Consider the following 66,583-nt stretch of genomic DNA (forward strand, 5'->3'; position numbering starts at 1 on the left):
TCTGATGGTTCCATAGGCAACCAAAGTCATGTAGACAAGGTAGCCTGTTTTTTTTTAAAATCAATTTTGTGCCTTTTAGCCATTCGACTTAAATTCTATTCCCATCTGTATTTATGCATTTTCAAAATAAGCACTAAAACTCCTTAATGAATTAAAGAAATTCCTTCTGGGGAGCAGCATATTTATTGCAGTTAATATTTTTTTATGATACTCAAAGAATGAATGCTTTAAACCAGATGCTTTAAACATCCAAATTTTATTGCATTTATAGGCCAGTGAGCAGATGGTTCTAAATTTTCAAAACCATGTAGTACTGCTTGTAGGCAGGGACAAATAATTGACATTTTAATGTTAGAGAATAAAAACTTAAACACATCACAGCCATTTTATGTAATGAAAAGATAAGTAGCATCAAATACATTAAAAAAGGAATAAACTATCACACTGATTGTGTAAATGAAAGTGTAATTCACAGAAATTTTTCCATTGCTTATTGAAAATGTAAAAGCTGGTTAAATATTGTGACCATTCATCAGTCCATATAACAGACACTGGACAGGGGATTGATCATGTTGCTTTTTGGTTTTCCAGAGTTGATATATCCTTAAACAGTAGTATTAGAGCAGCATTTTAATAGATTCATAAACAGGAAAAGCAGTGCTGGTGTGGATGTTTTACAGTGAATCCTGGTGAGACCCATTAAACCTATGTTGCAACAAAGATAATACTTACAAAGATTGTGAGTGAAGAAAAAGTTCAAAAAGTTCCTGGAAACAGAGGTCAAGACAACACAATAAAACCTCCTATTTGGCTATTTAAGCCTTTTTTTTTTATTTTTTATTCTTTCTTCACAAAACCAAGTACATAAAATTTGTGTTTTCTGAGTGTATATCAGATTGTTTCCTGACTTATTGAATGTCCTTATATATGATTAATAAAATATTGAGGAAATGCTACAGCCCGACTGCAGATATAGACTGCTCAAGCCTCCAGAGATGCGGTAGAAAGCTCCCAGGCTTAAGGCCAAGTATGTAATGGACAGTCTTGTTGCAAAGAGAACCAAATGCCCCTTCTTCTACAAACCCATAAAATTCCACTTAAAACCACTATGGTATCTCTACAGATTGATTGATACAAATTTGATTGACAGTCTTTATTAACTTCTAATGGGAAAACAGTGATTCTTGGGGCAAAAGAAATTAGGGGAGGGGAGGTGAGGTGAGATAAGGAAAGATATAAAATGGAAAGATGATGGCAAGCAAGGCAAGACAAAAAAAGGAAAGGAGAGAGGCAGCTGCTCACATTGAGAAAAAAACCCTAGAGATTAGCAATAATTTGCTGATTGAAAAATATGAACAAAAAAGATGCATTTTAATTTTTGTGTTCCATAGGTTTCCTCTGTGATTTAGATAATACATTTTATATTGTAATGGTTCTACAATATATACTGTGTGGTCAAACCTTAAAGAAAAGAAGGGTTTAAAGTATTCAACACTCTTATAAGTAGATACTATTGACTAAGGAATTAATATTTCATGCATTTTAAATATCTTTTTCTCAAAAATAAGGTTTGACTGTGACTTGATTTAGCTTTTTATACATCTAAAAAATGTATTATTTCTCATTGACTTATAGTGATCATAATCAAAACCATAAATTAGCATGTAAATATATATTGAGGTGTGATTTTCAGGAAAGTTACCTATTTCGCCACATTAAGTTGGAGCTTGTGATTGATCTTCTAAAAGCTATTTCACATAAGAGATTTTTATATTGATGTTATTTTGGTACTTAAGGAAGTATTTTTTACAAATACTAACTGCATTTACCTATCATAAACTTTCAGAAGTTTTTCTTAGTGGTGGAAGTTGTGTTAATTTGCTAGTTAATGAATAGGGAAAAAACTGAAACATACTGTGGTCTAGTAAACCCAGAAGAACACAGAGAGCTGAAAAACGAAATTGCTTATTTAAAAGAAACTATCTTTTTAGGAAGCATGAGAACATTTTTTTTTAAATCTTTGCTTTGAAGAAAATGATTACTCTAAAACTCTTTGTGTTAATAAGAGAAACAAGAACTAATCAATACAGATTTCCAATTTTTCTTTGTCACATTAATTATGGCAGTGAGAATATGCTACTTTTCTTTGGTAAAAAGCTGATTGAACTGATTTTAGGTAGAAACATGCTCTAATTCATGCTAGATGAATTAGAGAACAAACACAGCAGACCAAAACTAGGGCAAGTTGAGCAATTTAAAAGCAAGCCTAAGCTTTTCTGAGCCCCATATCTGATCAAATGTTTCTTATAGTCTTATAGTGTCAGCATTTTACAAGAAATTCAAGATAAATCTAATACTCAAAGTAGCTCATACTAATCACTGGCTAAGCAAAAGAGCAAATGCTAGTATTTCATTTCAGAAAATGTGTATGAATTATTCACTGATACAGTTTTGTCCTTCTTAAGGGCTACCAGTTTAACTTTCTTTCATACTCATGCTGACAACTGTATTAGATGGCAGCTTCTCTTATGACAAAAATACAAAATATGTTTGTACTGTTATTGCAGTGAACGTACACTACAATAGTTATAAATCCACTATGAAGACCAACAGATATTACTTATCTGTTCTGCAAATGTTATAGAGAAGTGACATTTTTGCACTAATTATAATAAGGAAAATACTTTAATATACAAAATCTTTTCTGAAAGATGATCTTGCTTGAAGCTACCACATTTTTCCAGTTTGCAGAGTAGAAGTCCAAAATTTTCTGTTGTTACTTCTACATCCTGTGTAAATAAAAAACATCTTAAAGTTGTGAACTTAATTTTTGGCTTTTTTTAATGAATAAAAGTATCTGTAATATTAGTTGCATTATATATGTACACACATACACATATTCATACAGAAAAATATAAACATTTATATAGATATGTCTCCCCAATAATATAATCTATTTTAATGAGAGCAGCTTCAATAAAAGTTGTCAGATTCCCTCTTCAAACTATTCAGTAAAAAAGGCAGAAAGAAAAACCAGTGAAGTGTACTAAGAGAATCACTAAGTTTCAGAAAAATATTTTCAAAATTTACTAGATACTTATATCCACATTTAGTGACTAATTCAGTCCTTAGTTCAGTGGTTGAAAATATTGTTCTAGATAGGGTCTTCTTCATCTGAAGCCATTGTCTCCAAACAGTGAGGGAGATAAAGAGGATTCCTGCAAAGAGAAACATAACCATACAAGGCATTCTTCAGGACATGTAAGAAAAAAGTTAAATTAAAAAAAACCAAAAAAACAAACCCAAACCCCATTCCTAGTTATAGTAATTGGATTTTAGATGTTTTGTCTACCAAGTTGTCTGTGATTTAAAATGATAGAAAAGCATGGAGGTGTAGAATTGGATGATTAAGGAACTTTGTCAGTGCCTAGAATAATAGATTATAATCTGCTCTCTATGTCCATATTTTTTGTGTTGCTAATTCTGCTACCATTTTTATCTGCCTATTGTATATTGCATACACCTATGAAGTTACATAAATAATGATTAGAATATCAAACATATTGATTTTGTCAGAGTGATAGTCATTTTCTCTTTTACTGCTTTAACTGCCATTAACATCTAATGTCTCCTCCATAATTAGTGAGGAGACTAATAATGGTAAAATAATGATAGCTGCTGATTATGTAACATCAAACTTTGGAACAAGCTGCCTAGGAAAGTAGTGAAATCATCATCCTTGGAAGTGTTTAAAAAATGTGTGGAAGTGGTACCTGGGGGCATGGTTTAGTGGTGAATGTGTGGCAGTGCCAGGTTAATGGCTGGAATTGATCTTAGAGGTCTTAACAATTCTATAAAAGATGACTTTAAAACAGTTTAAAATTTGCAGGTCTCACAGTAGTAGATAAGGAGGTCATATTTGGAAAATTAATTTGCAGCAGAGCTAAATACTTAAAATATTGAAGTCAGGTAAATGAAGTGCATGAAATTTTAAAATAACAAGTTCTGTAGGTATACAGTAACTTCATTCTTAATCCCCTAGAGATATTTGAGTAATTTGCCAGCTGTAGCATTTATTTCCTTTGCTGAAATTCTCCTCTCTTTGTGACATGGTAGAAAGATATAAATATAAAAAGAAGCCATATACCTCTAAGTTATATTGTTCTGAAAGCTTACTGCTGGGGAAGCAGTAAGACTTCAAAACAAAAAGAAGCATGATATGAAGGCTACAAATGATTTCACTAGATCTCATTTTTTCTGCACTGCTGAAGTTCATTTTTCCAGTACATGTTTTGGAAGATTTTCTTCATCTTTTTTTTCTGAGAATTCAAAATTCTCCTTTGGGAGAATAAAATATTTATTTAGATTTTGTTTGTTGGTTTGTTTACAGTTGTCCTAGGGTGACCTTATGATGCTTGTATCTCCAATCATTTGTTCTGCTTGTGCTGTCTGCAGAACAGACAGTGGGACAGAGCTGTCCTTTGCTTTTGAGTTGGTTTTTTTTATAGCTAGCTGAGGCAGATAAATTCCCCAGACTGTGGCTGTTCTTTTTCTTGGAACTGATCCACCCAGCTCTGGACTGAAAACCCAGAAAAACACCAGGTGCTCACACCTGTGGCCCATCAGGGCCTGGGACACGGCATTTTCTAGCGAGAGACTGAGCGAGACGACCTACAACCCACAAAAAAGACTTTCTGAATTTACCATCTCTTCAGAATAAGTTTTATTGTTTAATATATATATATATATATATATATATATATATATATATTTTTTTTTGTGCTTGGGAATACTTTGCTTGTTAAATAAACATTTTTTTTTCCACTTTTCTCAAAGATCTGTCTCCCGAACTGGTGGGAGGAAGAGCCGCTTGAATTTGCTTTCTAGGGGGACCCTTTTGCAAGTTCCCTCCCTAAATTTGCCCTAAAGCAGGACAACATTATTGCCTGGTATACAGACGTGCAATCCCTTGGGGTGGTCCAAAGATGCACCAAGAGAATTTTAGGCTTGACATTAAGAAATATTTCTTTACCAAAGGGGTAAAGAATTTACCCTTAATTTACCACTGGAACAGGTTTCCTACAAGCATAGTCAATGACCCAAGCCTGTATATGATTTAGAGCCGTTTGGATAATGATTTTAATAATATGCTTTTACTTTTTTTCAGCCCTGAATTGGTCAGGTAGTTGGACCCAACTGGTCGCTCCCAACTGAAATATTCTCTTCTATTAAATTTCATTTGTGTTTCGTATTGATTTATTTTACAAAATCACTCCTAATATTCTTATTTATATTTTTAAATTCTAATTATTTTCCAGTGTGGGTGGACATGATATTTAATTGAGTCTGGAAGTGTGAAACTATGTATTATAAAGTACAGTGAATTATGATTAATTGCTCTGTTCTAATACACTAACAACTGTTTATTTCTGTGCAAGTACCTTTTTCTGCACATGTAAGGCAGAAAATGTTCTGCCGTATTTTTATAACGCCAATATAATTGTAGAGTGGGAGAAAAATATGCCATATATGGTAACTTGGTGCTAGAGGTTGCTGTAGGTTAATGTACCTTGATTAAAGCAATGAAACATATTCACAGAAAAGTGAGGAAGGGTCATCCTCCTGAAATTGTCACAAGATATACAAACCATTTATTCTGATTTGCAAAATGAGAAGAAACAGTTTATATTTAATAAGAACATATTGTGGTCTGCACACTGTTCTTTTTATCTGAAATATTATTTTACATAGTAAATGCATTTGTGTGACTCATACAGATTAGCACAAATGCAAGAATGAAAATTTGTTCCTCATATTAGGATAAGAATACACAGCAGTCTCCTTTCTTATAATCTGGAATGATGTGGTCCAGTTAGAAAAATTCAATTACTGAAGTCTACTGTAAAATCTCCACTTCATTTTGGCAAAAGATTAATTTCATTTTACGTATTCTTTATTGTGCCATTCCTCTTGATGTACCCTTATATAAAATTTCTTTAATTTTGTCCTCACCTATTTTATCTTTAGTTACTTTTCCCTTCTTCCTTCTGCTTCTATCTGATACTCATTTTTATATGCGTCTAGCCACTGAATCTAGATTATTAAGAGTAGTTTGAAATCTAGTAACAAAATGTCCAATAGTTTTTTAAGAATTTAGCAGAGATATGAAGAAGACCTTAGAAAAATCTTGCAGAGTCATTTGCCACTGTTGTGCCTGCTAAGATGCCCTGCTCTCCAAACAAATAGCCATCATGAAATTTCAGTGTTACTATCCCAGGTACTGATAAGACTCAAGATCTGTATACAGCACTGTGTCTTTCCCCCTGTTTGCAACTTCAGGCAAAAACTATCTGAGAGTGCTGCATCCCATGTGTTTGGAACCACAGACAGGAGCTGCACTGGCCTGAAGGAGACAGCATGGAGGACTGTGATAACACTAGGAACTGAATTTGTAGTAGACAAACGACTACTGGGACTGTCCTCTGGCACTGGTACTGGCATGGGATTCCAAGCATCTCAGAAGGAGTGCCCAGTGTAATTCACCCAGTGGAATTGTTTTTAGCTCACAGTATCTTCAGAGACATACCTGAAAACTGATAGGATGCCACCAGTTTTTTTCAGGACAAAGCGATGTTAGGAGTAAAACAGTAAAAATGTTTTCTCTGTAAATTAAATGCCAGTCTTTATCTTAAAACTACCGTTAATTAATTCAAATGAATAAATACTCTGACTGCAGTAGAGAAGCAAAGTAGGAGATGCCAAATCATGGTGGGCTTGATGGGGATTTCAAACAAAATAGGAAAACAGTTATCTTCTTATTTATATACTGTTGTGAAATCCACTAAAACTTCTGAACTGGAAGTTACTGGAAACAGAATCTTCATCCCGTAGCCTATAAATTTTGAGGTTTTGTTGTTTTGGTTTTTTTTATTGTCTCTGGTATTCTGAAAGAAATTATTTTCAGATTCTTCTCCCAGCTTTTATTAAAGTAACAATGCAGTTCAGCCTGTAATTAAAATTATTCCAAAAAAAGACTCATATTCAGCAAATAAGCCTTTTTTTTTTTTTTCAGTGGACTCACAAGACAGTTGTGCATATCATTTCTCTGACAATCTCTTTTACTAATGGCAGTGTATCTACAGAAGTGTTTTGTATTGAGCATTCAATACAGAATTAATTACATCTCTATATTTTGGCTACATGATTCTTCATTATTCACCTGTCTCTTAATACTGTACCTGAAAGTTTTCTACTTCCACTCAGACTTTATACTTACACATTTATACAAAATATTTCTTGTAGACCCTTTACATCATCTACATTTATAAAACAATTTTATTTCTATTCATTTACCTAACTGAAAGGCAGTATTTCTTGAAAAAAATGTAATGTAAGGTAAGGGGAAATAGACTAAAAATGTGCATGCATTGGTACACATTTAAATATAATACAAACATAAGATATTATTATAATGAAATTAAGACTGAAAGCATATATCAACTCTCATGTAAAAAATAAAATAAAAATTGTAGTCACAAAAAAAATTCTCTTGAAACAATATATTTCTTCAAATACAGGGAATTCAGTATTAATTTTACCCATAAAGCAAATAAAGAAAGGGGAACCAAGGAAAGCACTCAGCCTACCTAATTCTACTTCACTGTTGTAGGCCCGTGTTTATTGGTAAGAAATTTTAATGCTTGTGAGCACATGGCTTGTCCCTACTTTTCCTCCCATTTTTGGACAGTGGCTGTTGTCTTGTCATCCTATGCCATCTGCTAGAGAGAAATTCAAATTATAAGAGGATAGAATAATTCCCTCAAGAAACTTCTTTCAATAAAAGGAGCATATAAACCGATTGCATAAAATTAGATAGGATTATCCAAGTGGCATGATATATGACATACAACAAGGGATAAGGTCATTGATCCTGTTAAAACCAGTGACATTTGAGACAGATAATTAAATTTTGAGTGGTTTTGACCTTTCTCTAATCTCACTTATATCTTAACCACCATAATAAAGAAAACTGTTGCCTGCAGGTAAGCTGTAAAGGAATGATGAGTTTCGTAAATTGTCTAGTAGGGCAGTGGTTTTTTATTATTGTTGGAAAGCTAGTATTATCTTTGTAATTATAAACATCAGATGTCATTATCAATACTTACAGCCATTATGAGCATTTCTTCCCCAGCTGTGCTTTTTATATAGCATTTAAGTTAATTTATCTGTATAGTGCTTTTAGTATTCATAGTGCTCTTCCATTTAGATTGACATAAAAATACTAAAAACAATGATAAAACTATGTGTTCAAATTAATTATATAATTTCAAATGTTTACATTAAAGATGCTACTTAATGTCCAGAACTGTAAAAAAAAACAACCCAAAAAATCAAATAATCTACATATTTCTTCTGGATTTCTTCTCTCTTTGTCTTCTTCTTTAAATTATTCCTTAGTCGTGATTCTTCTTTCTTCATCACCTCTCTCCTGCAGTTGATAATCTGTACAAATTTAGTGTTACTTATCAAAACAGACATTTGGCTATAAAAATGCATCTGCACCACTATATAAGGAAAAATGGGGCCTTGCACAACTAAGAACATTCAACAATTTGGTTTATTTGAAATACTTTATTCTTAGATCACTTGCAAATTAGCTCACCTCCATTTTGATCTGCTGAACAATAGCATTTCAAAATATCTTCAAAATACATTTGTATGGATGGGACTAGTCTTTAGAGACACAGATCTGATACAGTTACTTTTACTAGTCTTAGACAAAAAACATTGATCTTTTTTTCTTCCTTTTTGTAGGTTTACACAACCAGAGATACAACTGCAGCTTGTATGATGATCAATTATATTTTTGTAATTAATATTCTCTATTACCCAGCTGTTAACCATACTAAGACATAGTTATGTCTTGTAGGTGTCAGTGACAGTCCCATTACCTAGTAACCACAAAACCATTTTAAATATTTGACAGGGCAGTCTTGCAAAGGAAGCAAAGAAGCAAATCTCTTGGCCCTTCTCAAGAAAATAGAATTGGAACCTCAGCAAAGGCTTTTCTGTCTTCTGATTAACACAGAAGACCCTATTTCTTACTTTGTCAAACAAAACAAGGGAATTGATTCGCAACAGTCTTGTCAGAAGAATGCAAGATAATGCAATAGCAGAAAATTAATAGTTGCTGTATATTTCTTTGCCAAAATCAAGTCTGCCATGGCTTCAAGGAAGTGATTTTCAGGGAGTTTCTGCATCCTCCCTTGGAAAGACAGTAATGATTCTGTGAAATCGAGAGCAGCAGCAACTGGTGCAACTCAGGAGTGACTGGTGCTGTTCCCCATAGCTTTATTAATGACATAGTGGGATTCACTGAACCCTCAGCAAGTCTGCAGATGATACCAACCTTTGTTGAAGTTAATATGCTAGATGGAAGGGATACCATCCAGAAGGACATTTTCCTACCTAGATTTCTTAATTTTAATAAAGCTTTTGATATTTTTTCTCACAGCATTCTCCTGGAGAAACTGGCTGCTCATGGCTTGGGCAAGTGTATTCTTCACTGGATGAAAAATTGGGTAGATGGTTGAACTTAAAGTATGATGATTAATAGAGCTATTTCCATGCAGTCTTTTCCAGGGGCAACTTTCACGGCTGACTTGTGGTGCCTAGCCATGTTTAATGACTTTATAAAGGGGGACCAAGTGCACCCTCAGTCAGCTTGCAGATGACACCAAGTTGAGTGGGAATGCTGATCTGCTGGAAAGTAGGAAGACTCTGCAGAGGGATCTGATGGGAAAAGGGGAAATGGCCGGTGGCAAGAGGTGCAGCAAGTCCAAGGGCCAGCTCCTATGCCTGGGTCCCAAAAATCCCATGCAGTGCTACAGTCTGGGGCAGAGTTTCTGGAAAGCTGCTCAGTTGAAAAGGAGCTGGGAGTGTTGCTCAGCAGCTGCTTGGACATGAGTGTGCCCAGGTGCCCAAGAAGGTCAATGGCATCCTGGCCTGGATCAGAAATAGTGTGGCTAGCTGGACCAGAGCAGTGATCGTCCCTCTGTACTTAACACTGGTGAGGCCACACCTCAAATCTTGTGTCCAGTTCTGGGTCCCTCACTACAAGAAAGACATTGAGCTGCTGGAGCTTGCCCAGAGAAGGGCAACAAAGGTGGTGAAGGGTGTAGAGAGTAAATCCTATGAGGAGTGGCTGGGGGAGCTCTGATTGTTCAGTCTGGAGACTTTATCACTGTCTACACTACTTGAAGTTGCCAAGTAACAAGTAATAGGACAAAAGAAAATGACTTAAAGCTTTGCCAGGGGCAGTTTAATTTATGTATTAGAAAAATTTTCTTCCCAGAAAGTCTATAAAACATTGGAACAGTCTACCCAGGTTGAGTAACCATGCCTGGAGGCACTTAAAAGATGTGTAGATGTTATGTTTAAGGACATGTTTTAATGGTGAAACTGGAGTGCTGGGTTAATGGTTGGACTTAATTTTCTTAAAGTTTTTTCAAATGTAAGTGATTGAATGATTCCATGACAGACTTGAGGAGCAAGTCCAGTCTGTAAGAGGCTCATAAATGTCAAAGTCAAATGCAAAATACGGTCAGAGGGTTTAAAATGTGTGATCTTTAAAGGCACGTTCCAACCCAAAACATTCTATGATTCAGGAATAACTGTTCTTGTTTTTTTCCCTGTTCCATGCTTCCTTCTCTGGCTTTTTTTATTATTTCTTATTTCTGTCAACCTTTGTGGCTTTTATTTCATGTTCCTCTCATGTCTTAATTTACCAGGTTTCTACCCTTGTGTCAAGCATTTATTTGCTTATGCTTTCCTCTTTTCCTCCTGAACATTCTCCTTTTACTAAGCACTTTACTGCAATGGATGTAAATAGACTGAACAGTGAAGACTACTGTTCCAAAACAGATCCCTCACTTTCATGTGAATGTGCCGTTTTTGCTTTGTCAGGAATGGAGACAAACAAAATTACTTTCAAACAGCTCTTTTTCAAAGATGTCTCAGTAGGCTTGTTCAGTTTTGTAGTTCATTCATCTCTCAGTCAGTGATTGCACACTGCTAGAATTTCTTTACATTTTTATTGCGTGCTTTTTTATCACATAGAATAACCTCAGCCCAAACCTATTCAATATATATTCTTTCTCTAACTTAATTTGAAATCTTCCTGATATTTGTCTCACTTTAATATTCCCTTAAAAATATGACAGTATGATTTTACACCTTATATACAGATTTTAAAATGTCTCACTACAACACATAGTAAAAGAAAAAAAATAAGGAAAAAAACCCCAAGACAAAGCCCTAAACCCAACCTTTTGTTCCATGTTCTTTAGCTGTCATTCTGAGTGCTTTTAAAACAAGCATCTATCCAAAGCTTAATGACACTGACATAATAAAATTATGAAAAAAAATTAGTCCATATCTAAAGGGTTCTATAACTGGGGAAAAAACCCCAAACCACAAAACCAAAAAACCCCAACTTCTTTCAACAAATGACTGTGCATACTGAAATGTTCATATTGTTTCCAGATCATACAATTTGTAGTTTATTGCTCAATAAAATTCAACTAAATAGTTTCAGTTGAAATTGTTCCATATGCTTCCATGTCTTGAAGTATTTTAAAAAAAGAAGTCATCTGTGCCTTTTATGTTGCTGAGTTCTAAATATTTTTCAAAGTCAGAAAATGCTGAAAGAATGAGGTACTACCTTTCTCAAGAAAATTAGAGAAACAACAAAAAATGAAGGAAAAAAATAGTATTTTAGCTGCTGTAGATAAGTGTAATTTTATGGAGTTCAAAGGGACATCTTTTACTGTAGAGATTCTAGACTTTATCTTTTAGTCTGTAATGTGGGACTTCAAGACAAATGTGGTTTGTCTTGAAATGTGGGAGAGAAAACCCCATTCCTGGAAACATTCAAGACCAGCTTGGACAGGTATTTGGGTAACCTGATCTAGCTGAACATGTCCTTTCGTATTGAAAAGACGTTGTACTGGATGCCTCTCAAAGGTCCCTTCCTGCTGAAACTGTTCTATGATTTGATGATTGAATTTAAAACTAATACAAACCAAGATTTGAATGCTGTGTATATTTTTTTTTTCAGAAAACAAAACTGTTTTTAGCCTTACTGTGAATATTGTGTGAAGTTCTTGCTCTCTTAAAATTCTTTCTCCTCACTTAGAATTTGCATTTTTTTCCAGTACTTAGAGCCTGTGATAACAAAAAATATATGTACATAAATTTTGATGCATGAAATGCTGGAATCAATGAAAAAATCTCAATACAATTCATTAAAATTATTAAAGCCTAAGTTTTTTCATTATACAGGTATAGAGCAGTTTGTCAGATTTCTAGTTCTTATGGTTTCTGTTTTGAATTCCTTCCCATTATCAATGTTTTGTTAATGGGACATCCATAAGTAAGCTATCTTGGTGAGCAGGCTTTACCTTGAGATGAGATGGGAGGGAAACACTGGTTAATTACTGGCGGCTTCTCTTTTGTCTCTACATCTAAATCAATCAGGCTATTTTTGTGTTACTTATCTGTCTACTTAACTTTTAAACTGCTGCCTCCTACAACTCTGCTTTTTCTAGAATCGCCAAAATCAAGCAAAGTATCTCTTAATGTGCTTTCAATTAAGAATAAGAATAATGCTATTCCACATGCACATTTAAGTACTTACCTACACTTTGAAAGGGTCAAGACTCACCGATTTGTGATGTTTTCCTGAATTTTCTCTTCCATGGTTCCAGATTTTATTTGGAATTATAATTTGTGTTTATGGTTTAATATTGTTTAATTATATTCTGCTAATTATTCTCATTTTTCATCCTTCTTTTTCATTTTCTTTCTCAAGCTCCCAAATATGTTTCACATGCAAATTTCATTAACATAGTTTATCTGATCTTTCAGGCTATTAATGAGAAACAGCTCAAGTGACAAAATCATAACTGATCCAGTGCAGATAGCAGTAACAGAAATTTACAGTGAAATATGCAGCTATCACATAGCAACAACATACATTTCCAATGCTCTTGTTTAACATGTAGAGCACATACCGTCATTATACATCATGTGTTAGCTACATCCTTTTTTGTTTTTTTCTTATATTACTCTATTACTTTGGCCTCTGAAGACTAAATTATATAAGAGCTTAGACTTTTTTAATATATATTAAAAATAAGTAAAATTAGTTTGATAAAATAGTAAAATATTTAATGAATCATATATATATATATATATATATATATATATATATATATACCAGGGTGATTTTTTTAAATAAAATAATTTTAAATTATTATATGGAATGTATTTTTTAAATATATTGAACACTTCAAAGGATACAAAGACAGTTCTATGTTCCCCATAGAATTTGTTTAATTGCAGTGTTTCTTGAAGTACACTAAAGAAGCATTAGGACTAAGCAAAATTAATATAACATAATTAATTTCCAGTTCAGAGATATGGGAATGTTACTATGTTAGATGCTATGTTTCAACTTCATACTAGAACTAATTTTACAGAATCCACTGTTTTCAACTTCATCTTCAAATTGTGTTGCTATTTTACCAAGAGAACTGTGCTGTGAAGTTGCTGTTACTAAAGGCAATTATTGCTCTACTCGGTGACACAGAAGAGACAATTTTCTGTGTATTGGCTACAGCTTTAATGAACAAGGTATTTTATAAGCTAAGTTTTCCCAATTTTTAGTTCATGATCCCAATATTTCTTCTTCTGAAAAGTCTATTTGGTAATATTATGATTGATTACTAGTCACAGTTTTGGATGACTTCCCAGCCATATTTCATACATAACGTTTAGACCAGATTGCTCAGTTTGATTTTAAAATTTACTCTAGGGATAAACACCTCAAAGAGTTCCTGCACAAACTGTTTCTCTTTCTGACATTCTCAAAAGAACCAAGCAATCTTTTTATGTGTGTTAAATTGAATTTTGTGTATTTCAGTGTATAAGCATTTCCTCTTGTCCTCATTGGACCACTGAGAAGAATTTGTCACTGCCTTGCTTGTATCTCCCTCCCCTTTGATAAGATCTCTCTAAGCCATCTGTCCTCCAAAATGAACAGTCAGCAATATCTCAGCCTCCCCTCACATGACAGATACTCCAATGCCCTTCGTTCCTCTTTGGGGCAGACCAATTGACAAATGAACAAAAAGAGCAAAAAGAAGAATGCCTGTAGTGCCCATCATCCGAGCCTCCACTTACCACAGGCGTAGAGTTCACTGCTGGCTAACTATTCTGTGAACCTTTCTTATATTTGGAAATCCTTGGTCTGCTACAAAAAGCTAAGTACTCTCCTTAAATAGCCTTCTTTGTAGCCTGTGTTCCCACTGCATTCACCAGTAACACTCCCTCCTACTCCTGCTCCTGCCTGTGGCCGAGGACAGAGGTTCACAATTTGAGCTGGATCCAGCTGGCATCTCTTTCAGCATTAATTTGAAGTGTTATCCTACAGTCCTCAAAGCAAACAACTGGTCCTGAAGCCACTGACTGTGCCTGAAGGAAGGCATATGCACACACTCTTCTCACATATAGTTTATGTCTCAGGAGAAGAAATATTTTAACACTGACAGCAGCATTTGGTATTCCTTACATGCCTGACAACCTTTCCCCTCAAGCTGAACTAATCCTCCTGTTGTCTTTTCTTGGGACAGGTTCTTCTGGGACCTGCCAGGTGCCCGTGTAAAGTGCTTTCTAATCTGGGAAAAGGCTGGATCTGTTTATAAGCCTAATCACCATACATTTCTGGTTAATTCAGTCACTTAAAACAGAAAATCTTCCTCCATTTCTCTCCCAAGCTGGAAAATTAGGTTTCTGTTGGATCATATGAATTTGCAAGACACATCTGTGCTAAATTTTATGCCCTTCGAAAACTAAAGTCATGCTAATTACCAAAGCTTGTCAGTAGCAGTTGGTTTCTGAAATATCTTGAACTTTTAATCTTAAATAAATTTGCATTATTCAGAATAGCCATTCAAACTTTTTGATGCAAACTGTGTGAAGACAAATCAAATTGATTCTTTTTTTCCTCCTGGTAGAAAACAGTATTTTAACATGATCCTGGTGTTCACAATATAATTTTCAGCAGACTGACTTTTCAAGTGGGAGACTCAATTCACTCAGGGACAGTAGAACTGTCTGAGTAAAACTACTTCACTGATTAAAGAGTGAGACTGTATTTTAACAGAAATGCCTCAGTTGACTACAGCCCAATCAAACTTGAGGGGAAAAGATGTCCAATTCTAACTTTTTTATTGTTCTATAAATTACATCAGTAGACTAAGTGAAAATCATTTTAGTCCTTTTAGAAATTGACTTGAAGTAACTGAGGAAAATTGATGGAGAATCTAAACTTAAGTTATTAGGCAGTGCCTACAAAGATACAGGTAATATTTGAGCAGCATGGATTCAGTAAAGGTTTGTATAAATAAATGAACATGTGCTCAAGTAATGAAGTTTTAGATAATTGCTCTAAAATTATATTTTGAAGATGTTGAAGATGTTTAGAATTTGACTAACAAAGGAAGATACTATTCAAAAGTAAATTTTATTTTTTGTCATGCAAGTGGGAAATGTTCTTGTGTGATAATAATGTGCATGCTTTCACAAATATCAATATTTTTATTTATATTTTTAGAAAATGTAACTTTATGCAGCAGCGTTTTGTTAAATCTTTGGCCTATTTGCGATTTATAATTTTTTTTTTTTCAGGGCACTTTAGTAACAGGAAGATGTTGTGGTGCTTCTTCTAACAATTTAGACTTTCAAAGTTAAATTTTTATTTCAAACTGTGGTTATGGTAAAGAATAGTGAGTACACAAGTCATTTGTGTAAAGAAATCCAGAGAACCATTAAACAGAAATTTTTCCAATCACTTCTAGAATATTTAGCAAAATTTTTATTCTCTTCATTGTTAGATGATACCCAAAAGAAAACTAACAAAATGAATAATTTACTTACTATACTTATATGGTGTTTTGGATGCAGATACCATAAGAAATGTCAAATTCCATTTCCCGCATAAGGAAAAAATTCAAAGCTTCAAACTGTTTTGCAATGTTAGTTTATTCATACTGCTAGATTTGCTCATTTGTTTGAACTGCTGGAAATTAGCAGCTAAATATTTAACTTTGAAGTGAATCATTAGTAGTCATTTGCAGACTGAAGTACATGACATACTGGTAAACACATACAGAAAAAAAACATTTAATATGTGCTTGTAAGAAGAGTCTTTTTTTGATTGTCAACCATTGTAGCATACCCTTTGAACAAATTAATTTATCGGTACTAAAAAATTAATTTAACACTAAATTAGTTATGAGTTAGACTCCTCAAAAAGGGGCTATTGTTTGGATCAATACATTGTGAGATACCAATATGCATAGTGAGAGAAAGATAAAAAAAATCAATATCAATGCACAAATAAAATATGATAGTAGTGAGACTGATATATAACATATTTAATTTATTAAATTTGATACAATTTCTATATACTATTCAAGCATTCGTGCAATAATGGAAAGAGAGGGAGGGGCAAGGACAAGAAAAGAAAGAGAAAAACACTGAAATAAATGTAAAATATTGCCAAAAAAAAAAAAAAGCTGCTTGATATTCTTCATAGGTTTCAAGTACTGTTTATCAATCAAATACAAAGCATTTTGAGAACCTCAAAATACAAAAAGGTTGTTCTGACAAGAAGAGAAAGAAAACATTCATTTTACTGCTACCCAGTAATTATCTGTCTGTCTTTGATAGCTGATGTTGGCTGGATTAAAATTTAAGTTAAAATGTTAATTGTTTAAATGTGAATAAAAATGTTGTTTGGTTTAACAGACACATTCTGTATATAAAAATAAGTTTGACAAAGTTGACAAATGTAATATAATTTTCCCAACAGATGTATGCTATGCGAACATAAGCCTGAGGAAGATTATATATAAGAGCATCCAAAAGCAAATACCCTAATGACTACCTCTGCTCTGTAAGCTATTTGTTCATTTTTATGTTTTTATTTTTTAATTAAGATAAATTTAAGAAATGTTTTAATATTTTATTTTCAATTCACTTTATACAATAAGAGGGGTATTTTTAATTAGTTTCTTTATTTTTACTTCATAGTGTGTCATTACATAGAGATTACATGTATGGCCAGATAGAATTATTAATCACAGGCAATACTACCCAAAAATCAGGTTTGCAAAAAGAGAACAAAAGAGGGAGGAAAAATAATAGGAACCTAAAGTGGACTTCCATTTCTTAGAGTGGTGATCTTTATAAAACTGCAAACCCCATGGAAATAAAGAATCTGTCAAAATATTGAATTTGACTGTTAACTTAAGATCTTCCTTCTACTTTTCTTCAAAAAACAGAAAAGCGTGAAGGCTAAACATTAAATGAGTTCTGCCATGAAGAAAATAACATCTAATAAAAAGTTTAAGATCTGTTTAGTTTCCTCCTTTGTCCATTAACTATAACTGAGTTATGCATGTAACAGAGGCAGCCCAGTGTCTGAAGGCTAAGGATCCCCATTTGCCCCAAGGCAGATGCTGTAAGCCAGGACTGACCACTCCTCTTGACTCCAACCAGATCCCAGTAGCTGGCACTTACTCCTTGCAGTGCTCACACACAGGCAGAATAGAGTGTGAGATCATGCAGAAATAGGGTTAGATAGAACAGGACAGACTGTGCCGATCAGGCACAAGGCCGAGCCAGGGAAGTGTACTGACTGTCCCCATTTTACACATGAATACATCTTTCTGTCTGTTCCTTCTTTGCTTCTTACCAGCTTCCTTCTGCTATACATTCCTTTACTAGTTTGCACAGACTTAGTAATTTCACTGTATTATCCCAACTCATTGTATCTTTAGTTCCCACTTTTTGGCTACAAAAAGGCAGATGATCCTCTCCAGACCCTTGCCTGACTTTTTAATAGCCTGTCAAGTACTATGGCTGACAAGGTTTGTTTCTTGCCATTTTCTCCATTATTGTTTGCCTGTAAGGCCTGCATCTTTGTATGGTTTCTTATGTGTGGCCTTCTCCTTTTATTTATTATCACATTTAACAAGCTCTTTAATCAGATAATCTCCAGGGAGCAGACATGCTTTCCTTCTGCGTATTTTTACATAGACCTGAAAGGATAAAAACCTTGCACAGCATAGTCTGACCTCATAGGTGACTTTGCACTGAATAGCAGACTGGCCTAGTGGCCTTCTCAAATTCCTTCTGACTTATGAGAGTTATTGAATTACCCTATTGTTCTATAAGGGCATTAAGGAGATGTTGCTACTTTCATGGATTGTGTTCAGGCTGGTAATACCTATTTAGTGACATCAGAAGGAAGGAGACCTTCTTTGTTAAACTCCGTAACATTACATGCTATGTAATTGGTATTCTTCAAGACCCCAGGTAGGAGCATATTTTGATAAGTATTGAGATATTTTTTTTCTCTATCTCAAGAGTAATGCTTCCATTGTTAGCTGTCTACACTAGATATAATGTTTCGATAAATCAAAAAAAGAAGAAACACTGACATACTGAAATTGACACTTGTAAAAATCATTCCTGTACCTCAGGACAGATGCAATTCCCTGGAGCCATTTCTTTATATAACTCCACTGTAGCCACGTTATTACTTGATATGTTTCAGCCTTTTTAATGCATTAATCAACAATATTTGTAATATAATCTTTTTATACAGCCGTGAGTTTTTCATCCTGAGGGAAGGCAAATCGTTGTCAGGATGAATACCTTGTACTTGGTTTACATGGCAAGGTTTTGCTAGCAGGAGGTGTTTGTAATGTAGAGGTGACTCCTGTGAGAAACTGCCAGAAGCTGTTCCCGTGTCAGCCAGTTCCAGCCAGCTACAAGGCAGACCCACTGCTAGACAAAGCTGAGCCAACTAGCAACATCAGTAATGCCTCTGAGGTAACACATTTTTGAAAAAGCAAAAGATGCTTTACAGCAGCTGTGAGAGAGATTTCAGAAAATGTTAGAGAAACAGCTCTGCATATATCAAGGTCAGGGTAGAAGAAAGGAAAAAGGCTCTGTAGGAGCCAGATTAGAGCAGGAGAAGAACATGAGGAGGAAGAATCAGCAGAAATGAAAAATTATGAAACGAACACAACTCTTATTTCCCATTCCTATGCTCTGTCTGGAATGGGGAGAAAGAGAAGATTTGAGAATGAAGTTAAGCCTAAGAAGGAAGGGGTGAGGGAAAAGTAGTTTTACTTTTTTTCTTATTTCTCACTATCCAATTCTACTACAATTAAACAGCAATTGATGGAATTGAATTTCCCTAGTTGAGTCTATTTTGCCATGATGGCAAATGTTAAGCCATCTCTCCATCCTTACCTCAGCCTGTGGGCTTTTTGTCCTGTTTTCCCACATCTGTCCTGATGGTGGAGGGAAAATGATAGAATTGCTTTGGTAGGCATCTGGCAGCCAGCTGTGGCCAACCCACTACATTCCTTTAAACTAATGTCTAAATATAAATTTCCACAGAGATGAGTAAGACTTATGCAGTTCCAGAAGCTTCTGTAGCATATGAAAAAGAGAGTTACTGCCCAGTGGTGTGAGTCCCATTCAGATTTGAAAAACTTTGTTCTCTCCTGCATGAAAAATTTTCTCTCAGATTTACATACATAAGTTCACATCTACATGAACATATGTTGCATATCTCCTCAGAAATATAAGCTGAGATATTCAGTGAAAAATGCAGGGAAATAGTGCAAAGTGCAAGGGCATATATCAGGATACAATGCAAGTAAATGTAAAGGAATATTTGTGGATATCAGTCTGATTTAATTTGTGTGATATTTGCAACAAAATCAGTTAAATTTCAGAGTTACTGCTCCATTTGTTATTATTTATGATTTTAATAATATTGCTTATCTGAAGGTACTGCTGATGGTTATTTTGCATCTTTTCTTTCTCCTTTTTCCTTTTTTTTACTAAAACCCACACATGCATTCTTCAAATTAATTTAATATGAACATTTTAGGCTTCTTTGAAGAAATAAGTTATCTTTAATATCAAAGCTAGAGCTTTGAAAGCTAGAACATTGAATTTTGGTTCTAATAGATCAACATGATTCTAGAATAACAGTTTTTAAGCACTTGTATAATTAGGCCCTGGTGTGGGGAATGTTCAAATCTAAATTACTGTATTTGCAGCTTAGCTTTGTTGATGACAAATTTATTAAAACACCCCTAAAAAAAGTCTGGAGGAATAATCTCACAGAATCATCAGCATTTTCTCAGCCCTTGTACAACCCAACCATAATGCAGAAAATTCAAAATGCATGTAAGAGCCATTTTTGCTGAACAACGGTGCAAACTCAACAGAAGAATCTCATTTAAATGTGCCTGTAAATTTGGTTAAGAAGAACTAGGCATGAACTATAGTCAAATTCAAAACAATATCAGCAGGTATGTTTCCTTTATATCCATTACATTTTTCTCTACACTGACTACAAATGGACAAATTAGAAGTGGCTTTTGTTTTAGGTAGCGGAGAGCAACAGAAGAAAAAACCCAGTGTTTCATGTGACTTCATGCCATGAATGTTTCTTCCCTGGTGAATGATCATTTGTCTCCACAGACAGCTAAAACCTTAGAGATTTAATGTGAAGTATGGAGAAATTAGGGTTGAAAAAACCACACCAGGATTTCTCCAAGTGCTTCCCATTACCAACAGCTCAGTATTTTGTGACTTATCCTTGATCCCTCTGTCCTGCCAACACCATTCAATACGGATCCTTAGTTTACTTGACCTGACAGTAACACAGTCCCATGAGTGTAGTCTTCACTTCTAAAAATCCTCCTCTAAAGTGCAATATCTAACAAGCAGAAAGAAGAATTGGATTCTCAGATACTCTAGCAGAATGAAAAGTAGCTGTCCTTTGGAAGACAGTGATAAGCAGATGGAAAATGCAGCTTGAGAGTTTTGTTAGCTTGGAACATCTCACTGCATGTTCTAAACAGGCGTTAAAGGGATTGTGTTAATTAGCAGAAACAATCAGCATGCATTTTATTTAATAATGCTGGTCAGTGAGTTTCAGATATAATATGCTCCCATTACAATAGTTACAAGAAGATATGTACCTTCACTTGCAAGAATGAGAATTTCAGAAGTGGTCATCATGGAACTACATTTATTCTAACTGAAATAGTGTGGATCCTAAATTTTAGTTCAAAGACATCAAGTGAACCAGTATGTATACTTTGCAAATGAATTGGTTGCTGAATTTATATCAATAAACTAATATAAAGGTGGCAGACAGGGTTTCTATTTCTAAGAACATATTTTTCCATAAGGGACAATTTGAGTAGCTTTTTTAGCTAGGTAAGAATTAGGCACAAATCTAAAAAAAAATTTTTACGAATGTTTTTATAAATGTGAAAATTTCACATGCTACTCTGGACATTATGGCACCATCAAATATGTGTCCTATGTAAAACACCTGCATGTGGTGCATATTCTCATTTTCATAGTTTGTGATCTAAATAATTTTGGTGGCTTTTTTTAAATGGACTACTGCTTACCCTCTTTTTAGGAAAGTAGTATATGGAATTGAAATCAAATGGTCCTCCAAACAACCCAGCATTGCTCTCTATCTCTTTGTATTGCAAAATTATTCACTCCTTTCTTAAATGGTCTCTATTTTTGAAATACTATTTACTTAGGTATTTATTGCTATGTCTGTTTAGCAGTTAAATTCTCTCTATTTTCTTCACGTTGGCCAAACAATGTTGGAGCATGTCTTCTCCTCTTATGTCCCTGAAATGCAATAGACTTTACTTGATTCCTGTATGGATGTGATTCCAAATTTCAAGAGAAGAAAATGAACAAATAAATCCATGCTCCACAACATTTATAGAGAGCTGAGAAGATGGAAGATGGAGAACAAATAATTCACTGTGTTATCTGTGAAGTCTATCTCAATTCCTGCTACTGCTGAGTACTCTGATCTTCCATGATGTTGGAGGAGGAAAGACTGGAATGAAAATAAAAGCCTGAGGAATAATCAGTATGGGAGACACGACATGGATCAAGACATTCTGCACTAAAGAAAATTCTGTGATAGTAGTCTGAGATCAGCTTTGTTGGTAGCAAGACACTACTTTACAATTCATCATTCCATTAATATTTGCCCCCAGATTCAATTGTCCCTCTTAGGTCACACTGGGAACTTTTAAGTACAGAGAGATTTAAAATGGCCAGTGAATTTCTTGTATAAATTGTCTATGACTTCTGAATAGGTTGGTACTTTTGTCTGATCCTTATACTACTGTTCAGGCAGTGTGAGTTGAAAAATATGACTGAAGAAAAAGGGAAAAATCTGTTCACTTGGGTTATCGTTACATTATTTCTGTGGCATAAACCAAGACCATTGTTAAAATACTCAGGCCCACACACCCCTCTGTAGTTTTCCTTGTTTCTAGTTGCTCCTATTCCACTGGGAGAAAAAAATATATATTCCATTGAGTTCTGTTATCTGATTAATTTTGCAGTCCTAGAGATGTTAGTACTGATGTTAAGAACTAACAGATGGAAATAGAAAGAAAAGAAAGAATGGAAAATCCCTTTGAAAATCCCTAGACACATGCTAGATGAATGTGGTAAGCTAGATGGGAACCTCTGCTTGCACATATCCTTTCTCACATTGTATTTTATCTATAGAGAGCTGAGACTTAAGAGTACCAAAGTAAGATCAAAGCAATTACAGGTAAAAGATGTAACTCCCTTACAAATCTGTGATCCAGAAAGTATTCCCAAACTCATAAGTGGAGAGCAAGCACTAAGTTGTCTTAGAAAAAGAAACATCACAGCTGTGTCTCCTTTTTTTTTTTTTTACAAAGCTGTCTCTCTTTTTTGTTTTTTATTTGATTTTTTTTGTTCTGTTTTTTTTTTTTTTTTGTTGTTGTTGTTTTTTTGTTGTTTGTTTTTGGTTTTGTTTGTTGTTGTTGTTGTTTTTGGTCTTTGGTTTTGTTTTTTTTTTGCAAATTCAAATCTTTGAAAACATAAGTCTTCAATACAGTGCAGTTAACCAAGGCATTTTTCACATCATATTTTGCAGGAGAGTGCAGAAAAGGCAGCCAGCAAGTCTGCTAAGGACAGCATAAAACAGCTCAGCAATAACAGTGATGTACCACAAGGTCTGGATAGAACAACAGGAAGTGAGTTTGTTGCCTTCAGGAGTTAGGTGGAGAACCATCTGTGTCATCAAATGAAGGAGTTACAGACGAACTTCAGCAGCCTGTACAACACAAGAGATCACCAGAAAGAAATCAGTAGGACCTTCTCTGAGACTATGCAGTTATGAGTCTAAACTCTGACCTCTGCTGAATGAGGTGTGGTAGAGTCTGTACTTTTGGGGATGGGAAGTGGATTTGCTTATCATGGTAAAGGCTAGAAGCTCATGAAGCTAGAAGCTAGAAGCTACTCCACTTCTAGATTTGCAACTGTAGAAGAGTTTTAGTGCCCTGGGAGCAGGGCAGGAAGCTTTGCCCAATGAAATGTTGAGCCTCTACAGCATCATTAAGAAATAGCCTCAGGTTTGTAGGCTTGATTTTATTTGGAAATTGAGCCAGCTAGATATCAGCTGGAGAGAAAAGATAGCAGAACACAAGCAATCAAGGAGGTTTTTTTGAGTGCATTTATGATAGCTTCCTGATGCAGATAGCCAGGGGAGTCTGGGCTGCTGGACATCAGACTTACAAACACTGAAGAAATGGTCTGGAATATGAAGGGTGGAGGTAGGTTTGATTGAAATTACCATGAGGTGTTTCCATTGAGGGTCCAGATGGGAGGGAACAAGGCAAAAAGCAGGATCACAACCATGTACTTTAGGTGTAAAACCCAGTTGTCAATACTGAGTTTAGTACCACATTATATTTTCTTTAGGAACAGGATGCTGGCATTGAGTGCATGCTCAAGGAAGAGTGCTTGATACACCAGATGGTTATGTTCAGCTTCTGAGGGATTCAACAAGTTGGCAGAAATTGGCAGTAGCAACCTCATTAAGTACATAAAAGAGAATTGCAAATTCCTGCACCAGGGGAGGAATGATGCCCATGCATCAACATATGCTCACGGCTGTCTGCCTAGAAACAACTCTAAGGAGAAGGACCTGAGAGTCTTGGCGGACAATGAGCTAACCAGAGGTCACCTTTGGTGCAGGTCACCTTCTGTGTCCTTGCAGAAAGAAAGGTCAAAAACCTCCTTGGTTGTACTAGGAAAAGAATTACCAGAAAGTAAAGAAAGTTTTTCTCCCCTATACTCAGAAGTGGTGGAAGACATCTGAACTTCTGCATCATTTTCTGAGCTCTCCAGCATAGAAGAGGCATGGAGCTGCTGCAGTTAGTTCACAAAGAGTCACAAAGACAATTGAGAAATTTGAGCATCTTTCGTATAAGCACAGACAACTAGGATGGTACAGTCTGGAGAAAAGAAGGCCTTATTAGTTAGCAAAAGTACTGGGAGGGAGAGTGTAAGAAGATGTGATTACAATCCTCTTCAAAATATCTAATGACAGGACCTCTTAAGAAAAACACTTTTTTACTTCAAAGAGTGTCTTAAAATTAACTGCTTCTGGAAAAACTGACCCAAAAAGTTTTGGGATCATAATACTTGGAGGTCTTCAAACCCCACCTGGCCATGGCTGTGAGCAACCTGCTCTAGGTGACCTTGAGTGAGAAGAGTGTTTGCATTAGATGATCTCCAAAAGTTTGTTCCAGCACTATCCATTCTGTGATTATGTGATTTGTGATTATTCCTCAAGTATAGGTAACTTACTTTAAAAAAAGAGAAAAAGAAAAAAAAGAAAACGAGGCAAAAGAAAAAAGCAAAAAGAATGACAAAGCATTGTGCTATAAATCTCAGAAACTCAAACTATGCTGTGAAAAAATTCATTAAAATAGTTTTGAATTTATTGAAGAAATGTGCAGGTTTCAGTTGCCTAAACATCAGTGATCTTAGGCAATATGAGCTATTGTTCTTCAGCAAAATTGTGCAGTCTATTAAATTCTTGCATATGTCAATAAAATGCAGATATCTATGAAACCTTAGCATATCTCAAAATCTATGTTTAGACACCTTAAATTCTTTCAAAAATACAAATGCTTGGAAAGATTTTTTTCTTATTTATGAATAGAAAACAGGGGTTGGTATCCATTTAGCTGTGTTTGACTTTTTTCTCCAAATCTGTCTCAGAAATATGTATTTACTAAACATGATCACTATGCATGCTGGGAACAAAGGAACTCCCACATTCCTATTTTATTTTCATCTCAGCAAACTCTTAAAACTTCTTGAAGGATTATAATAGGTTCTACAGGAATAGTAAAGTTCTTCTACATAATTTATAAAGCCTGTAGAAAAGTCAATCTTTTGCTTACTGGAATCATTCAGTTACAAAATTCCTCCACAAATTATTAGAATTTATTGCAATTGTGGAATTTTATACTTTATACATGTGATAATGTGAAACATAAGTTTTATAAGGCACACAAAAATTACTGTTAAAGTGGTGACAAAAGCAGACAAGATAAAAATTACTTTGGCAAAGAAACAATATTGACCAAAGAAATATGAGGGAAATAAACACTACATGCCAGAAAACTTTTCTGTCTAAAAGCACATACTACAATGATTTAGAGAAAGCAGTGCTATTTAAAGTGGCTTTAAGTGTTGCTTCAAAAAGATTGGAGCTCTGAACCTTGACCAAGCTTTAATGGACTAGAAGGAACATTGACCCATAAGAGATTATTACTAGCTTTGCATTTTTTTCACTTATAAATAATTGTAAAAAACCACTTTAAAACTCCAGTTATAAACTGTCTTAAAATTCTGACTCATCTTTGGATTTGAAGGGTCATCTTCAGTGTATTGGGTTCTTGATTTAGGAAACTAATGTAATAGAATCACCCATTGTGACTTTTCTTCTGACAAACTTAATAGCTTTTGGAGTACAGGAGGAAGGAAAAAGCTTCAAGATTCCTCTTGAGAGGCAAGGATATCAGTTTCTCAAGTGGTTCTTTGAAGAATGATGGGTAAACTTTAATGTCTTTGACCTCTTTGTCACGATGTTTTATAAACCTCATTGAGCAGATTCAGGTGAAATGGATGAAGTATCAGTAACTACCTGGTAGTAAACCTAGGACTCATTAGTCTTTAAACATGTATAATCTTAATGTAATCAACAGGTGGCTATGCTTATTAATTGAATGACTTTTGGCAGAAGATAACCAATTTATTGCATTATCATTTAAAAGGAAATTGTCCATTTTCAGAAAATTGCAAATAGAAGAAGAATCTGCCTCTTTGACAATTTTATCTGAGCAAATCTAATGCCAAGTCATTGGAAAGTAAGTGCAAGCTGAATTTTCCCAGTGCAGCTCAGAAGGATGACACAGAATTTTTTTTGTAAAGGAGCTTGTCATGCTTGCCCTCCACCATTCACATCAATAACTTTTCATCAAAATAGATCTCAAAGGCATAAACACTATTTTTACAAATTTGAAATAATGTTTTTATAATTGTGGAAAATAATGTTTTTATAATTGTGGAAAAAATCCATAGCTATGAAACCTGACCACACTATTAGTTACTCCAATGTTTATATAAAATAGTTTCTATGCCTTCAGTGAAATGGTCTGTAATTTAAATAAGTGCAGAAATAGAGGTTTAGTCTTTTAACTAGCTTTTGTCACAAATTCAGATTTTGCAAGGTCTTTCAAATATTATTAACAATGAAGACAGAAGAAGTATTACAATATTAATTTTATTTTTCTTATTTTCTTGTCTATCTCTTTTGCAGTAAATACTTCATGGAACTACATCGGAAATAGGAAAAAATATCTGTGAAATAACAGTAAAATAATGTAGTTGCTTTTTTTTTTTAAAGCAAGTAGGATTGATATGCCACTGTTTTGATCATATGTCTTTCCTTGTATTAATATATAAGCAGGACAAAATCACACACTTTCATAAATTAAGGTTTGAAACAAAACCCTAAACTGTTCTTACAGAAATTAAATTTAAGTAGGAGAAGTTTCATGGAAATACAGGACTACAACCTATATTAGGATGAATATGCTTTAAAATGCTCTTTTATGTGAGTTTATTTCAAGTTTTCCTCCTAATATTATAAAAAAATTATCATTTATTTATGATCTACCTTTTTTCATGTTTATTTTCACGCATGAGGTATGATACTATATGAGTACTTTTACATTGCATAATTGTTTTGAAAATTATCATGTTTGTTCTGAACAAACAAGCTTCTGGTTTTTGAGATGATGTAGCCATGTTAGAGTGTTATTGCATGGTCCAGCTAATAAACACTACCTCTTTACCTGTGCTATTTGTATTATTTATGCCATGAACGAGCTCAGCTGAAGCTATTTTCAGCCCCTTGCACGGCGCTTCACTTTGTAGTAGAGATATGTTTGGTTGTATTCTGATTAAATGTAGACAACTGCTGTGTGTATTAATCACCACAGTCATTCCTGTAAATGGAGAAAAAACAGCTACTTGGGTAAGACAATCAATTCTGCCCTCCAATAGGTGCCTAAATTAGGTCAGATGAATAGTACTCTGAAAGAGAGCATTTCTCTCAGCAGACAGACTGACTGAGAGTCACTAGTGAAGTCCAGGCAGAGCAGTATAAATGTAATGTTCATGTTGGGTACTGCTAGCTTGGTTGAGGTGTGTCCCATGTATTTTGTGAGTATATACATGTAGTATATTTGGGTGAGATCTTTTGTAATGCTAAGAACTTGTTTTGTGCAAGGAAACAAAACAGATACTTAATTTAATTGTATAAATATTCATGTTTGTTAAGGGCTGGTAATTTGCTTAAAATTAATTGCTGATATGAATAAGTAATTCATGGCAATTCTAGAAATAGATTTTAGACTTTAATATTTACAGCAATGAATTGAACTATTAGTACAACAGTGGATGTCACTTTACAATGAAAAATATTGATACCGTGAAATAAAGGCAGATCTTACTCATGTCACCAATGTCAAAGATGAATTATTTCTTGTTACTTACATTGTAATAACTGTATCCTGATATTAAAAAAAAAATCTTTTTGACATTCAGAATTTCTGATTCACCCCGTAAGTTGTTGTCAAGCATTTATAGATGCATAACTAATAAAGAAAGTGGTAACCAGCATTTGCCCATCATAAATTAAGAGATTACCAGTGAAATATGGAAGGCTATCATCCAGTTACTGAAGGGAAAACATTTTCATTCCATATTTTAAGATACATTATATATTAATTGATCCAGAAATAAATGTGTGAAATCATAGACTGAAAAAAAAAAATAAATACAAGACTGTAAATAGATTAAATGATTCAAAGCAAAAAAAAAACAAAAACAAGGAAGCATAACAAAAACCACTAGTGACTAGAAATTCAGTGATTACAAGGGACACCATCATAACCTCAAATATTTTATTTTCTGAAATACATGTGAAATAATAACAGTCTGTAATTTTTCTTTTTACATTGTTTGCATATTTAAAATTCAAAAAAGAAGTAGCAAATTAACAAAGCACCATGATTATAATCTTCTCCTTGAAGAACAAGTAAAGCATAGAAAAATTAGAGCCTTGTTTTTTCTGAATGTGTTGTAGCCCTAGCCCAGGGCCAGTTGCCATTTTGCCTTTGTCTGGGAAACCATGCTGGGTACTGCCTTTGGAAGATATTTTTGTTTGTTCAGTGGTAAATATGCTTTTGTAGGTAAAACTCTCTGTATCTTTTGTACTTTCTTTTATTAATATTGTTGTTTTTTGCGATTTTGGAGTTAATTGTGATTCAAGCATATAATCTCTTCTAGTTCCTCCACTATCAAAAGGTTTAGGGTAACAAAGAGCAGCTTGACTGGGTTTAATTTTCTAGCTGGGCTTTAAACCAGCACACCCTCATTTTGTAAGATGAGGTGCTTTCACATCCCCCATATAGGTCTGTTTGAATTATAATTAATACTCATTGATTGGTAATGCAAGGTGCTATAAACTCTGAACACTGAAACAAGTAATAAAAAAAGAGATAAATTTGTCATTTTTCTTTCTGAGCAATATTTATATCCAGAACAAGAATTTATTTTATCATACTTGTTTTAAAATATTATTAACCCTAGAAGCAAATGGAAGGAAATATGATTTACCCTATGTCACTGCCTGGAGGCTGAAATATCTTGAATATAATCAATCAACTGTGTGGAAAAAATAATTTAGTAAAAAAACTTTGATTTTCATATTTCTGTGTTAATATCTCTTTTCATTGCAAGGCAAGGGCTGAGAAATAATTCTGATACCATCAAATTTATGCAGAAAGTTTTGACTTGACACCAAGATTTTTACATGTATGCATTAATGATGATTTCATTATCCCTACTTAATGCACTGGTTTGCAAATTGTTTGATGTACATTCAACATAAACATCTCCCAAAGCACACAGAATCATTCCAGCTCTCCCACCAGTTCTTATTTTACTAACATTCACTAGCGTTGTGGAAGCAGTGTTAACACTAATCTTACTGTAAGTCACATACTTTTATTATTATATTGATCAAAAGGAAAGAACAGCCCCCCTTCCCTATAACCAAATATCTCAGCTTCATCTAAAGTTTCTAAAATTTCTAACATACGTAGCTTCTTTCCTTGTAAATCCAATATATACAGAATAACAAGTTCAGTGTTTGTTTGGGTCTGTGTTCAAGTAGTTTTTTTGTGATTATGATATTTAATGAACTAATGGCCTAAGAGAATCAGAAAATACTCCAAATCTATTGCTAACTTTATAAATATCACAGGTTGTGGATTTCCTGGTTTTGCTGCCAACTATTTAATATTACCATCCTGCTTTTAATGAGAATTGGACCTAAATCCCTGTATCAATATGCACCATATTTCTCAAGTGTGACATATAACAGTCACAGTAGCATTAATAAGATTGGAAAACTTTGCAATTCCAGGAAAGAACTTTAACTGAGTTTGTTTTAGAGCTTGATACAAGGCCTGAGGCTTGAAATTTGTGGAAAACTTTGCAATTCCAGGAAAGAACTTTAACTGAGTTTGTTTTAGAGCTTGATACAAGGCCTGAGGCTTGAAATTTGTGGAATAATTCGCCTCAGTCAATGCTTCTGTCTCAACATGTATGTAAGTATTAGATATAGTAGGTAAATATCATGGGTAACAGTGAGCATTATTCCTATAAAGTTGGTGGTATTGGAATAAGTTTTATTTAGACAGCTGTGTAATTTTCAAAATTAGTGTATACATTCAAGAAATTTTAATTGGAAATTCTCAAATATCTTTTCAACCTACAGATAAACATCAAATATTATATTATGGAATAAATTTAAATAATAGGATCTGAAAATATCTCTGCAATAACTCTTTTTAAAAGCTATTTAATTCAAATATGATTGGACATTGTTAAACCAATTTTTTAAGTTCTGTTTCTGAACCACTGACCAACTATTGAACGTAATCTGTGATAGACTGGAAGGATTGCTGGCTTGAAAAATTCCATGCATGTGTGCAGGAGAAAGGTCATGGTCAGGCCTTGCCTTTGGTGAGGCAGTGCCCTACACACCCCACCCTCTCCAGGCCTGCACCCCATCCCTGCGATGACCACCAATCCCTGGCACACCAGAGGCAATAATCCACACCTGTCCCTGGCGCCCCTATCCCAGCTCCTGAGCGGCCAAATGACCAAAGTCCCCCCTGGGGGCAGGGCCTAGGAAAGCCAAAGGGTATTTAATCCAGGAGATGCAGCAAGCACATGTCTTCACCCTACTGCCTCTTGGAATTTCTACCAGCTGAACACCTCTGGAAATAGGAGTGGTAGCTATACTTGTTCTCTTCTATATATTTTCTGGGTTTTTTTTCTGTTTCATCTTCTAATTCTCTCTCGAAGATTTGAGTAACTTAAAATTAGATGGGCTTAGAGTTTACTGAGTTGAATGGACTGAGGTAATGCTTTGTGAAATATTTTGTACTGATTTAATGCTGCTCTAAACTTTTGCCGAAGTTCTCTGCTTTTCCAATGAAGTTCTTTTTGATGTTTTGAGCTCTTAGGAGTATTGTGTCATTATTACTCCCATGTGTGCAACTCTGAGTGCATGAAAAACCATAAACTCTTTTAAGAGGCTTATCTAGTTAGTTTTTTTTGGAGCCTTACAGTTATCTCCACAATAGAAAAATAATACTACCCTAATGAAGTTTTGAGGCACTTCACTTACAAACTCCATTTTTTGGAGGGGACAAGGGATAGTTTGGATATTTTTATTGCCTATGTATTTCTATAAATAGACTAAGAAAATGAAAGAGATTATTCTTTTATCTCTCCACTTTTCCATGATTTATACCTCAGCTCCTGTGTTAGTAAAGGGAAGATGACAGAAATGTGATTTTTACATGGATGTTCCCACAAAATTCTAGATCTACTTTTTTCTTCTGATTTAAATTTGGGTGTGTAACTGTTATCCAAATGGCACGTATTCATTATTTTTCAGTCTGAATTAAGCAAAAATAATGATTCTCAGTAGAAAGCAACATTCAGAGTGGGCCATATTTTTGTGAGACAGATATATTCCATATTTTGCTATAAATTTTAATCAACTCATCTAAAAGGTAGCTATAACTACTTCAGTTGCACCAAAACATCTTTTTTTTTTTTTTTTTACAAACTATTTAGAACAACTTTTTTTGGGTTATGCTTCTTTGGAACTAGCAGTTTTTAATTATGTAGATGTAAACATCACTGATTGTACTTACTCCCACTTACATACCCTGCTTTTCTCTCCCAACAAGCGAAATTCAGTTCCTCTTTACTTAATATTGACTTTCTCTTCCATGCATTGACAGGAATGTTTCTGTTAGACACTCTCACAGCTTTTATATTTAGTTGCTAAAAGGCAGAACGGTAGATGAGCTTCAGCTGTGAAATTCACTGTTTCCATATGGAGCACTCACTGCTCTATTTGCTAAAAGCAAAATTCATTGCAGAATTAAGGCACTTGTAAGTTCTGGGCTGTAACAGCCAGGGTTTAAGTTCCAAGACAGATTTAAGAACTGAAAATTATGAATAAAATACTGTAGGTTCTTACACATTATGTGAAAATCTAACATATGATAAAAATCTTACACAGGATAAAATGTTACTAGCAATGACATCTATGTGTCTAAAACATTTCTAATGTTTAGAATGCTAATATTCTTGAGTACTTGAAGTTGAGGTGAAGAAATTTTCAGTAGCTGGAAAATACAGTGAATATGTTTTAACAGTTTATTTCTTAAAGTAAAAGAGATCATTCTTGTCATCCACATTTCTTGGTATTTTGAACTACAGCATAATTCTTTTCCTTTCTCAGAAATGTTGTATAATAATTGAAAAAAAAAAGTTTCAAATCTGTCATCTCAAGCCTGTCTAAACTCTGCTTGCTACTCCATTAGGGGAAAAAAAAGCCACAACAGTCACCTCAAACAGACATTTTATCCCAGAGCCTTCAGACTATTAGATCTTCTATATTGTTGTATAAAATAAAGTTTCTTAATCTTTAATTCCAAGAAGTTTATAAGTTGATTGCATAACTTTTGCTGGTGATATGTAGTCATAATATTAGTAAAATTGTATTCTGTATCCTGCAAAAGAGAAATCACAGGGAAAAGTTCTGACCTCAGGGAATAGTCATTTAGTTATTAATTTTAAAAGGTGAGACTTCCCTTCCTTTCTTGTTAGTGCATGCAAATTTTTACCTCTTTGCTGTTACTCTTCAGTAAATACTGAAAAAAACAAACAGCGCAAGAGCAACACATCTAGCTCCAGGCTGCATTTTATGCCTCCCTGAATACCCTTTCTCTACATTAACTGTGACACCCTGGGAATAATAACCTGTTGAATGAAATTGCTGTGAAGTGCTCTCGTGACTTCCACTTCTGCCACACTCCCTCATAAACTACATCAACTGTTATGACTTTGTGGTAGCTGTGGTGATTCCTGAAGGGATGTGGGAGTGTTTGGTTGAATGGCAGCTAATTTTGTTTGAGTCATTTAATTTATAGCTCTTGGAACTGATGAACATGGTATTTCATATCGTAAAGGTCAGTAAGTGAAGAGTAAAATACAAAGACAGGTTCAAAGAGAAGTTCACAAAGGTCCACCTCCACAAGGGCAGATGTGCTCACTTCTCAAAAGTTTGATTTAGTTTTTTTCATGTGGGATTTTTATTAAAAAAGAAATACAATTAATTCAAACAGCTACATTTCAGATGCATATATAACCTTCAAAATAAGAAAAATATGTAAATAACTATCTATAACAATATGAGCAGAAAATGTAACTCTCCCATCTGATCCTCAAACAAGTTATACTTCCAAAATTATACAAGCTACCATTCTTATTTATTCAGCTGACTGATTAGCTGTATAGTTTAGTAGTGCAAATACACTATACACTACATTTATACAGGCAAATAAAAAAACATCTGAGTTGCTTTCAAAATACATTAAATTTAACTAATTAAGAGTGTAAAAGCAGAGCTATGACAGACAGTAAAAATCTGTAGAAATGCTTAATCATATCCATTAACTTTCTTCCTAATGAGCTTAACTTTTTTTGATTCTGTGTACTGAGTTTTATGCATACATTTAAGAAGCACAGGAGAAAGCAAAAGGACAAGAAAATGATCATATAAAAGATGTATAGTGTCACAGTATTTTCTCTATTAGTAATGATTTCTATGTAACACTAATATAATTTGTTTAAGCCTATGTACATCTTTAAACAGCATATTTGAGTTTGTATAAAAGACACTAATTAGTTGATCTATTATTTCAGTGTTTCCAAGCAACTTTTCTTTTTGATGGCGAAGAGGAATTTTCTGCATAGTAATAAAAGATGAGACAAATAAATATACTGTGAAGTGATAATTTGTTATCTTTTTGTTTGGCAGGAAATGACAAATCTTTCATTGTGTTGAAAATGAAATTTGTGCCTAATGTGTTGGAACCATTGCACAGTAAAAAGGAGAGCAACTTAGTTTTGTAGGTATCACTTTACTCAGCTGAATTTGACAGTTAAATTCCCTTTATCAAGCCAATAATTTAAATAATAACCAAATTATAGTTCAATGACATTAAATTTGGCGTATTATTTTTTATTTGTATAAATAATTTTGAAAGCTGCAATAAATAACAATTCTTCCAAAAAATAGGACATCGTAAGTGAAATACATGTCAAATTTTGCAGTAATCTGCAGGTTTTGGTGTTTTTCTTCACCTGTTTTCCACACTAGAAGGTTTAACAAGCTTAACAAAAACAGTTTTATTTTACACTTCTATATCAAAATATATACACAGTTTTCATGCCGCATTTTCCAGTTTGTGATATGCAATTTTATAAAACATAAAACAGCTTTTAGTTGAAGATTCAGCATCAATCTCAGCTTGTTACAGGCCCTCTGTGTGAGCTTCATTAAATTCTTTATGCCAGTTGGAGGAAGGAATTTAACCACCTCAGGAGCTTTAAACCAAAGTTTGGAGTTTATTTACTATTCATTATTCTTTGTTCCTTCTGTTTCATTATTCCAAAAGAGGGTTGCAGAAACTAATGTGACTTAGGTGATCAATCACTTAGAGTCAATACTAAAGGGCCATTATAAACAACTCAAGGACAGCTGTCAACAGTTAAAGTGTTTGACATATCTTTGTTTCTTTTTGACCGAACTTGCCTCAGGTGTTTCAGCTCTTTGCCTGCATATGTTTAGAGTCTGAATCTCACAATTTTTCTGATCTGGTGTCAGGATTTAGCATATCACACTGTTCCTTGTCCTTTTACCAGTGAAGTTTGATACTAGAATTCCTTCCTTTAGAGAACTTGATTGTGCATTAGGCTGGGAACTCTCTTAGTTCCTCTTTCTGAGTTCTTGCTTATGTTCCAGCAACTGCTTTGGGCTAAAGAATCAATGACTCTATGCTTCAGGCAGAACCAGAAACCAGACTCTAGAACTATTTTTTTTTTTTTTTGTTGCCTAATACTCTATCATTATCAATGTCTAAATGTCTACTGATTTAAAGTGTCTGAAAAGAAAACATTTCTAGAAGAACTTCTATTTGGCAGTAGAAACCATCCCATCTTCTTTTATGACACTATTTCCAACTGTACCTTATTTATTTCATCAGAGATGTTTCTGTATCACAACCTAGCTAAGTCATTGACATAATCCTAAAAAAAGACGCCTTCATATAGCAAAAAATAGTGGGTTTTTTGCAATAATGACTTTATTTTTAGAAAATTGAACTGATCTTTTCAGCTTTTCAACAAAAAATTAAAAGTTATTTCTTGTACACGTTACTTTCAAAAAATAGTCTGGCTTAAGAATATTATCTACATAAGAGAAATTAACTACAATAAAATTAAGGGTGTCAAACTTGTCTGTGACAATAATCTAATTTTGAGTTAGATTGTCTTTGTAAACTTCCAACATCCTTTTGCAGAATACACCAAAATAATCAACTTTTAAATAAATAAAATAAATTGAAAAATATTGGAAGTAAACTTGTCTATCTCCTTGTTGACCAGCTGTTCATTATAAAACTCTAGAAAATTATTTTTCTCCTTTTAATCTCTTAAATTTATTTTAAATCCAGAAGTTGTTTTTTATCTTTTCCAGGGTAATGAGAAGGAAAATATTGTAAAGGTAGATATACACTTCCATTCTTGATTCTATAAACCTTGTTTGCCCAAGTCATTAGGCTAAGTCGAAATTTCGCACTCATTTTAATTACAAAACATACTTTTTATACATTCTTATAATTTGTGGGGGGTTTTTTGTGTGGTTTTTTTTTTTTTGCTGTTTTCTTTTGTTAGGTTGTTTGTTTGTTTGTTTTGTTTGCTTCTTGGGGTTTGTTCTTGGTACACATGACCTGATGAGGCTGCCTATGAGAAAGAGGTTTGCTTTTGAGTGCAGGACCTACCCATAGCACTATAAAAAATGTGGTCCAGCATATCTTTTCCACAGTAATTATACAAAGTACAGAAATTGTTCTAATTTTACAGGACAAAATTATTTTTCAAAACAGTCATAGTTATCTATGTTAAGGATTTTTCAGAGAACTAACTTGAGTCTTAGAATCAAGTCTTAGTGATGTAAACTAAAATGGCTGCTCTATTTGCAGGTTACAAGTAGTTGCCATTTCCAGTCTGTGAAGCATAAATAAATTCTTCTTCAAGCATAAATAAATTTTAAAATATAGATATATAAAAAAAAGAACAGTATTTTCACAGTACCTTTTTCTGGTTCTCAGTCAGCTCTACAGTGAGTGCACTGATTATTCATCACAGTTCTCTAGTGGAGTACTGTAATCATTGCCTGAAAAGCTATAGTTATATACTTGTACCACAAATAAGCAAGAAAACAGCTGATGCCTCAGCAATGGCAGAAAATTCAACAAAAAGTCAGAATCAAGGAAGAAAATCAAATAAGTTTGGAATTCAGAGAAAGAAATTCTTTTCTGTAGCTAAAGGTTCTTTGAAGCATTTGTTGTGATATTGCCTCTCTCAACCATTTTGGGTTTTTTTTTTAAATGAAGATTTCATTTTAAAAATAAAATTATTTCTCTGATATATAATATTGTGTCAGGAAAAAAGAAATAGAGGAGAAAACAGGAAACAGAGCTGCACTCAAATCATGGTGCAAATTTGTTATAAATTAAGTAAACTTTTGCTTATAGCTTGTCTGTAAAATGTGTCTCCTCAGAGAGTAACATTGAGACTTGTCCCTGCTCAGGGAGAGATGCTGGCGTGCAGCCTGGAGCTATGCAGGAAAGCTCAGTGGGCTCTCAGCTGTCCACTCTTTATGGAATAAGACAATTAATTTATAGTCATATTTGCATAGCAATAATGATGATAGTTGCTTCCATGTATGATTTGAGTCAGACCTTGACCAGCATTATGGTTAGGTAGGCTCATTGCTCCAGTTGTACCTTGCCTATTGTGTTATCTGTCTCCCTCAAAATCTACTTTGAAGATCCATTATGACCACCACTGTCACAGGGAGACCCACAATACTTGCTCTTGAAAAAAAATTCCTTTGGGGACTGAAGTCCTCAGAGAATTTCCTATCAATTTTCTAACAGCTCTGAGCTTACTGCTGTATGTACAGCTCTGTGAACTCTCCTTCAGGGAAGTGACACCAGCATTGACTTGCAAGCTTATAAAATACTTACTTTTTATTATTTGTGGCAGAAAAACACAAAAGAAATATATTTTACATGCCTGTAATCTGTTAATTGTTCTATATAGAATTACGGTTTTGGGATGCTGGCAGTTTAATATGCAAACATGAATGAATTTTATTAAAAAATGGGAAATAAAGATGGAATTTCAGAAGAATATCTTGTCTCAGGAGACTGACTGTAGAAGCACTTCTGAAATTTGTCTTGGAGTTTCTTGCCCTGTTAATGTAGTCAACAATAGCCAATGTATTATCCATCATCCTAGGGTTATGCATGTTAGAACTTCAAGGAGGGGTACATGGCAGATTTGAAAGACTCATTCTTTATTCAGTATAATCACACAGTGAATGACAACAGCTCCACTCCACCCCTGCAGATACCCAATGTATTTTATATTGCCTGCAACAGGAAAATTTTTACCTTGCAAATAAAGGCTTAATATGGGTGAATATGTTGCATTAGCTCAGCTACAGCTATAAAAAAATCACTCCCATTTCTTTTTCTCATACCTGGATTGAAAAACAGAGCAGAATCTCCTTTTTAATTTTAATAACATCATGTATTTTCCTCTTATTACCATGATCCTAAAGGTGTTTTCTAACTTTAATGATTCTGTGCTATTACTGTCATTATAGTTATGGTTTGCACAGTAGCATATAGGTGTGTATGTAAATATATATAAAACACATATATGTTATACATATCTGTATATTATGTATGTCTGTATATATTTTTCAACATATACATATAACATACTCCTTAACACACACCATATATAAAACACTTGGATTGCTCATGATCTGTTTTAAAAGAGCAGCCTGAGACGTTGTTTACTGTTGAGACAAAAAGACCAGAAATTAATTTTTTATATGATCAGTTACTTGTCTTTCCACGAGTCTAAAATGGAATAAAAGCTATGCTTCAGATAAAAAATTTGTATATTTGACACCTAGTAAAGGACGAACTAGACTCCAGTGTGTAAAAAAGGCAAAGCAATATAGAGACATGCTCTTCATTTTTCTCTGTTGTACCATATTTTATAACATGCTACACCAAATAACTCTATGCACCTTCCATGGTTTTTCTACCTATACACTGGAAAAGGAAAATAAACTTTCCTCTTTCAAGCTCTTAATCATGTATCTTCTTTCTGCTAATAATGTAGGGGAACTTCAATAGTGAAGAAATGGAAAAAATATTTACTCAGGTGGTTCACAACTGAAAGCTAATTTAGCATTTCATCAAATACAGATACATAGGTGGTGACCTTAGCTGGTTAACCAATTTGCTTTCTTTTAAAACTTCAGCTGCAGATATGATTTTTTTCTTACTTTTATTAAATTTCTGTATTTCTTGTTTTGTGATCTCAATCAATAATATGAACTTGAAGTCTGAAAAGGTCATAACAAATATTCTGTACATTTCCATATCTGAAAACACTCTGCTAATGCTCTCGCTGACCCATCACTAGGGTCAAGTTGTTCCCTTTTCATAACAACAAGTACCTCATTTCTAAGGAAATGTGTTCTTTCATTTTTAATGCAACTTGACAGTTTTGACAGGGAAAGATAATGACAGTGTAAAATAGCTTTCAAAAAAGTTCAAAGACTAAAAAAGATATGTACATGCTACATAGCTTTTGAACTGTTCAAGAAATTGAAACAAAATTATTTATGGTGCTGTATGAATGCTAATAATATGCATCTAGTATCAAAAGGATGAGACTCTCAATGTTAGTTACAGGTAGCTGTCTTTGGTAATGAAAGCAGATTGTGCTTACTCATTGCAAAGAAGTATTTGAGCTGGCCATTTTAGCACACTCGTGCTTGTTGTAAACTTCCCTTGTTCTAACTCATGTTACTGACTCTTAAGTCGAAATGTTGTAGATCTGGGGAGTAATCAATATATTCACTTTGCACACGTAGTGATGCAACCCCGGCTAGCAACTCAGCACCACACAAGTGCTCACTCAGTACCACCCACAGTGAGATGGAGGGAGAATAAGATGTGTAAAAGTGAGAAAACTTGTGGGTTGAGAAGATACAAACAGTTTAAAACTAAAAAAAAAAAAAAAAAAAAAAAAAAAAAAAAAAAAAAAAAAAGGAGAGAGAGAGGAACAAGCCAGTCACTTTCTTTAAGATTGAATGTCTCTATGCCAGTTTTAGAATTCTGCAAACTTGTTTTGCTGTGCAAAACTTCAGAAAATGACATCTACTCTGAATATTGCCTTGCCCTATTAAAATAACTGATGCAATTTTATATAAACATGTCTCATCTATAGCTATGCATCACTCAAACTGCAATATTTCACTCTGATTTTACTTGATTTAGTCATTCTTGGCACCTTTGTTAAAAAACTTTGTATCTACCAACATAAAATGTTATTCTTAAATTCAAATTCCCAATTGTCATAGAAGAAAAAGAAATGCTAAATCTTGAAATTCTGATATTTTTTAAATGTAGACAGCTGTACACATATTCTCATGAACAAATGAAAACACAGGAGTTTTCAGCATTACCAGATAAAAAAAACATGTTTCAGGGAATCGTTCTGGAATTCAGGCTATTTTACAAAAAATGATGCTGAAACAACTGTAATGTTTAGTAGAACACATTTAAAATGAAGTGTTGAACTGCTATTTTATCTCCATGAATTTAGTAAGATAAGTTTAACCTCTGAAACTTTAAATGAAACCACTACTGTGATCATAAAAATGAAGAATAGAGGTAAAAATACTTCATTTTTTTAAACATTCATAGGATTTAATCTTTCTTTACCTCCAGTCTTACAAATTCAAGTTTTCAATTTAAGATAAAATATTTTAAAATATATTTGTTTACCGAGGAATAAATATCAGGTACAGAATGTACATTTGCATGTTAAGCAAAAAAATGAAGTGCACTAGTTTCTCTCTTTATATCACAGTGGGTGGGATGATCAGATTTTTATGCTTAAAATAGAGATGAACCTCAGAATAGAGATGAATCTTCTTTTAGAACATGAATTTATTTTTGAGTCTGGGCTTTGAACTCCATCATAAGCATATAGGCCTTGGATTTACTCTAGATAAAGCAAAAAATTTACTTTATTACTTTTAAGAGGTAATATAAAAGATACTTTGTAAATTCTGATGTAATAGTGTGATTTTACTCAGATTTTTGAGATTTTATAATAATAAAATTACAGAACTTTAGAGTAGAATAGAATAGTACAATTAATTTGGTTTGGAATAGATATCCTGAAATAATTCCCTCTCATTCTGTCAGTGGGAGAACAGACTGCCCCCCACCTTGCTACAGCCTCATTTCAGGTAGTAGTATGGAGTGATAAGGTTCCCCCAAAGCATTCTTTTGTCCAGATTAAAAAACACAAACTCCATCCTCCACCTGAAACCTGTACACCAGACCATTTACCAATTATTTTGATCTTCTTTGAACATGACTAATACACAATCACTTGTTAATTGATGAGATGCAGACTGATTGCAAATGTCAAAACATAATCTGTTCTGCAGAGGAATCCCTAACCTCAGACCTAGCAGGAAAAACAGTGTAAAATAGTGTATAGAGTGTTAAAAACAGAGAGAGAAACACTTCTGTCAAGAGAATCTGAACATTTTTTGTGTAATTTCAAAGAGTTAACTGTAGAATACACTTTGACATAACCTTACTGCTTTCTGATAGGAAAAGCAAGAGAACTTTATTGAAAATTATGCAATCCTGATCAATTATTGATTTGGGCAAGTTTAACTGCAGCCTACTGGACATATGGGTGAATTACAAGTGTGTTAGAATGGGATGTAATTGGTAATATCAATACCATCAGATGCTGCAGGAATACTATATTTGGTAGAAGAAAACTATGCTCTTTTCCCTGCAGGAACTAATTAGTTGTGGACTAGCAGCTCCAGATAACTTTGAAATCCCCTATCTAAAAGTATTTGGCAATTCAGCAACAAATATTTTGACTTTTATTTGAGAAATTATTTCCGCTGGGTCAAATTCTAAGGCTTTCCCTGGTTAATGTTCTGCAACTTGCTTTGCCCCTCTAGATATGAATATTGATGCCTGAATCTGCTAACTGGCAATGTGTTGTCTGAATAAGACATTCAGTACATGAAGGTAAACGGAAAAAAATATTCCCTTATTTAATTACTTGGATTTATTTTAAAAAGAGTATTGATTGAGAAAGGAATAAAACTTTTAAATGTTTCTCAGCTCTTTATTTATTGTTACAGATGCCTTTTCTGATCTCTAAGAATTCAGACCTAAACAAATGCTTTTGGAATTCTATTTATCATACAGGTAATTTTTTGAACTATTTTCTTAAATCACTTCTTATTTTCATCTTCACCTTTACCTGAAGCACTAGAATAAATGCAACCTGCTTCAAGTAAAAAAATAAATAATAAAAAAGCTAAATCTATCTTCTTAATGTTTACTGCATTTTAGTATAGATAGACCTAAATCAAGCTACACTTCAGGGTTTCTGAAGTTCTGAAAGTCGCTAGAAGCAACTTTCTCCTTGTATTTCTGTCTCAGCTTGGCACAAGTTATACACTGTACCTCAAAGAGAAAGTGTTTTTACAAGGCTTCCAGCCCCAGAGGGGCTAAAATCTCTACAGCAATTTAGAAAATACAGACACATAGAGACAGTATGACTAAAAAGAATTGGTAGACACCTGGTTCCTGTCTCACTTGGACCCATCTTCAGAGTCCATGACAAGTAGGATGCTTTTCAGCAATGCTCATGGATTGTCTGAAATCCAACCTAATGCATCACCTAGAGCTTTTAAAGCCTAGAAACAGCTGTACAGCATCCAGCTGATTGTTTCAAGGTATGATTAGTATTAGCGATTAAAACAGCATTTAAGGCAGTCAGACACAGTGAGACAAAATTAACTCTTAGGGAGTCCAGTGCACAAGTCTTGCCTTTCAGAAGAGGCAATGTCAGGCAACAGTGTGAGGCTTGTACAGGGTAAAGACTCTGTTCTATCCCTTAAGTCTGGACCAAAAGATATCTCCAAGAATATATTACAATATATACAAGTACAATAGAAGAAGATACTACAATGTCTACAACATACTACATCTGCAAGTCCATATCTTGATCCTGAGATTTTAATTTGCACTTAAGCATGCAAGCTGCCTATAAGATGCATAATAAGACAGAATAATTTAAAACATGGCAGTTTTGTGCTGAGAATAGCTACCAAAATTATTTAAGACAAGAACACAAGGGAAATAGAATTAAAATTTTTACCTGACATCTCGAACTCTGCAATTACAAAGACAGGGTGAATGAAGTAATTGAAGAAATTACAGGCATGTCTCCATGTCATAGACTGGCCACCTGAGGGTAAATATTTTAATTTCTTATGGAAAATAAACAATAAACACTTAAAGCCATGATTAAAAAATCATACCTTTTGCCCAATTAGCTAGAACAGGAGTTAGTAGGATTCAGCAATGTGCAGTACAAGTTCCAACTCTGTAAGTTACCACATACATCTGCACATAGAAGGGAGCTATCACAGCATTTACAGAGGTCTCATGACTTTCAGAAGCAGAAAGAAACTCTGGGATCCTCCAGGACATCTCAAATGGCACAAAACATTTTGTTTAAGCAACTGGATCATATTTCAGACTTTTTCTGTTTATTAAAAAAGCCAGATGAATCAACTCAAACATAAGTTGGACACCTCAGGTTATAAAAAATTGAATTTCACTTCATGACTATCACTGGAGTGTGTGAAGGCCTCACACTGACCTCAATCAGGGCACTTTAAGACTCTGTGAACGTTTAGGGTGTGGACAGTCTACTCCAATGCATTACTGTCTCTTTAACAGAACATGTTTTCTTACATGTTTCTATTTTCATCGAAGCATGCTGGCTTCCCACCTAGGGCATGTTTATAGAGCCCAGACCCATGGCACAGCAGGTAAAGAAGCCAGATGGCTGAGGGTTTGGTTTGGTTTGAATTTAGTTTATTCAAAAGAGCTAAAAATTTGGTTAAACTTGTAATTTTAGAGATTTGCACACCCACAACTGGAGTTGTAGGCATGTGTGGGGCAAAAATACCTACTATGTAAGGCATCCAAGCAGTTAGTTTGAAGGTCTCATGCTGGTCTGATTGATAAAAGAATCAGATAGTTATCTGAGAAGTTTTATAGAACTTAACTCCGACTTCAATAACATCCTATTTGAAAATAACTGTGCATGCACAGATGTGGCTACTGAAATTTGTCTATGTCCTAGAATTTTTGAACTGCTTACTCTAAAGTTTTATTCATGAAGGTTCAAAAACTTTACCAATAAGTTGTGAGCACAAGATAAATTGGAATAAAATATTGTTTATTTTAAAATTGAATGTCTCTAATTAATTTTCTGTACAATCCCCTTTACTTCATTATGGACAAATCAGACTGATCTTGGTAATCTGAAATTTAATTGGGAAGCAGAAAATCCTGAGAATTACTTAAGCAAGGAACATTAATCAAGAGACAAGATCAAGTAAGGAAAAAGTACTGCAACTCTAAATGTAAAAAAAAAAATTAAGCTGAGTGTAAAAAATGATCATTTCTTCCTCATTGACTACAGGGATTAATTGCAGCTGATTATAGATATTTAAGCTGCAACTTTATACTGTAGGATAAACATACAGCTTGGCGTGTTTTACCAGATCACCTGGTAGTCCAGACTTATTTGCAGGTACTGCAGCTCCTGTTTATGTCAGGATTGTTTTTGCCAGAAAAAAAAAAAAAAAAGTCACTTTAGGAATAAAATTCCTAACATTTTATGCAGCAGACAGGTTTTTTCTGTTACTATTCTATCCCTACTTACTTTTATGACACAAAATATTGTTTGGAAAAACTCTTAGACATGGCACATGTTGGTCAGTTAACTACACTTACTCTTCATTTTTAGTCTACCTTTACTAGCTTTAATCACAGGAAGGTTCTGAGTTGCAAAAGTACCACTCTCTTATCACAGTTTCTTGGAGCAGCTCCTGACATGACACTTCCCTTAGGCTTTGTATTAAATGTTTAAATACACTTGGGGTTTCTCTGAGAGACCTGATCAAAAGAGATTTAAATGGAAAGACTAAAATTTTCTTTTAATTTCTTATTATTATTCTACTCATAAAAATTAGTAATACCAATAATAACTAAAGTTCAAAAATACACAATTGTTGCTCATCTTTGCCCACTTTAGGACAAAACAATTGTTGCTAATGGGTTGAGAAATCAACTTAAAATGTGTTAAACATGTCTAAGAATTATTATGATAAGAAGTGGAACAGAAAAGGATTTCTGGAGTATATAAAATGCAAAAGTAAAAAGTATTGTAATTTAAGAATAATTCTTTCTATAATTAAATCAGAATTCCCAAGAAGCTGAAAAATTTTGTCAGGAAAAGTGTGGTACAGACACTAGTTAATTATCAATTCAGGCTGATAAAACTGGCAAATCAAAGAAAATTCAATTTCCTTTTGGCATGTTTATTCAAAATAATTTTTTTAATTAATCTGCAGATTTGTTTTTTAATTCTGAAAGCTTCTTTTTCCCTTCTGCTATTTTAAAAGGCAAAAAGGTAGCTTTTTTGTTGCACCACAGTATAAGTGGGTTTGTTAAATCCTGAGCAGCTGTGACTGCTCTCTGAAAACTTATGACAGTGCATCACAGTATGGACTACACTGCATTCTACTAAGTATTACTAAGGATAATAGTAATAACAGATTGATTTTTTTTTTCTTCAGGCAGAGTACAATGCAAATAGCTAAAAAGTCAGCCTCCTGAGAATCATTTCATCCCTGATTCTGTTTACTGTAAGGTTGAAATGTTTTGCTACAAAGCTGGTAACAATTCGTGACAGCTACCACTACTTACAGATTTTAGTATGGAATATTCAAGGTGGAATAAAAGTCCGCCTTCTCAAGTGCAAGGAGTGTAAGAAAGCAGTTATTCTCTATCGCTGTGTAAGGGTTCTTATATATCTTGGGAACACTCTTGCCATGTTTGGCACATATTAGTATCTTATTTGAAAAGGAGCTTTTGAAATGAAATTGCCATTGTTTGCTTTTTTTTAAATATAATTGTAGTATGTCCGCAGTCCCTATAAAATATTTTTGATCCTGAAAAGATACTGGTTATTAATGGAGGGATGAATTCTACCATAAAAATTATTAATTTTACTTACCTTTAGCATATTTCATATTTATTTATCTGGATGATTTTTTTCTTCTTTTACATATATGGAAATAAATTGAACATTTCTAACTATCTTTCTCAATAGCATTATTTATTATGTGTTTTTCACATGTCATTTGATTACTTGCTTCTTTAAATTAAACAAGTACTTTTTCTTGCTTTGTTGAGATTTTTTCTTTACTTGTGGTTATTTGCTTTGTGTGTCCCATTGCTTATTAAGATGCAAGACAAATGTTTCTTAGACTAATTTATCTAGAGAACACACTTCTATTCTAGAAGTTAAAAAGGTCTTTGTACTTTTTTTTCTATGTTTTTTTATTGCTAGGAATATGCTTTTGAGGGTAAAATTACCTGCATTTTATTTAGATAAAATTGAATATCTTAATAAAGATAATACTAGAGAACTTGTAATATTAAAATATCTTTATTTCAAAATATTAAAATATACATTTAGTTTTAAAATGCTGTACTGTTGTTGTTATTATTATTATTAAAATTAGAAAAAGCATATAGTCCTAAGTTTCCATTTTGAATAGTTCAAAATATGAAACCATGCTGTGTATATTAGGTCTTGTACATATATAAAATCAATGTAAATTACATGAGGATTTTATTATACCACAGTAAAGAAGTAGAGAGGTAAGACTAAAAGTTAGGGCAGGATTCAACAATCCACATGTAGATGTTTAGTGTCATTTGAGGTCTCTGCATGAAGGCATCCTCTAATTTCTCATCACCATGAGGTACCTTTTTTCTCAGTAGTTGTTAGAGTGATGTCTGTGTTTTGGATTTGGAAAGGGAATGGTACTGATATTTTTGTTTTTGCTAAGTTGTGTTTAGGCTAAGTCAAAGACTTTATTTCTCCTTCCTTGTTGCATGCTCTGCTAGTGAGGAGCTACACAAAAGAAACTGGAGGGAGCATAGCTGGGAAAGGTGACCTGAACTGTCCAAAGAGATATTTCATGCCACAGAAGGTCATGCCCAGTATCTAAGCTGGGAGGGGAGTTACTGAGAAACATGGCCACTCTGTGTTCAGGTAAAGGGGACTGGCATCAGTCAGCAGGTGGTGAACAACCCAGCAGTTGTTTGGGTTTTTTTGGTTGTTTTTTTTTCCTTTTTATTATTTGTTTCCTTTGTATTATCATTGCTATTTATCATTATGTATTTGACTTTATTTTCAGTTATTAAACTGTGCTTAACATACAAGCTTTATTTCAATCCTCTTCCCCATTCAAAGAGAGTGGGGGGAGAGAGGAGGGGATTGAGTGAGCGGCTGTGTTGTTCTTAGTTTCCAGCTGGGCTTAAATCACAACAACATCTAATGCCTGTTTGCAAAGCATATTACTGAAATAATATTGCAAGTGTTAGAAAGTTAATCTGTGGCTTCTGTGTTGAAAGCATTTCTATTTATATTTATGAAACACAACAATTTTCTGGGAGAGTCATATTCCAGGATAATTAAGCTATTAACTTAAGACAACCAGCTAAATATAACTATTTGATTCGGTAGCATTTTGTTCACAGGACTTAATTATGTTTTCACATAGTTGATGTTGACAAGTTTATTAGCTACCTCTATTTGTTCGACAAGCGGAATGGATGAACCTTTAATGCATCATGGGTTGACTAATTTTCTGAAGTAACTCCACATTGTGTCTTTGTTTTCTGGAAGTATAATATTTAAAACTTTTAAAATATATTCACTACAGCTTGGTTTCTACTAATCTAATTCTCAGTTTCTGTCTTAAATCACCTGTCCTCAAAAATATATATCTTTCTAAAACAATAAATTAGTAAGTTAGATAATAAAGGATCAATACATAGTTTCTCCTGATATTTTTTCTTAAAATGCACAATACCTTCATGTCTGATACTCTAAACTTGTCCTATTCTTGCAACCTTCTAGGTCTTCCTTGACTCCAACTTTTTTTAAATCGTTTTGCAATGTTAACTTTTTGAGTTTGTGCTTGTTCTTTTTCTGTATTCCAGCAACTAAGACATGAAGATTCGCAAGAAAATATGGTATTTTATTAGCAAACTAGAATTCTGCCTAACAAACTAGAATTCTACCTAACTTACTAAAGTAGGATGATTAAGGCTATTGATGTTAAGTCCTTGTATTCTTTGATTCTTTGACAATGCATGAATAAATAGAAGTCCTTTGCACTGTTTATGTGTTTATACAAGATTGTTATTTTTTATTGTATACCATTATAACATTTTAATTTTTTCTTTAAAAAATTTCACTTTTTGCTTTCAATTTACACTTTTCAAATTACACTTTAAATTAAAAGCTAGAAACTCCTACTTAGGATTTCATACATGCTGAGTATTTTATTTTATAGCATCATGTCTTCATTGGTGATATGTTTAGGAAAAATTAATTCAAGCAATTAAGTTTTACATAATATTTTATGTATCTCTTTTTTGTCTTAATTTTTTACTTAATATGTTGACTCGTTACTAAGTTTTTGGAAACATTTGAGAGTTCAATAAAAATCAGGATTGAATGTGCAGAAATTTATTTTAAAGCACTGAACTGAATCACATTTCAGTTCATTACTGACTTATACATGTGGGACATGGAATTTTGGCTGCCTGAAGGGGTGATGAGTAGGAAGGAGTGGGAGTGCTCTGAGTTTCCCATATCTCACAATTAATAGGTAATAGAGATAGCTCTACTTTCCAATATCTTTTTGTACAGTTTTGCAAGAGGTAATTATAGTCTATAAATAAACAAAAAATAGGTTTAATATACACTTAGAACTTACACTAATCTGACACAGTCATTAGAACAGTTAAATGTAAAATAGGAAATTTAAATATTTAAGAATATTAACATCAGCAGAGCAAGACAGAAAATATGTTGCAATTAGATACAGAAATAAAATATTTGAGTCTAAATTTAGCAAATGATGATGATACAAGGAATTAATCTAAATTCTGAAAGAGGAGTCCAGGAAGTTATTTTGCAAAAGTAATTTTACTGCACTGTTATTATTATACAAAAATACTGTGTTGATCTTTATTTATCTGCATTTTTCTCCAGTTTTGTTTCTAAAAAAATGTTGATTCTTCTTGGTGCTCTGGGGATATTGAATCAACTTGGGGCTGAAATTGTACTTTGAGATAGTAATGTCTCAAAGTGTTTACAAATGCATTTTCTTATCATTAACAAAAGCAGCATCTCCCTGTGGCAGATAAAAAGTACCAGTTTAGCCTTGTAGATGGAATATTCAATGAGGTTGTAAATCTGCAATTTGGACTGATTATATGTGGAACTCAAAGAATTTTAATCTCTTTAACAATTAAGTGCCTGAACAATGTTCATATATCAGCTATGGCAGAAGGCAGCTTGTTAATAAGAGAATATCCTTTCCACCCTTCCATTTGACCTTGTAGAGCATTTTCCAGTAAAATAAGTTACTTGAAGCCTGGTCTTTTGAGATATTTGAAACAGAAACAATAGCTGAGAAAACAGGAGAGGAAATTACTTAGTGAATATAAGATTTAAGGTTATATGTAGCGCCAAATAAGTAAATCTGTGACCACATAAACAAAATTATCATTACATCTGCTATGATGCCAAGATAGTTTGCAATGATATTAGCAGAATTATTGGGTTTTTTTCCCCTGCCCTTTGTTTTCTGATTTTTTGTCCACACTAATTTTTTCTCATGTATGCTCTTTTAGTTAAGAATTTTCTAGCTATGATTTTATAAGACAATAAAAGGTGGAAACTTTTGTTAATAAGGTCATGTTGTGTCTCACAGTTTGGAAGAACATGATTTGGTGTTTTACCAGTTTCTTTTAAAGTATTTTTTACAAAGTTCTTGGTAAAGTCTGGCCTCACCCTAGTTTCACAAAATGTCTGATGATGACCACAAGTCTAGTGGACCATTTAGTCCACTTGGTAGAACATCTTACTGTGCCCATGGCAACTTCAATGCAGCTTCCAGGAAGTGCTAGTGGCTAAGAATGTCAAACCGCAGCAATAATTGCAGCAGCAGCAACAGCAACTGCAGCAGCAGTAGGCACTGAGAAAACATCTACAACTTGGATACTTAGTCTAAGGAAGATTAGTCAATTTGAACATAGAAAACAGGAGGAAAAACAAAAAGTCTCTGTGAAGTGTCTGAAAGAAATAACAGCATGAATTAGGTCCAAGATGACATAACCGACAGGCAGTAATCTATAGCTTTGGTCTTATTTTTAAAGAAAGCCCAGCCTTGCTTTCTCCATACAACCATTCCTGTCTTCATGGAGCTTCTTGTTAAAAGGTAACTGGAATCTGATAAATGGAATGTTTAGTGCTGCAGTAGCCGTGCTTTCATTACAAATATTGTGTAGTAGTCCAAGTGACTCTATCAATCTCTTTGAAATGAAGAAAGTAATGTCAAAAGCTATAAATTAATTTACCTACATAAAGCTTTAATTTACTAAATGTCTCCACAATTCTACCCTGTCACTCTAGCTTGCAAACTCCATATTGCTGGTTTCTGCAAAAGATCATTATGCTAATTTAACTTCAAGTGCTTTGCTTCGCCTAAAAATATCACAGGTATCTTTTGAAGTGATATTTTATTTGTTTCTGGAGGTTTGTCTCTTTCATGGGAGAAAACTTGTTAGAATTTAAGGAATTATTAAATCTCAGTCAAAGAAATAAAACCACAGGTATGCCAACACAATAAAAACACACAAATTGTTGTTTTTTTTATATTCACATAAATGTAATTAAGAAAAAGAATATTGTAATATCTGTGACAATTATGCTTTTCAGTATAGACAAGTATAATTAATTCATGTGAGTTCAAAACTGTATTTAGAAGGAGAGGAAATGACATCACTGAAATAATGAAATCTGAGTAATTTAAACTGTATCCATGAATATGTTTTTAGAAGACAATATCAGCTCTGAGTGTTAAATAATGAAACTTAGGATAGCTCTGGTATAAGCTTTACTGAGTAGGATCACACTGAATGAACATGGTTCTCTGACAAGTGATTGCAGAGGCAGTGTATATACTGCCTCAGGGAAAAAAAAAAACCAAACCAAAACAACAACAACAACAAACACACACACACAAAAAAACAAACAAAAAACAAAAAAAAAAACCCACAAAAAAAAAAACAACAAAAAAAAACCAACCAAAAAAACCCCCCACACCAACAAAAAAACAAACAAAAATCAAAAAACCCAAACAAACAAAAAAACCCCAAAACAAACAAAAAAAATTGCAAAAAAGCAAAACCAGGTATCTGTGCCTGGAGGGGATGAATTCCTTAAGTAGCTTCCTAAGTGCCACACTATTGAGAAGGGATGCAAAAGTACATAATGGTAGGGGATGACTCAATGGAACTTGTAGAAGACACAAAGATCACACTAACTCAGAACTGGGTAGTGGGAAATCATCAAATGCTATTAGACTGTAGCTGAAAGGAATGCTCTTCTACTTAGGATCAATTTCTTAGGTGAAGAAGCTAGTGCTCTCAACTCACAAGTACTAATTATTTTGCCTCACTTCACAAGCAACAAACTAGAATTAGATCTAACACATGTCCCAAAACTTTTTAAGGCTTGGAATACTGACAATAATAATGAAAGCAAAAGTGAAGCCCCAAAGCAAACTTTAAAAATCACAAAACATTTGTACAGTGATTAGCTTATAAGTTTTACTATCAAGGTAATAAAATAATGTTGACATCCATGAAGCCATTACACAACTTGAAAATTATTTTTTTTTTTTTTTCTGATCAGATGAGCACTGGGCAGAAGTGGTTTCTCTCTTGTCAAAATATTCTATACAAAGTTGAGATATGCAAAGGGCTGCTGGCAATTCCTTTTGATACTCCTTTATTTTGAGAACTGTGAAGCCCAGGACGATACGATGTTGCTATTAATGTCAGCTGTCTGCTGGAAGAACAGTGAGCTTACAACAACAAAGATTTTCAAATGTACAGATGAATAAAAATGCAACAAAGGGGAAATCAAATGCAATAAGGACAAGAAAGGAAAACAGCTTTGATAAAGTATGCAGTTTAAGCTAACTAAAAGCACTAGAAAGTGACTCTACATTTTTTCCCCACATATTTCCTTTATTACAGTTGCTATATCATCAATTCAAGTAATTTTGAGTAGTGTTGTTTTAAGATCCTAAACAGAAAACAAATTTCTTTCATTCTTTGTACAGCAGCCAAAACAACAACAAGAAAAAAAATTAAAAAATAATACACTTTATTTAGCAAATCTATTGTAGATAACCAGTAGAGAATTTAAGGTACAATAATGGGTTGCACAGAGATTTACCATAACAAATTTAAGAGATTAATGAAAACTTATATAAATTGCAGAGGTCTTCATTAGGGGAAATGAGCATTAATTTCATGCTAATGCTGGTGTTAAGTTACATTATAAATTCTCAAATACATTTTTAAAAGGCTGCTGCTACCATCAACTATTTAATAGATCCCAGACTTTTTGGATATGTTATTATTATGTTTTAATTGGTTTTCAAAAGTATCCATTGGGCTGACTTGGAAAATGTAAGTCCTTGTCATAATAAAAGCTTTTGTCTCAGAGAATGCAGAGCTGTTTAAGCCTCAGAGCCTTTCACTGAAACAAACATTTGAGTACTGCTTCTGCTAGAAATAATTTTTTGACATATTCTGATGCAAGGAAGACAGCAGGAACAAGCAGCTACAAGAAAGCTAAAGGAGAGTGAGAAGGGTTATCCCTTTGTCTTGCAGCCCGTATTCAGGACTAGAGTAATGCAATACTCCACTCCTTGAACAACTTGTAGAGAGGTTAATGTGTTTCTCTCTAAGTAACATTACAGTGCTTGAATAGAGATGAGCAAGAAAAGGCATGAACAGAAGTCATTCTGTGTTTGGAGTATTGTGCTGAACCTATACTGGTCAAATGGCTGAACAATCTTACTAGTCCTCTGCAGCAAGGGAAATTTTTCCTTCTAGTTGGATGTGATATGAAACCTCTCTAGTAACCGTACCAGGGTTGTGAAATAAGCATGGCATCTTGGAGTGTGGATGCAAGGGAAAAAATCACATAGGGATATGACAAAAACTAAAAGTGTAATCCATCAACCTGAAACTTAATTGAAAATTATGTTGACTTGGGTACAGACATATATTTATGTGATCATTTTATTCTGCCCACTATCTGTGAAGGACATTATTATCTCAATTCAAAATATGAATTTAGACTGTTCAAGTTAAGAGATTATTTTCTTAGTACATGGGAGAATGTTGTGGTTTAGGAATGGTACTCCCCAGTTCAGTGCCCTCACCAAAACTTTTCCAAACCAAATGTGAAACACTTTCTCTCCCTCTTCCCCTCTCCCTTCTTGCTTGGGGGTTGGAGTCGAGAATTTGAGGCACAACAGGTGAAATCACAAGTTGAAATAAGAATAATTTTAATGGACAGAGCAACAAGATAAGAAAAGAGTAAAACCATCTATACTAATAAAGAAATTGTACAAGGAGTGAATCTAAGACACCAGATCAGAACGTCATAAGCTCAGGACAATGTAACAGTGGTGGATGGACCTTATTCACACCATGCTTCATCTGGAAAGGGATACCCTTCTTCTAGGAAGCAAGAGAGTCCTCTGCCCCAGGCAATAACATAAGATGGTATGCATTAAGGTCTTGGCCATGCCTACACAAATCCAGGCTATGCCTTCTCATGGCTACTGAGAGAAATTAACTCTGTCCTTGGCTGAAACCAGAACAAAGAAATAATTTTTTTTTGCATTTAAAATATGATTGAGAATTAAACTAACAAAAACCCCACACCCACCCATATTTTTTAATAATTTATGGGTTGCCATATGAAGTTCAGAAGAATTATAAAGTACAGAATGTTTTTGGGCAACAGTGTAATAAACTTTTAAGATGGGTTCAAACTCCAGACTGCAAATATCTAACTGTAGGTTTCTGAATATAAATGTTTAAGCTTCCATCACAGATATAGGGCTTAGATGAATTGTTCCTAAATTGCCTTAGTCTTTAATACAATTTGACATGGGATACTATCTTGCATGAGTTTCAATTGCCAAACTGTGAGAGGAGAGATCAGCTGCAGGTCTAGCCTAATGAAAATGTCTCAAATACCCTAAGGAGTTTCCAATGACATTTGATATTTATGTATGCTTCTGAGAAACTACCCACTAATTAACAGTGTAGGGATCTGATATCTCAGTTTAAGGTAAATATCTACAGTTAGTCACATGTGTAGCTCTCTGAATCAGTGACTTGCCAGCATTAACAAACTGGATCCCATGACTAAATATAGAAGCCTGAAGTCTTAAGCTCTGTCCAAACCCTAAGATTTGAATACATTAGTTAATGCAAATGGATCCTGTTTAAAATATTCCATAATTAGTGGAAAGGGAATGGTATAATGTTTTCTCTACTCTAGGCATTTGTAATGCAACCCATTGTACTATTGCAAAGCCATAGAAAAAAAAAGACATATCAAGTCAGTAACAGCAAAACAAATGTTACATTATACATGAATATCCCTCACCAAATTGAGGTTCAATAGAATATATTACCTATTCCAGAACTGCTTACATCAAGGGTTCAGCCATTTGAAAATAAGCAAGTAATTCAGAGACTGGTCACATACTTGGGATTCTGTGCTCTGAGTTTAGAGATGAAGGAGAAGAAAACTATACTGGGGAGTTTTATTCAAGTGCAGTGAGTCTTTACTTCAGGTACAGCTATTATTTTTGCTCATGCATGTTGCCCAGGCAACAGCTTATGCAGTGATCATTCTTCACCAACATAAAGCATTAGCCTAAAACTGTAGAGATTTAGCTTTAGATAGACTAGAATAGAACAGAAGAGAACTATTTCAGTTGAAAGGGAGATAAAGGATTATTTAGTCCAACTGTGTGCTCAATTGAGGGCTGACCAAGTTAAGGCATGTTATTAAGAGTACTGTTCAAAGGCTTCTTGAATGGGCTTGGGATATCAACCTACTCTCTAGGAAACCTATTCCAGTGTTAGACCACTTCTTGGTAAAAAAATTATTCCTAATATCCAGTTTGAACCTTTCCTGGTGCAGCTTTAAACCATTCAACACGTCCCATCACTAGGTACCAGAGAGAAGAGACCAGCACCTCCCTCTCCACTACAGCTTCCTCCTTAGGAAGCTGTAGACAGCAATGAGGGTCACAGTAAGCCTCCTTTTCTCCAAACTAGGCAAGCCCAAAGTCCTCAGCTGCTCCTCACAGGACATTCCTTCCAGCCCTTTCACCAGCTTTGTTGCCCTTCTTTGAATGCATTCAAACATCTTCACATCCTACTTGAATTCTGGTATCCAGAGCTACACAAGAGGTGAGGCTGCACCAGCATTGAATACAGCAGGATAATCACGTCTTTTGACTGGATGATGATGAAGCATTTGATGCACCCCAGGGTGTGATTTGCAATCTGGGTGCCAGGAAACACTGACTCCTGTTGAACCAGTATCCCCAGATCCCCTTCTGGAGGTCTGCTTTACAGCCACTGCTCTATCAATTTATACTCGTGCATTACCAGTTTATACTTCAGCCAGTTCTTCACCCAGTGCACTGTGAACCAACCTATTCCAAAGTGTGTCCAGAAGGATGCTGTGAGAGATAATATCAGAACCCCACAAAATCCGTAAAGATTATGTAGGCAGTGGGTGCAGTGCCTTTCCTTCATCCCACTAGGAGGGTGACACAGGGATATCAAACTAGTTAAAGACTTTTCCTTTGTGAACCCATTTTGACCATTACTAATGATGGCATTATTCTTTAAATGCTTTTCAATAACAACCTTTGTAATCTTACCCATATTTTTTTCCAGGAACTAGGCTAGAGTAACAGATCTGTAGTTATTCCACAGACTCAGTAGATAAAGCTAGGGGAAGGAGGAGGGAGGGAGGTTGTTTGGAGTGGTGATGTTTGTCTTCCCAAGTAAAGGTTACTCCTGCTGGACTCCTGCTCTGCTGAAGATGGCTAAACACCTGCGTGTCCTAGGGAAGTGGTGAATTGATTTCTTGTTTTCCTTTGGTTTTGTGCATGCCTTTTGCTTTACCTATTAAACTGCCTTTACCTCATCCCACAGGTTTTGTCACTTTTCTCTCTCCCACATCCCAGCAAAGACCAGGAGGTGGGGTGAGAAGGGCATGATCAAGCTGCTATGTGGTGCTCTAGTTGCCAGCTGGGATTAAAGCACAACACCTTCTTTAGGAATTGCTTGCCTAGTCTTTCTACAAGACAGACAAATTTGGAGATACTGCAGTAATCTAAGGCTGCCAATGCATAGTGCTTAGCATTTATTTTGAAAATATGTATGTAAAAGCCAGGGCCAAAAGATCAGAAAGGAAAATGCAAACACAAAATCAATTTTTACTCTGCAGTCCATTTGATGATGAAATTAGAAAATTTGGTGCAGAAAGCTCTTTTGGCAAACTGACCTCCTTCAATTTGCCTGATGATACACATTATATAAGGTTATTTTTTGAGCTTATGTTTTCAACAGTAGGTTTTCCAAAGATGTTCCCAGAGGAAAATTGATTTTTGTCCTATCAATTATAATATTTTTAAGGAACCAAGATTCTTCATGGATGCCAGGTCTTTATGGCTCACTTTGTACAGGTATGTTAAGAGACAGCATTGAGAAATATGCCAAAAACTTCTGTGTGAGAGAGAGTTCAGACCTACAGCAACATTATTGAGCAAACTAAAACAAAGGATCTAGACACCTAATACCTGAGCCAATAAATTTGGACAATTTTTAGCACATACTAAAATGACCAGGGAAATTTCAAAGACATATGGAGTTTCTGCTATTCAGTGCTCTCTTTCTGGAATTTCATTAGGCACAAAATAAAATTCATCATTATATAATGGAACACAGATCATTTAGAGTTCCAGCACACAGTGAAACACATGCCTGCTGGGCAATTTTGTGCAGCATAGTTGTCAAGAAAAATGACCATCAATGCAATTGGAAGTTAATACCAGATATCTTCTGTCTTCTGTTTTATTGATAAGAAAAAACGTGATCATGGAAATAATTTTAGCTTATTTCTTTCCAAAATCCTAAAGTCTTTTCCTGTGATAATTTTAACTAATGTCCATATTATTTTATTTTATTGTGTTTTCGCTGTTTAGACACAGGTTTCAAGTACTAGCAAGGAGGGTAGTCCTGTCTAATAAGGAAATGATGAGGCAGCTTTTTGGTTTCCCAGGGTTATTGTCTACAGTGTCAATGACTATGTAGGTGGGAACTAAGCCACCTAGCTTAGCTCTCAATGCAGTAGAACAGTTGGACACCTCAGAAGGATAAAAGAAAAAGAAGGAAAGGGAAAGCTTCTCTTTATGCTCTTCCTGGTGTCACAGAAATAATAATACCCAAATGTATAAAATCAGAAGTTGTACTAAAGGTAGTATGATTCCTCATTCCAGTAATGAGGTGTTTATTCTTTCAATGCTTTCTGTAACAATGCCAAAGGCAAATCACATTTGTCTGAAGTAAAATTGAAGAGATCAAGATCTGATACATGGGTGCCAAAGTACTAAGAAATAATGTCTGTAAAATACAGAATGTATGTGAAATACAGAGAGATCTCAGGAGAGACATGAGATCTGTGATTCTTCTGAGGAGCTGGGACACTAACTGGTTTGGGATTTTTAAGGTCAAACAGTAGTAATGAAGGCTTATCTGTGAAAGGATTCCAACATTTGTTTTCTTCCCATGATGGCTTTGAAAATGTGACTTCATCCCTTCAGATGCGCACAACTTACTGAGCTTTTATAAGACCCGTGAAAATCACACATATATTTGATGGAGAGCAAGAGAAAACAAACCACTCTATCTGAGGGAGACAGTGAAGGCCTAAGTATAATATGAGAAATTGTGGTAGTTTAATAATAAATACCACAGTAACAATTTTCCTTTGGGATTCATGTACTAGATGAGAAGAGATACACAACTGCACATTAGGGTTTATTTTTATATGGTGGGGTGACCCTGGCTGGATGCTAGGTGCCCACCAAAGGTGTTCTATCACTTGTCATCCTCAGCTGGGCAAGGGAGAAGAAATAGAACAAAATGTTAATGGGTTAAGATAAGGACAGGAAGAGATCACTCACTGATTACTGTCATGGTCAAACCAACCTCAACCTGGGAAATTAGTTTAATTTATTACCAAAGTAGGATAATGAGAAATAAAAATAATAAAAAACCAACTTCCCTGCACTCCTTCCTTCTTCACAGGCGAAGCATCACTCCCAATTTCCGCTATGTCCTCCCACGCAGTGGTAGGGGATTAGGCACTGCAGTCAGTTCATCACACGTCTTTACTGTTCCTTTCTCTTCAGGGGAAGGACTCCTCACACTTCTGGGCTGCTCTAGCTGGGATCCCTCCATTTCTGGAAGACAGTCCTCCATTAACTTCTCCAGTGTGAGTCCTTCCACTGGGCTGCAATTCTATATGAACTTCTCCAGATCCCTTTCCATGGGGTGCAGTTCTTCAGGAACAGACTGCTCCATCATGGGTCTCCTGCAGGGTCACAGGTCCTGCCACCAGCAAGTCTGCTCCAGCACAAACCTTCCACGTGATCAGAGCTACCTTTGGTCATGAATTTGCTTCATGGTGGGGTCCTCCACAGACTGAAGCTGGATCTTTGATCCACTATGGACCTTCACGATCTGCAGGGGGCCAGCTGCTTTGCCGTGCTCTTCACCATTGGCTGCAAGGGAATTTTTACACTGCTGCATGGAGGTCTTCCTCTCCCTTGTGTTTCACTGATCTTGGAGTTTTCAGATCTGTTCCTTTCACATATTCCCACTCTTATCTCTGGTTGCTATTGCTGTTGTACCCTGACTTCTGACATCCCTTATCTCAGAGGCCTTGCTACTGTACCTGATGGTTTGTCCTTGGTCAGTAGTGTATCTGTCTTCTCACAGAGGCCACCCCTGTAGCACACACAGACATCACCACAACCACAGACTCCCTTCCCCCAAAAGCATCTTGCACAAAGCACAAAGACAATGCAGCTTATATTTATTTTTCTATAAGTTCCACTTTTTTTTTTTTAAATAGACATTGTGCCACTACTGTAATTTAGGTTAGTTATATTAGAATAGCTTGTTTGCTAGGTGGTGTAAATATATTTTATATATGCTGAAAATATCAGCTTTTGTTGAGTGTTAAATTTTATCTATGATGAATTCTTCCCTAAGCTTTTTTGGATTGGAACATTTCTGAAATTTCACTGTCTCTCGTATTTACTTTTACCCAAAGGGAAATTCAATATTAGGCTTGCTTGTAAGGTTTCCTTTATTTTTTACTCAATCTAATTTTATAGTCATTTAAATGCTGGCATTCCTACCTACCTAAATGCATTTCCCTTAATATTTGTAATTATGTAATGGATGACATGTTTTATGGATGCATTATCGTACGAACTCTCCTATTGAATCCATTTGCAGTGAATAATGTACTTGAGCATTGTTTTGTGTGCAGTGCTTTTCAAGCATGTAAATATCTCACTTTGAAAACTTTTCTCCAACTTTTCATTATCCAATATGTTTGTCTCTTTTTTTTTTCCGTAATTGTATGTGTTGCATAATTAACAAATTGACCTAGTCTTACTGTTGTAAAAATTACTCTCTCTACCATCCCTCCTCCAATCTCTAGCACTTCCTTTTGCAAGTAAGATCACATTGGTTCAGTTGGCAACACTTTTTAGCTACCACACCATGGATGACAGTCAAAGACCGAAAAATTTGTATGTCAGAGTAGAGAATATTTCCTTGAAGAAAAAGTACCTGTAACTTAAGATACACAGAGAGATAAAAGAAGATGCAAAAGAAAACCTGCCTCTATAAATAACAGGTCTGGGCTCATAGTTTCACAGAGGTAGAGCTTTTATATTTTAAGTCATATAACATCTCTTTCACTTGATTCTCCTCCAGTTTGTGACCCTCTACTTTTCTCTGCTGATGTGATATTTCTGCATAATTTCCTCTATACACAGGTTCCAACTATTTTAATGTAAATGACTCAGAGTTCTCACTTTTCACTTCTGACCTCTCTCCTCTCTTTAATCCATCATCTACCACCTCCATTTTAACATGGCTGATAATGTTCCTATTTTCTTCTAATAATCCTCAGGAGGACTTCTGAATACAGAATTATTCATATGAACAAGGCAATTTTATTTTAAATTTGAGCTCTTCTATTTGCATTTTGAATCTCAGAAGGACAAAGTGCAAGATTGTTCCAATCAATGAGTTGTGAAATTGTTCTGTATGTCATACAGCTCTGTACATTTTTTTTCTTGTTAAATATTTAAAAAAGAAGTATGCAAGGCACTATTGTATGTAAGTTGCAAAGGACCTTATACTCATTTGGTATAGACTTTTGTTACTGCACAAAATCAGGGCATATAATACTTTAAAGTAATTCATTGAGCTTTCTTCAATTTTTGTACTTTTTATCCCGTGTTTCTTACAGAGAGATTTTCAGAATCTCATTTCTCTGATTGACATTAACTCTATGTAATATAAATTTATTCACAGACATCTTGTATCTATTTATTTTGTGTCTATATTGTCCTACAGCCTACATTTTTTTTTCCCCGGCACTAACATTTGAGTCAACACCCTGGTGCAAGTTAGCCAAGGATCTTTAAAAGTGCAGTCTTAGCAGCAGGAGATGAATTACCTGAATTAAATATACAGAAGTGTAGCATTCATCCCAGCCTCAAAACCAAATCATAAAAGCAACCCCAGGCACTGACAAGACCACATACATATATTCCTCTGCACTAAATTGATGACAAGAAATAGTTAAATTGACACATCTAAACATGGTTAATGATTCTGGTTCCTGAGGTCAAGTAGTGCAGAGAGAGTTGTAGCCACTACCTTGACAGCAGGCTGCTATACCCTGTGATTTTTCATCAGTGGAACATTTGTGACACCTTTTGGTGTTGTACATGTATTTTAACAACTCTTTAGTACTGTACACGCTAGATTTTCAGTTAAGGGAGTCCTCCTACTCCTCAAGGACACTTTTTGTATTTGCATTTAAAAGTTACTGAATAAAATTCGTATGGAAAAGTGGAAGAACATACCAGACAAAAGTACTTTTCCATCCTGAGGCAGTCTCTCTGGCACTAGACTACAAAATCAAGCTTCCTTTTGCTTAGTTTCTTTCCTACCCCATAAATGTTGCATTCTTCTCTGTATAATGGTATAACTATAGCAGAGAGTACTTCCTAATGCCTATCTAAATTGGCGTCCAAATTTATTTAAAAATCTGTGAATTCCCTCATGTCATTATAAGCTGATTGCACAGCAGAGTTAGAAACCTCTACTAAAGATAAACTGCATCGTCTTTCTTTTTCAGACATGTATATATGAATAAGAATTAAAACTTTTCACTATTCATCACTTTCTGCTAAGATGTAACTCTCCACAAGCAAGAGAAAATCTATGGAGAGAAAAGAAATGAAGAATAGTGTGGTAAAATTCAACCAGCTAATTTTTTGTATGAATGAGGTAATTTAATACATCTCTCCATCAGTAGCCTTTATGATTCACTGCTGTTTTTCCAGCTTTTCATAATATTAGATGTGGAACACATGCTATTAAATGCAGTATTCATCTTCACAACAGAATCAATGCTTCAGTCACTTCATTTTATTTGCAGAAACAGAGCTAGTTGTCTACGGTATAGGTATCTTAGAGTCCAAGACAGAAAAAAAGACTATATAACAAAACTAAATATTTGTCTTGCAGCTGTAGGTAAACATAGAAAAGAACATAGCTGGTGGAAAACTGTTTACTACAGAATTAGTTAGAAACTTAGTGGATAGACTTTGGATAGTCTATAGTCAGAGTGAAGATCTAAAAAATTGAGAAATTATTTTTAAAAAGAAACCAATTAATTTATAAGGAATTTATGGGCTTTACTGGTGTAGTATTAATGAGGACTTGTGTTAGGCAGTGAAAGAGGTATCAGAATGTGGGCATTACACTGAAAAGTCAGTGGATTCAGGGCACAACAAGTTTACAGAGGTCAATTAATATTGATAAGTAGTTTTACTAGCTGAATTCTGCATGCCACTGTAAGACATTTATCTTCATCACTGCTGAACTTTTTTTTTTTTTTTAAAGTAATAGAAATAGTCCAAAGTGTGTCTTATAAATGTAAAGACAAATTCAGTTGTCTGTAGGTCATTAAAAAGAAGAAAAGCAATTGTTATGTCAAATTACACGTGTCTAAAGTAGAATTTAACTTTAAAAAAGGAAGGCAATAAAAAAACCCTCAAACAAGCAAAGTGAATCTTGTAGCACCACGTGTTTAATTATAACAATTTAACTGCATGGCCAAACACCACGTTGCCTTTTGCATTAGAAAGACATACTTAGAATTATTGTATGTCCATTCCTCTGTAGATCCCACTTTCCCCCCTCACCACAATATAAATGTGTAGCTTTATAAATATCAGTACTTCAAAAAAAATCTACACAATCTTACATGAACATTTATGTACATGAGGTTTCACCCTGACTTTACTTTTTATTTCTAATTATGTAAATTTTATTTTTAACCATGGTAAATAATGCTGAGAAAATGACAATATGACTATGAAAATGATTTGTACATTCTTGGGACTAAAGAATGATTTTTCAGATGATTGCACATGATTTCATTCTGTAGCACCTATTAACCTATTGATTAGAACAGCTGGCCCTGACGGAGACATAAATTGCTTTAAATATTAAGGAGCTTTGTATCTCTGAAATTATATTATTGGAATACCAACTAAAACAAAGTAACTTCAAAATCAGATCTACTTAGTGAAACAGAATAAAATAAACAACTGCAGCTGCTATTTTTAACAAAGCTGATTCTTTCCTTGAATAAGGAGTCTGCTCTTTTGTTCTCAATTATGGAATAAATTATATTTGGAATTTTAGTAGTCTCCCTCTCTTTCCACTGTCACTGAGAAGCTAGTTCCTTGATCTTCTCCAGTGTTTTCTTCAAGGTTTATACTTCAGTAGCATTGATCCTGATATATTCCTGTCTCTACTTACTTATGCTGTACTCCAGAAACTTCCTTCAGCTTAATACTGTCTTTTATTTCAGGGCTGGAGGTTTTTATCAACCTCTTTTTTCCTTTCACAAATTTTTACCAAAAATAAAAGAAACTTACAGTTGCAAGACTGCACGGAAATTTTTTCCTTCTAAGACTCAGTTACACTTTTTCAATACAAAATAATTTCCACCTATCCAAATCTGTGTCTTTTGGTACAGTATGAAAAGAGATATTCATACCTATAGATGAGCAGGAAACAATGAATTTTACCCATTGTTTGGTCAATGTCTCCACAGAACTGAGATCAGACGTGATGGTAATCAATATATGGGAAAGTGCTTGAAAGGTGCACAAAGTTGTCTTAATTTAATGGCTCCTGTGATGAGGAGAGGAGAGGAGAGGAGAGGAGAGGAGAGGAGAGGAGAGGAGAGGAGAGGAGAGGAGAGGAGAGGAGAGGAGAGGAGAGGAGAGGAGAGGAGAGGAGAGGAGAGGAGAGGAGAGGAGAGGAGAGGAGAGGAGAGGAGAGGAGAGGAGAGGAGAGGAGAGGAGAGGAGAGGAGAGGAGAGGACACAGCAGCACAAGGTAAATAAGTACATTTCCCTTGAAGATAATAATGGACATTAAAATACTTCAAACTTCAAATATATATGCACATATGTATATGTGTGTGTGTGTGTATGCATAAGGCTCTTGCTGTCTTTTTCTGCTGCTTCTCATTAAATTTGGGTGATTAGGATTTAGATAAGTAGGGCATGTTCACCTTTTCCTTTGTACGCTACCAACTGTTATTCTGTGACTGCTGCTTGTCTAAAAGTTAGAGTTGGTCAATTTAATATTTCTATCAAATATAAAAAAGTTCTTACTTGGATTATGTAGCAGTACTTTGATTCTATTTTAATACTAGTACCATTCAGATAATTTTGTGTGATTCTCTTGAAAATAATATGTAAATTGATAAATTTTCAACTCTCATATATTGGACATGACTCAAATTAAGTTGCTATTCCATCCATACCCATTTTTGCTGGTAGATAAAACAGACACAAACTGCTCAAAACAATAGAGATTGCCAAGAAGCCAGTGGGATTCTTGGTTAAGGATCTGATCCTGTCGCCTTGCAAACAAAGAGACTGAGTCCATCATGAAGAGACAGAAACAGTTCTTGAAACCATGCTGGAGGAACTACCAAACATGCAATTTAGGAATTTTGGGTGTAATTATTCTGTTGTAACTCTTACTTTACTTAATAAGTATTATTCTTACAAGAGTATACTGAGCTTCTTTTTTGTTGTTGTTGTTGTGTTGTTTTGTTGTCTTTTTTTTTTAGAATCAGTTGGACATAACTTCAAAACCCTTAAATGATCTAGAGATGTTTGGCTTTGAAATTAAAGATCAAAATTTTATTTTTTTACCCCTATAAAAGTGAACATGGATAACTATTTAAGAGATAATTTTAAAAATTATTTTACAAGGTCATTTAATGAGTTTTCAAAGATAATTTAAAAATTCTATGCTGACAAGAGTAATTAGCCTAGGAACTAACCAGTAATTATTTGATAATATATACATATGGCAAAAATATTTTCAATACATAAGGAAAACTTTAAAATTATTAAGGCATAGCAAATAAAATGTTTTTCATGTAATTAATTTCTTTCCATTTTGATACTAAATGTAACCCACAAATAATAAAAAAAAAAAAATTCAAAATCTACCTGTTGACTTTGTCTAATCTTTCAAGTATTTTATTCAGCATTATTTTACAAGGATTTTTGCATGTTGTTACTTGTGACCCTGGAAAAATCAAAAAACTATTATTAATAAAAATAATAATAAGAAGAAACTGAGTAATAGAAAGCAAGTTACTTTTATTTTGTCAGCCATTGTCAGCATAAAATGAAGAAAAATGTTTCAACACTTGAATTCAACAAGTGTTATTGGTTAATTATATAGAATAGGATTTAATTCAAATTTTCTTCCATCAGTACAACTAAAAGCAGTGATAAATTGGTACAGTAATGGGGAAAAATATTCAATGAGACACAGGCAAGGTATCATTGAAGTCAAATAAACTGTACAGAATTGTGTAGCTATGATATTTTATGAAAAGTCCTTTGCTAGGATTTTTCCCTCCTGGGAAGCTGACAAGCCCCAGGAAAGGAATGTAAACAATAACTATCTGCTGCTGTGGAATGCCACAGGTGCATCTTCCATTGGTCCGTGTGGATTGTTTTCACTTGATGACCAATCACAGCCACCTGTGTCGAGGCTGTGAGCAGTCACAGGATTTTGTTATGCATTCTATTCTTGTTCTTTTGAGCCTTCTGATGATCTTTTCTCTCTGTTCTTTTAGTATAGTTTTAATGTAGTATTTTAATGTAAGATACATCATAAGATAATAAACCAGCCTTCTGAAAATGGAGTCAAGCCTCGCATCTCCACACGTGGGGTGTTCACAACAGAATTGTGCTATTTTTCCTCATTTTCTTTAAAATCTTATTATGATGTACTTGTATTAAAAAGAACAATTCTGTCATTAAAGGATTTTTTCTTTATAAAAAATGTTTATGGTTTTTTTTACTTATCCAAAATATATTCCAAGAATTCCACAGGGATGAGCATTTTCATTTAAAAACTGACATAAAGAAAGGCAATTATTTTTACAGAAATACAGCTATCTTTAAGTATATGCTTCTTTTCTACAAGACATTTCCTAACCAACTGCTCATTATATTTTTTGAAATGTATCTGAACAATTTTAAATGTCTAGAAAACCAAGGTATTCTGGTTATCAGAAGACTAAAAAGTTGCCTCAGAGAAGAGGATTATACATTAACAACATTCCAGAAAAAAGGAAGTACCTTATAGGTAGATTTTATTTCACCACTTTTCTTTCAACCTTTTGATAACTCACTATAACTTTTGATAAAATAATATACAATTAATTTCAGATAATTTGTTTGAGTCATAACATCATGAATATTAATATTTTTTTCTTTTTTTTGCAATTTGAAGTCCGGCCAGAGAACTTCAATTGATTAGAAATTATCTAAGAATTAAAACAGTGTTATTAAACACAGAAATTGTTAATGCTATCGGTTCAAAAAGATTTTTTTTTTCATCAAACAACAGTAACATCTTCTTAAATCCAAAAATCCTTTGCTATAATTTAGTCATTCTTGGTCATTTTTCAGCCTTTTAAAAACAATATCACTTCTGAATGTGATTGGTGATCCTACAAATCCAGGATAGCAATGATTTTCTTCACAAAGAATAAAAGTCATGGTGTATTTTTAAAAGCAACATTTTTCTGTCTAGATTATAATAAGAAAAGAACAACTAGTAATATTATTCAATTACATTGTCATTTCTATTGTATTCATATTTCACTTGCACTTCCAAGAATAGGAATAATTTCAGATAATTTCAACGTTGCTTTAAATATGTAGCAGCTGGACACAGCCATATAAATGCTACAAGCTATTTTTGGCTATTACACATATTTTAGCTAAGTAAAATGTTCAAATTTTTTCACATGCTTTCAATAGGAATGTTGACTTCAGCAAGTGCATCCCTTGAGGAGAAAGATAAGTGAAATCACAATCATAGGGAGTCATCTTACTCAACTCCAACAAATGCAAATCTGAAATTCCACATGAAGATCAGAGTTTCACTAATTCATATGAAGGATACAAATCATTCTTCTGTGTGTTTACTCTCATATAAATTCCTTCCACGAAGAGACTTTACCTTCAGGAAATGAAGCAGAGTCAAAGGTTATGAGGATGTAAATAAATAAAGGTTCAAAATGAACTGTCAAATCAGTTCAGTTCAGTCTTTAAGATCACTTTGTGAGTGGTGTTGTCTCATTCTTAGGTATCCCCTCCTTTTCTTAAATTTGTGTTCTACCTGGAGAAAGAACTACTACAAAGAGATCAATTATGAGTGAGAAGTGTTCAC

General features: G+C 34.2%; 1 long non-coding RNA gene across 1 annotated transcript; it reads left to right on the forward strand.

Moving 5' to 3' along the window:
- The first annotated feature begins 30,800 nt into the window (after positions 1 to 30,800).
- On the forward strand, positions 30,801 to 43,276 carry LOC135295371 (uncharacterized). The gene is made up of 4 exons (XR_010357440.1): positions 30,801 to 30,908; positions 41,354 to 41,423; positions 41,540 to 41,606; positions 43,188 to 43,276. It is a non-coding gene; the product is annotated as an uncharacterized LOC135295371 (long non-coding RNA).
- The last annotated feature ends 23,307 nt before the right edge of the window (positions 43,277 to 66,583 follow it).

The sequence above is a fragment of the Passer domesticus genome, chromosome 2 (assembly GCF_036417665.1).
Source record: "Passer domesticus isolate bPasDom1 chromosome 2, bPasDom1.hap1, whole genome shotgun sequence".
Lineage (NCBI taxonomy): Eukaryota > Metazoa > Chordata > Aves > Passeriformes > Passeridae > Passer > Passer domesticus.